We start from the raw sequence: 72,089 nt of genomic DNA on the forward strand, positions 1-72,089 counted from the left end.
TGGGAGGTGGAAAAATCGCTACACATACGTTAATACATCTTTATGGGTCGAGTCTACACTGTGGATAATATCACAGACAATGATCATGGACCTATGTGGTCGTCTCATAGTAGCTACCCCGTGTCATATACATCCCTAGATAGATACGTGGCCAGTCCCTTTCTCCACTAAATTCATCAATCATCAGTGTGAGTCTCCGTCTTGGCAATTTAGATTATCCACTAAAGCTCCCTTTTGGGAATATCTATCTCCATCCATGGGCACTGGGGCCACTTGGCTTTTGTCTTTATACAAACCGGGATCTCCCATGCCCATTCTCACGAGGGCCTAGACTAGTCTCTCACGTCCATCTCCCTGCCCACCCCCCAAGAGAAACGAAAAAGAACTCGTTCAGTTTGTAAACACCTTTAATTAGATTTTAAGCATTGCAAAGTGGGGAGGCAATATAACCTTATTAGAGCAAACAAGAGCCAATTAGGTAGCTTGAAGGTTTGGACTCCTAGCACTAGGAATGGCCACTTATAAAGCTAAATGGAGTGGGTGGGAGTACAAGCGGCAGTTGGAAAAGTTGAAGGTAGATCTGCACACCAACATGGAGCAAATGCGTAAACTACTAGCACTAGGAATGGCCACTTATAAAGCTAAATGGAGTGGGTGGGAGTACAGTACAACTAGTGGCACTAGGAATGGGCACTTGTAAAGCTCTATATAAGAGTCTCAGTGGCAAATTTCTATTTGTGTTCCTTATTCAATACATTAGCTGAACGATTGGTAAATAAACTTCATATGAGACAGGCTCAAATTAACTAGTCATATTTACAAATATCATATCAAAAAAGCCAATTCAGTTCCTTTTAAGACTCATCTAGCAAAGCTCCTGTTTGGGTACTTCTCAAGAAGGATTTCCCATTTATATCAAAAGCTCATCTCAGCCGTCTTAATACAAGCCATGAGCCTATTTACAGCAAAACCGCAATTTACATTTACCTAGGTAGATGCAAAAAAAGTCGATTCAGTGGGAGTACATGGAACCCCTTGTAAAAGATGGGCCAAGAAAACCTTGACAATTTTACCCATGTTAGCTATGCTTATAAACCGGTAATGAATGCCCCTGGGCATAGTAGATGTTCCCATCTTGGACCTGATGTACCTGTGGAGCTGAAGCTCCTGAGACCTCCGGAATTGACCTTTGAGCGTGGTGTAATTGGGAAGCAAATGCATGCCCGTACTGAATGGCATGTGCATCATTCAGTGTGTGGGCAGAATATTGAGGGGAATGTACTGGATAAGCATGTGGGCGCGGATACATCTGACCATAAGGGGGATGGATATAATAAGGCAACATATTCTGATATGTTTCCTGTTCTGAAGACACTGATCTAGTATGAGCATTTGGTCTCACAGCTTGGCTTTGACATTGCAAATGTGGTGCATAAGGATGCCCTTGCTCCATTTTATCTGAAGATACAGATACACCAAAAGCCTCCCTCCCTTGGCCCTGTACAGCATGTGCATGTAGATATCTATCATGGGCAAAGTACAGTTGCTGTGACATGGCATCACCTGACATTTCTTGGAAACCTCGCTGCGGATAAGGATGGAGAATTTCATGGTCTTGAACCTGGTATGACACTTGCTCTGAAGAAGCCATGCTGCCTAACACTTGAGACGTGTGCATCTGTTTTTGAGGTAGACTTGAAGGATAGGCAAGGGCATGACCTTGCCCATAATACTGCTGTTCAGGAGCCGCAGAGCCATCATGCACCTCTGAATCCCAAGCCACGCCCCTATCTACATGTGAGGGATAGATACACTCGTGCATTTTGTTTGTTTCATCTGATACATGATATTTAACCACTTCATCATCCGGTCCTTCGTAAGCCTGTTCAGAGCCAGTATAAACATCATCTTCGTCCCCTTCCAAATCCAGATTAACTGCATCTTCAGATCCAGGCTCCTCTGCATACTGGCCTTCATCTTCCTGCATTTCATATGCTTGCTCAGGACCCAAATGACCGCCACCTGATGTCTCAGGTCTAGGAGGGTGCATTTCAGACCCATCAACACGATATACAACTCCGTCTTCATTTGAAGGATAGCCATGTGCCTCTGCACTCTGCAAAGACGACATGTCACCCTCCACATCCAAAGAGACATGATAATCATGGCTTACATCATATGCACCATTATCATGCCCACCAACAGGCCGCCCAGCACCATCTGTTCCATCGCAAACCTGGGATTGTGGCCCCATGCTTTCCTGGTACTCCAGCAACTCCTTTTTGAACTTTAACCGTTCATGGAGGCCCCTCTCAATGTAAAGCTGCATAATAGAAGACAAAGCCCACATTATTCGAACTGTTCAATGCATCAACCAGCTGGCTACCAGAAAAAAAATCAACTTACAGCTTTCTCATTCTCAGGAAGCTTGCTCCACATTTCGGTAACCTTCTTGCCAAGGCCTTTACTCTCAGGGTACAATCGCATCAATCTCGCCCGCTGCTCTTTCAGATAAATGTTGTAACCCGTTCTTGTTCTTCTAGGAGCATTTGGATCTCTCTTCTTGGAAACTCGTTCTTTTCTCTTCTTATAAAGCTGTACCTCCAGACCAGGAGCATCCCAATCTGATCCCACACCATTAAGCAGGCTGGGGACACTTGCGAACTGCTGGACATTGTTGTCTGCAGAAACATGGTACAAAACGCCCATTAGCTTTTGGGTGCCCACAACTACAGTGATGAGATATCCTTCATCGAACTTTCCATTGATGGCACCCATAGCTAAGGTACCAACGGATGCAGCCGGATCAACTGAAAAGGCCACAACCTAACGTGAGTACATACACACCATAAAATACAAGGATTTAATGGCAGCATTCAATCATTCAATCAAAGATACTTTTAAAGTAATAACAAGACAGGTTAACACTTTATATGTAGATAATGAATGCAGAGACAAAATGTAATGCCAGCGATGAGCACCTCCAAAGAGTTGCATGGGATCTAATTTTTGCTTTCTCTTCTTTAATGCTGATTCAATCTCCGGTGGGACTTCATAAGGTGATCCAAAATCATTCATAAGCACCATGGGACTAGGTGCCGGGAGCGGCACTATGCACATACATCAAATAATTGACAGAGTTAGTGCATAGGCAGTGTTTCTTTTGAACAACAACGCACAACACCAAGACGAAGGTATATTATACCAGGGAGAGAGCGAATTTTTCCTTCACTTCTGCAATAATGAACTTGCTCATAGTGGAATAACAGATTCGTGTAATGCTTGCGGAGAACAAAAGAAGCAGTAGGTAGAGGTATTGAGATGTCCATGGCCTCAATCAGCTCCTTCCATTGTGCACACCGTATGACCTGTAGACTTTGAGTAAAATTATTAGCAAAATTGCCCATCCAGAACTTTTCTCATGCATGTGTTGTGAACATGCAACTATAAATGGATAAATGTGTATATGCATGTAAGTACATACATGCACACTGCTCGTAAAAATATGGTGTATTGCAATTTGCAACTCTTTTTTTTTTCTTTTTTTCGGGGAAAAGGGCGGGGTGGGGGTGGTGGTGGTGGTGGTGGTGGTGGTTGGTGTTGTTTTGTATTAAACGTCTACAAAAGACCCAAATGGTCTATAAGACTGAAAATGAGTACATATGATCCATGAATAACTGGGTGTCCGGAACTTGGAAACAAAATAAATATCTACCAAATAACACAAGCCTATGCGATCTATCGGTAAATTGGATGTCAAGACAACATGAAAAATGAAATGCGATCTATCGGTAAATTGGATGTCAAGACAACATGAAAAATGAAAAAACTAGCTGCCAAAGGAAAATACAGAGCCAACATGCTACCAGGCCCCTAAGTGTACAATACAGTATAGTAGGCAGCAAAAGAACATGTTGGATCTCTTGAAATGTTATGTAGCAGATCAGAAGTCTTCTTGGGAGAAGTACTTACCGCTTGTGGAATTTGCATACAACGACACGATGCATACATCTACCGGAAAGACCCCGTTTGAGATTGTTTATGGTAAAATGGTTTCACCACCCATCCTTCGCACAAAGGATGAGATATTTGCAGTTGATGAGTACGTAAGAGACCTGGATATTGATTTTGCTCACGTGCAGACAGCCATTGCAAGGTCGCAAGACAAGTATAAAAAGGCTGCCGACAAGCATAGAAGGCAATTTGATATTCAAGAGAATGATTGGGTATTGTTGAAATTTGGGAAAGCACGACTTGCAAAGAGGCCTGCAAAGAGGGTGCATACCCTAAGCTTGGAACGAGGTACTATGGGCCTTTTCGAGTGATCGAGAAGATCAATGAAGCGGCTTTCAGGTTGGCATTGCCTAGTCAATGGCATGTACACAATGCATTTCATGTGAGTCTCCTTTGCAAATATGTAGGACCGGAGCCCAATGAACCGGTCATTGAGGATCCACCACAAGTGGATGGGCTTGAGGAGATTTTGCAGCTAGAGCAGATTGTGTATCACAAGGAACGCAAGCTTGCTGCAGGCAAAGTTGTCAGGCGTTACCTTGTGAAGTTTAAGAACTATCTTCCCATTGTTACTGAATGGGTAGATGAAGAGTTCTTTAAAGATTGCCTGCATTTACTTCAAACGTATTTCGATGCTTTTCAGTTGCGGACAGCTCTTTATTAGAAGCTGGGGAGATGTCACCATTTGGCCACCCAATTGGTCCACCTCTGCTTTCTCATTATGTATGTGCATTGGGCTGGCGTCCATGGCAATTGCATATGCCCAGGATTGATGCCACTCATGTGGTACTATGGAATTGGCTTTTTGCTAGGACTTGTGCCTGCCCAGAATGTGATATGCAGCGGAAGTCTTTGTATTGGTTGATCCTATCACACAATATGCTCACACCGTCTTCTGTATCCTGAGTTTCGTGAGTTTAGCAATCCATTTCATTTACTTCAAACTTTAAAGAGATGAGAGAGAGATATGAACACTGTACACCAGATTGGGTCCCGAATTACCCACTGAAGGGCCCCCTATCCCGATAACGAGATAGTATTTGCTTTATTACTTTAGAGAGAATGACTTTGGACTGTAGATAAGCCGAACGCAAGATCTCGGAGGATCGGAGAGCGGCTGATCCGTACACTGCTGTAAAAACACCTCAATGACTTGATCTTGAGCCTATGCACTCCTCCCAAGGGCATGAGGAAGGGCTGCACACCTGAGGCTCAAAGAAGAAGAAGGTGGACTGTTCTACACACTGTTAGAATGCTGAAAACACATATGAATGCTGAGTTACCTTCACTAGATGACTGCTGAATGTGTTGATGATGCAGAGAATGCTGGACACTGATGCAAACAACTGTTTCAGGGCTGGAAACTGCTGTGGACTGAATCTTTAGGGCTGGAAACTGCTGTGGACAGAAACGCTGAAGAGTAGGGGTGCTGAGGAGCTGAAACGCAGGCCTGTAGGGCTGCTGGACTGCAAAACACAGGTATCTGGAGCTGCTGGACAGAAACGCAGCACTGCTGCCCTGCTGAATCAGAAAACGCAGGAGAAAACAGGCTGAAATCTGGCGTAGAACTCTACTGTACTATGGGCTGAACTATGGGCATGAACTGATGCTGAATCTGGGCCTGAACTGAGGCTGAATCAGGGCTGAATGCAAGCACCTAGGGCTGAATGAAGCTAGGGTTTCTCAAGGGCTGGAGAAGCAAGCTTATGGGCTCTAGGGTTGGATTAGTCTTATGCTGAGAGCAAGAGAGAGAGGAGAGCTCTTAGCACAATGAAGACTGAATGAGCAAAAGAGGCTCTAGGCAAGCCTATTTATACTAACTGGAGGTTGGTCATTTAATAAAATTAATATTTATAAATGCCCAATAATGCAAATAATGATAAATAAATACTAATAAATATGGAAAAATACCAGATAAATCCCAGTAAATTCCCTAAGGCTTTGGGGATGTTCTAAATGATGCACAGGCATATGTATGCATATTATGCAAGATGCAGAGTGCTTTTTGATGCAAACCCTAAGGCTTCTACTGACTCTACATGCATGAATGATTCTCTCCAAGTGGGTTAAGGGACTTGACTGACTGACTGACCCACTAAGGCTGAGGAATGACCTACGTAGCTCGTGCCTGACTTATCCTGGACTGAGGATGTACAATGGGGTCACGGCGTACGACAATTATCATCCTATTGGGTTCTAAAACTGTACAAATGCTGCACTTCTGATGATGAGCCATCTTGTCACCATGCACTTAGTGCAGAGTGCATGTGACATTCCCTCCTGATTAGCTTGGCGGCAGGTTCATGGCTTCCAAGTAGTCCGCCAATAACTGGGGGTACTCCCGGAAGAACTCCTCGTCGAGCCATACGGCTTCGTGGGTGCCTCGATCTCGAAATTTCGTATAGAACTGACGAATCCGTCGACCGGAACCATGCTTCCATCGATGAAGAAGGATCTGCTCAGGCTCAATAACTTCTGCCTCGTCTACCACGTCTGGCTGCTGTTCATCTGAAACATCAAACACTTCTGGACCAACATATGGTTTTAGCCAAGAAACATGGAAAACATCATGCATTGTCCAACTGGCAGGCAACTTTAACTTCATTGAGACATCACTTATCTTCTTAACTATTGGAAAAGGACCAAAACTACGGAAAGAAAGCTTGGGACAACGTTTGCCCACTTGTTTCAATCTCTGCTTCATGATACGCAAATAGACCCAATCCCCTTCCTTGAAGTGGACATCTCGTCTAGACTTATTTGCCTGTCTGCTATATGCTTCCTGAGCTTTGGTCAAGCGGTCTTTGACTGACTCAATGATTTCGGAAAATGCTTCCGTGGTTTTATTAGCCTCTAAAGATGGAGACACCATTCTCGTCAAAAGAGAAGAAAAACGGCGACCAAAGGCTGCTTCATATGGAGTCCGTCCGACACTGGATGAATGAGTGTCGTTCAAGATAGCTTGGACCAATGGAAGATAGTGCTCCCATTTGGACTGCTGGTCATGACAGTATGACTTGAGGACATCAAAGGCCAATTGATTATAAATTTCTGTCTGGCCATCTGTCTGGGGATGGAATGCACTAGACAACTGCAACTTAGTTCCAAAGTTTTCAAATAATGCCCTCCAGAAATGCGAGGTAAACTTGGAATCTCTGTCTGATGTTATGGTGCTAGGCAAACCACAAATTGGATACCAATGCTTGAGAAACAGACGGGCTACGTCCTCGGCTGTGGCCGTATGCTTGCATGGGATGAGCATGCAGAATTTACTAAAGCGATCCACAATGGTAAAACACTGAGTGTTACGGGATCCAGTGAATGCTGGTAGAGGCCCTACAAAGTCCATAGATATGTCGATGAAAGGTCCGTCGGGGATAGGCAAAGGTTGAAGTAAACCTGCCTTCTTATGGGGAACCTTGACTTTTTGACAAATCTTACAGGCTTGTACATGTGCATAGACATCACGCCTCATCTTTGGCCAATAAAAGGACCGTTCTAATTTCTCGAGGGTACTGTTGATACCCCTATGTCCTCCAACTAAGGAGTCATGGGCATCATGGAGAAGAGCAGAACGCTTTTCTCGAGTAACACAGAGACGGTTCTTGTAGAACAACCAACCGTTCTGTACTGAATAGTGGCCAGGCTCAGAAGTGAGGGCCAAACTATACTGAGTACCAAACTCAGGGGAGTCGACATATTGGTCTTTCATACTATCTAAGTCCTTCCCCGTGATTTCGAGAATGGTAGCTTCTTGGACTGCCTGGATGCTGGACTTTCGACTGAGAGCATCTGCTACTGGCATAGTTGCATTCAAACGCGTTTGATACGCGAAGCAAACGTTTACAAACGTTTGAAAAAAAAAACGTTTGAAAAAAATTTCAAACGTGGACTTTTTTGGGGGTTTTTTTTAACGCTTCGTCGCCCATCGCATCTCTTGCGCCCCCGCCCACCGTCTCTCTCTATTTCGCCCCGCCCATCGTGTCAAGGGAGTCGAGCGTATCTCTCTTGCAAGTTGCGCCCACTCTCTCTCGAGTGACGAATCTGCCCGCCCATCGTGTCTTGAGTCTAGACTCTCTCGAGTCTCTCTCTTGCTCGACTGTGCAGGCACAGCAGGTTGAGGCAGCCCTGCACAGTGCACACAGCCGGGCAGCCCATCTCTCTCTCTTGCGTGATTGTGCAGGCACAGCAGGCTGAGGCAGCCCTGCACAGTGCACACAGCCCATCTCTCTCTCTTGCGTGACTGTGCAGGCACAGCAGGCTGAGTCAGCCCTGCACACAGTGCACACAGCCCATCGATTCTCGAGCAGCAGTCTTTCTCTACTGAAATTCGAAGGCCCAGCACTGCCACTCGCCAGCAAGCAGCAGCAAGCACCTTCCACTGGTGGGACTCAGCAGGTGGGAGTCGGGACTCGGGACGAATATACAGGTAAGTTGGTAACAGGGTTTTAACTTGTGCAAATGGGACGAAAGCGCAAAGCTGAATGGGAGCATGTGTCCATTTTGAAAACAACTGAAAAAGGCCAGACTACATGTAGATGCAAATATTGTGGGCACACTTGGGATGGTGGTCCATCGCGAATAAGGGCACATATTCTTGGTTTATCAGGTCATGGTGTGGGAAAATGTAATGCTGCACCCCAAAATGTAAAAGATGTATGTCGCAGATTGCATGTGGGTGGAGTGCAAGACTCCATGGCAAACATTGATGCATGCGTATCTGATTTGGGAGAGGCTTCTCATGGTAGTGTCGATGTACATGCATCAAATGTTGCAAGTGGTATTGGGCCTTCTAGCTCTCAACAGCACGTGAGCAGAAAGAAGGTGTCAAAGACACAGGGTGCTCTAGCTAAAGCTTGGGATGTACAAGCACGAAAAGAGGCAAACATTGCTCTTCGTCGCTTCTTCTATGCGGAAGATGTTCCTTTTTGGAAAGTTAGAAGCCCATATTTTCTTGACATGGTGAAGGCAATTGGGCAAGTTGGGCCAAGCTATAAGCCTCCCTCATATAACAGCTTGCGTACAAAAGAGCTTGTGGATGAAGTCAAATGCGTTGATCGTGACTTGCTAGACATTAGAGAAAAGTGGAAGAGATATGGATGCAGCATTGTTTGTGATGGATGGTCAGATGCAAGGCGCAGGCCAATTATCAATGTAATGGCTACATCCATATATGGGTCTGTTTTCATAAAAGCAGTTGATACAAGTGGGGAGTTCAAATCTGGCGAGTATATTTTTGGCATCTTGAAAGATGTAATCCTTGATATTGGCCCCGATTATGTAGTGCAGGTGTGTATGGATAATGCCTCAAATTGTTTGCGGGCTGGTGATTTGATCGAGCAAGAGTGGCCTAACATCTTCTTCACTAGATGCACTTGTCATTGTTTGGATCTATTGTTGGAAGATATTGGCAAGCTTCAATGGATTGCTCCTATTTTGGCTCAAGCAAATCTAATTGTGACATTTGTTACACGGAAGCACACAATCTTGGCTTTGTATCGTCAATTTAGTAAAAAGGAATTATTGAAGCCATCGATGACGCGCTTTGCTTACTCTTTTATAATGCTGGTGAATTTATTGGATGACAGATGCTACAATGGGTTGCGTCGTATGGTTGTTAGTGAAGCTTGGACAAGGAAAAAGGTCTCACGTACCGTGAAAGGCTTGGATGTGGCTAACATTATATTGGGTGCAAGCTTTTGACAGGAGGCTAAAGTGATTGTGAAAATTTGTGCACCTATTTTAAAGATCCTTCGTCTTGCAGATAGAGAAGGCGCCACCATGGGTCTCATGTATGAGATGACAGATCGCATGGTTGAGAAGCTGCAGGTTGTAGGAGGAGTGGATGCAAATAAACTGCAAGACATTAAGAATCTTAGTGTGGATAGGTGGGATATGATGCATTCACCTTTACATGCTGCAGCCTATGTTTTGCATCCTATTTGGAGAGCTAAGAATCCTGGTGGTGACAGAGAGGTGCATGAAGGTTGGATGACTGTCATGGAGAGATATACAAAATATGATGTGGATATGCAAGGTGTTCTATGTGATGAACTTGACACTTATAAGTCCGAAGCAGGTGCATTTGCTCGTGCTGTGGCTAGAGATGAGAAAAGAATGCATCAAGCTGTCAAATGGTGGGAAACATTTGGGGCCCAGACACCCAAATTGCAACAGCTGGCTATAAGGGTGCTCTCACAAGGGACTTGTGCCTCCCCATGTGAGAGAAATTGGAGCACATTCTCTCTTATCCAAACAAAGAGAAGGAACAAGTTGCTTCCAAAAAGAACAGAGCATCTTGTATACATTCACACCAACCTTCGCCTTATCAACAAGATCAAGCAAGGAGGCTATGAAAAGATGGAGGTCACATTGGAAATGATTAACAAGGAGAATGATGATGATAGATTTCTTGCATTGCAAGAGACACAAGAAGAGGAGCAAGAGGATGTTGTAGCCTCATTATCGCATACGGGGGCAAGCAGAAGTGATATCGTTGGCACCAGTTCCCTTGGTGAGCATGATGATGATGATGATGATGATGATGATGATGATGACGATGATGATGATGATGATGAGGAGGAGGAGGAAGAAGGGGAGGATGACTCTATTTCAGAGAATGATCTATCATGATTCATTTAGGTGAAGACTCGCGTAGAGTCTAGTTTGTATGAGTCATGACCATCTCCCCTTCCTTCCTTGTTGTTTAGTTCTGTAGTTGCCAGGGCACTTTTTACCTTCTTTAGGAGGGGTTTTTTCCCCTGGCTTTATCATTTTGTATCAGCTGGCTTTTGTTCTCTAGAGTCTAGACTCTACACTAGTCACTCTAGAGTCTACACTGCAGTTTGAACTTTGCGCAGTGCACAATGCGCATTTCAATTTTCAATTTTCATTTGCTTCAATTCAATTGCTAGTTTTGAGGTGCTTCATGTTATGATGTTTTAATGTTCAAGTAAATATGGATTTGTTTAAAAAATGCTAAAAAATAAGGGTTGCGTTTGATTCAGGTCAAGGGTTTGAATCAAACTCGTATCATACTTTCATACTCGTTCGCGTTTGACGTTTGATTAACGTTTGAAAAAACTATGGCTACTGGGTTATGCTTACCAGGGATGTATTCAATCATACCTCCAAACTGTTGGAAGATTTGACTCCACCTGGCCTGTCGATCACTCCACTGGGCACTTGGCATAGTCTGAAGCCACTTAAGTGCTTGGTGGTCTGTTTTCACTGTGAAAGCCTGTCCATAAAGAAAAGGCTTCCAATGTTTGAGCGCTGTGATCACACCCAAAAGCTCTTTGTCATATACCGAATAATTCTTTTCAGCGACATCCAACTTTCTGCTGTAATAAGCCACGGGTCTATTGTCCTGCTGGAGGACTGCACCTATGGCTACATTGCTGGCATCGGTGATGACCTCGAAAGGTTCATCCCATGATGCTAACTTTAATACAGGTGCTTCTGAGGCAGCTTTCTGGAGTGCACGGAATGCATCAAGTGCCTTACCTGTAACTGAGACTTTCTGCTTGCGAGTCTTCACCCCCTTGAGCAAGTCGGTCAGAGGTGCTGCAAGGTTGGAAAACTGATGGACATGTGTGCTATAGGCCTGACAAAGACCTACGAATGAACGGATTTCTTGGGCGGTCTTAGGAATATCCCAATCTAAGATCTCTTGAACCTTTGAGGGGTCCAGTCTAATCCCATCGGAACCGATGATGTAGCCCAAGTACTGAACTTCCTTAACACCAAAGATAGACTTTTTGGCATTTATGTAGAGCTGATTATCTCGCAAAAGTTGCAAGACTTTCTCCACATCTTTCTCATGCTGCTCCGCAGTGGCTGAGAAGACTAGTATGTCATCAAGGAATATGAAAACACACTTCCCAATGTGGACTGCGAAAATCCTAGACATCATCTTATTGAACGTTGCGGGTGCATTTGTAAGCCCAAAAGGCATGACTACGAACTCGTAGTGACCACGCTCTGTCCTGAAAGCTGTTTTTGGAATGTCAGCTTCAAAAATGCGGACCTGATGGTAACCACTCTTGAGGTCGATTTTAGTGAAAAATTTAGCACCGTCTAAACGCTCCAAAATGTACTCAATCCTGGGCATAGGAAACTTGTTCTTGATAGTGAGTTTGTTTAATGCCCTGTAGTCTACACAAAGGCGTGCAGACTTGTCCTTCTTTTGGACAGATAGGATAGGTGCAGCAAATGGGGAGGAAGAAGGCCGAATGAATCCGGCTCGGAGAAGCTCAGATAACTGCTTTTCCAACTCGCCCTCTAAAGTCTTGGAAAGACGATAGGGAAACCTGCTAGGAGGGTCTGATCCAGGGACCAAATTAATGTGATGGTCCTCAAGGCGAGAGGGTGGGAGACTGGGTGGGAGATCGTCCCTAAGCATAATGTCCTGGTGTCTGGACAGGAGGTCTGCTAACTGAGGGACTGAAGATGTAATGGATGCTACTAATGAGGGAGGGTCTGCTTGAGCACGAATATAAAGGAGTGCTCCTTCTGCTCCCTTGCGGATAGCTCGTCGGGCCTGGAGATGCGAAATCAATGGGATGCCAAGAATGCTTCTATCCCCACGAATCATGACAGGCTCAGGAAAACCTTTACAAATAGTAAAAGTGTCCTGCCCCCAATCGGGAATAGGCTCATACTGACGGAACCACTGAATTCCTAAGATCATGTCACACCCTAACAAAGGGGATGATAGAGAAAACAGTTAGGGTTAGGTTAGAGTTTATTCATGGGAGAATAACACAGAGAAGCAAGGGAGAGAGAGAGAGAGAGAGTTGTGGGGATAAGTCAACTCATCAATAGCATGAGTGTGTGACTCCCCTATCACACATGTATATTGCACTAGTACACATAGTGCACTTAGTACATTAAAAGTACTAAGTGTACTATGTACTATAACTTATGGGCTTGTACACACTATAAGGGTGGGCATAACGCCTTTACCCCAACAACCTCCCACTTAAAGGCAAAGTGCCCTTAAGTAAAGGAAAAGAAAAAATCAGCATGTACATGATAATATACAAGGCCATATCAAGGCTGAAACTGGCCTCATCCAATGCCCATCAAGTGTCTGCAATGAGCAAACCGCTCCGGAGGCAAACTCTTTGTCAACAGATCAGCCGGGTTGTCATCCGTGTGAATCTTAACAAGCTGAATTTGCTTGTTCTCTATCACCTCTCTGATGAAGTGATACTTCACATCCACATGCTTCGTCTTTGCATGAAAGACAGGGTTCTTTGCCAACTGGATGGCACTCTGACTGTCACAATGCAACAATGGAATATCCCCTGTATAGCCCAAATCAACCACTAACCGAGATAGCCATAATGCCTCCTTGCAAGCCTCTGTGGCTGCAATATACTCGGCCTCTGTAGTAGATAAGGCTGTGCACTTCTGCATCCTGGATATCCATGACACAGCACCTCCTGTGAATGTAAATACATAACCGGTAGTAGACTTCCGGTTATCTGGATGACCGGCATAATCCGAATCCGTGTAACCATGCACTAATGCATCCTGTTTGCCAAAGCAAATGCACAAATCCTGTGTGCCCTTCAGGTATCTCATGACACCTTTCACTGCTTCCCAATGCTTCTTGCCAGGGTTGGCCATGTATCTAGAAACCACTCCCACTGCAAATGCAATGTCCGGCCTAGTAGCAACCATGGCATACATGAGACTGCCACAAGCTGAAGCATACGGAATCTTGGCCATATCAGCCCTGTCTCTATCTGACTGTGGGCTGTCCATAGCACTGAGTTTCACATATGGAGGCAAAGGAGTACTAGCTTTCTTCCCCCCGTCCATATTGAACCTCTGCAAGACTTTGCCAATGTATTCCTTCTGAGACAAATACAACACATGCTGATTTCTGTCCCGAAGTATCCGCATACCCAAGATGTGATTTGCATCACCCAAATCCTTCATATCAAAGGTTTCATGCAGCCTCTTTTTCAATGCATCCATCTCTTTACGAGATTTCCCGGCAATCAACATATCATCAACATACAAGATGAGAATCAAGAGACTGCCATCCAAAGCTTTCTTGGTGTACAAGCAGTGATCTATGTCACTTCTTCTGAATTTCTGTGATTTCATGAATGTATCAAATTTATGATACCATTCTCTTGGTGCCTGTTTGAGCCCATAAAGCATAGAAACATGGGACGGGGAACGGGAACGGGGACGGGGACGGGGAACGGGACGGGAACGGGGCAAAAGGCCGTCCCGGGGACGGTGGAAAAAACGGCAATCTGAAAACGATTGTTTTTTTGCAATTTTTTTTAACACACTTGATTTACACTTAGAAACCAAGACATTACGCACAAAATTGCACCAAAAAGAGGAGAAATGCATAGTCGTATTAGCAAAAAACTATAATGGGACGCCGATGGCGTGATAAACAAAAGTGAGTGTACAATGATCAATCTAAACAAAAATGCCAAATGGCATAATGAAAGGCCCAAGGTGAACTCTAACCCTAATTCAGGTTTTCTCCCCATCAACGTTGTTGGGGTAAAGGCGTTATGCCCACCCTTATAGTGTGTACAAGCCCATAAGTTATAGTACTAGTACACTTAGTACTTTTAATGTACTAAGTGCACTATGTGTACTAGTGCAATATACATGTGTGATAGGGGAGTCACACACTCATGCCTCATGAGTTGACTTATCCCCACAACTCTCTCTCTCTCTCTCTCCCTTGCTTCTCTGTGTATGTCTCCTATGAATGAACTCTAACCCTAATTCAGGTTTTCTCCCCATCAACTGGTATCAGAGCTAGTTATTTTTCTAGGGTTTTGTCACTGCAGAGAACAGGCGCGTGCTGCATCAGAACTTGTCGCTGGTCGCCCTTGTGCAGCGCTGGTTACTGGTCGACTGTGTGACCAGTCGCAGACAGGTGGGTTGAGAGAGCAGCCAGCAGCGTGGACTGCCCCAGCTGCCCAGCAGCCAAGCGAGGGCTGCCCAGCAACCAGGCGGGCTGCCCACTGGCGCTAAGCGGGTAGCTCTACAAAGCAGCAAGCCCGTCGACTTCAAGCGAATAGAAGACGCACGGCGAAGCATTAGCTAAGGAGTGTAGCGCTGGGCGAAACTGAAGCGCCCGGCGTTGAGCGAACAAGCGCTGGGCGTAGATGCGCTAAGCGAAGCGAATACTAGGCGGCATCGCAACAACTGCACGCCCGTCGCCCAAGCTCTCACCTACACGGCGCCATCGCCCAAGCTCTCATCTGCCAATGTGCGAACACAGGCGGAACAGGCATCTCACAGTCGGAAGGTGGAAGGGGTACGCTTGAAGGCACCACCATTGCTCACGCGTGATCTCCGCTGGGTTCCCTGCCGTCGCCTGCCGATACCACCTCTAAGGGGCTGGCCAACCAGCATACTTGGCTGCCCAGGACAACCCACGCAGCCAGCCTACGTGGCTGCCCAGGCTGCCCAACCAGCACAACTGGCTGCCAACAGCCAGGTGGGGCTGCCCAGCTGCTTCAGAAACTACCCAGCATCGAAGTCGCCGCCACCACCGCCTCCGTCTCAACCTGCAAGTCAAGAAACTCAGAAAAATCAGAAATTTCAGAGGTATTTTTGCTTCAATTTTGCGAATTTCTTATCAATTCAAGCAATTGAGCAGGTACAGGTGCCCAATTGCTCAATTTTTGAGCAAAATTGGCAAAATTGGGTGACATTGGTCACAATCAGGATAAATTTGCAGGAAATTGGTCAAATCAGGATCAATTTGCAAGAAATTGGATGTCGAAATTTGGGGCTTTTGATGTAATTGTGCAATTAAGCACTCATACATGCAGTATGATGTGAAAAATCGCACATTTGGGCAAAATTGCAGCAAATTGCAGTGCAAATCAAGGGGCTTTTGTGCCGATTTGGTTGATTTGCATGCAGGCGATCGCATTTGATGCTGTGGATAATGTGCTGATGTCTTACAAGCACTCAATGTGCCTGTAAATCAAGGGGCTTTCATGTATTTGATGTATATGTGGCCAGGGGGAAGCATCGTGAACACTCTGGATGCCTTCATGTGCGTCAATGTACCATGTATGATCAGAAATTGATCTTAAATCAAGGGGCTTTTCAAGTTTGTATGCTTGTTGAGCTTGGCAAAGCAGCAGGCAAGACATTTATGCCTTGAATCCTCAAAAATCAGCTTGCAGTCAAGGGGCTTTTGCCCAATTTCTGTTCGGAACTGTTGTATGCAGTGTACAGGACTGTAAAAGTCTGATTTTCACTCATTTGGACAGCCAGGAGAGCATTTATTGCTATTGTACCTGCTGGTACAGATTTGGCACAGCTTTGTGCATGTTTTGGCATGGCTGTACACTGTTTTGAGTGACCAAAAGATTCAATTTCAGCTGCTGAAATTGCCGGTACAGGTTTGGTACATCATTTGTAAGCACTTGGTACTGTTGTACAGTACTTTGGAAGGGCAAAAGAGCACATTCAAGGTGCTGTCCAAAATCTGCAGCAACCAGATTTTGGTGTTTTCATCACATAAAGTGGGAGAAAAGTTGCATTCTTGCTTCCGCAGTGGGAGATAAAGCTTGGGAGAAAAACTGTGAGCACTTTGTGTGCTTTTGGTGCAGTGTTTGCACATTTTGCAGGGAGTCAGGCATTGACAGGTTGCATTTTGCTATGGCAACCACAGGTGAGAGCTCTTCATTGCTTCACATCAAGAAGCTTGAAGGCTCGCATAATTATGATATTTGGCAAACCCAGTGCTACAATGTGTTGCTCCAGAAAAAGCAGCACAAGCCTATCAAAGAAAGGGGTGTAATGCCCGCTTCTCTTACGGCTGAAGAGTGGGAAGATATGGATGAGCTGGCAAGATCTACTATCATGTTGTCTGTGTCAGACTCATTACTTTTCAGCATTCGTGAAGAGAAGACAGCTTGGGGAATGTGGCAGAGATTGCAGGACTTGTATGCCCAACAAAGTGCCTCAAGCAAAGTGTATTGGTTGAAGAAACTCATAGGCCTTCAGATGAAGGAAGGGGCGTCTATGACAGCCCATTTAAATGAGTTTAATGGTATTGTCAGCCAAGTCATTAATCAAAAGTTGGCAATGGACGATGAGTTCAAAGCCACCTTTTTGTTATGCACTTTGCCAGAGAGTTGGGACACATTTAGGACAGCCACTAGCAATTCGAATGCTATGCTGTCATATGCAGATGTTGAGGGTGCTCTTCTTCAAGAAGAGATGAACAGGAAAAACAACTCTGTTGGAAAGTCCAATGCAATGAATGCACGTGGGAGATCCCAACAAAGGGGAAAAAGCCAAGAAAGGGGAAGGAGCAAGTCTCGCTCCAAAAAGGATTTGGAATGCCATTATTGTGGCAAGAAGGGACACATCAAAAAGCAATGCTACAAATGGAAAAATGATCAAAAGGAAAAGGGAAAAGGCAAAGACAAAGAGAAGGATGAAGCCAAAGATGTAAAGCCAAAGGGCAAAAGTGGAGTCAAGATCGAAGAAATCAATGTGTCACATGCAGGTGGCAGTGAGGATGAGGTCCTATTTACTTCTTCACTTGATGCCCATTCACTTCTTACAGGTGGTCATGGTATGCACTCATGGATCATTGATTCAGGTGCCTCCTTTCATGTCACAGGTTGCAGAGACTTGTTTGTCAGGTACACTGTTGGCAATGAAGGAGTGGTTTATTTGGGTGATAACCATGCATGCAAAATTCTTGGCAGAGGTGATGTGAGGCTTGTATTTTCAGATGGCTCACAGCTTATGCTCCATGATGTCAGGCATGTGCCTGAGATCAAGAAGAATCTGCTTTCTACTGGACAGCTTGATGATGCTGATTATGTTACCACATTTGGTAGTGGAAAGTGGAAAATTAGTAAGGGCTCACTGGTTGTTGCCAGAGGCTCTAAGGTGGACACTCTTTACTTTATGCATGCAGGTGTTTGTCACCATGCTAATGTAAATGCAACCGAGCTGCCGGAAATCTCTATGTGGCATAGCCGGTTGGGACACATGAGTGTCAAGGGAATGGAGCAATTGTCTCGTTTGGGTTACTTGCCTTCTCTAAAGTTTTCAAGTTTTCAGTTTTGTGAGCATTGTATATATGGTAGGCAACTACAGTGCCCCCACAAGAAAGCTCTTGGACAGAAAGATGCTCAGTTAGAGCTTGTGCATACAGATGTATGTGAGATGCCTCAGCTTTCTTTGGGAGGGGCAAAATATTTTGTGTCTTTTATTGATGATGCCACACGCAAGGTGTGGGTCTATCCTCTTCGTTTGAAGAGTGATACATTCGCAGTGTTTCAAAAGTTTGTTGCTCTTGTTGAGAATCAAACTGGCAAAACACTGAAGGCTTTGCGTTCCGACAATGGTGGAGAGTATACGTCCGAACACTTTCAGGACTTTTGTGATGCTAAAGGCATCAAGAGGGAGCTCTCTACTCCTTATGATCCTCCACAAAACGGGACAGCAGAGAGGATGAACAGGACCATACAGGAGAAGGTCCGTTCTATGTTGTCACATGCTGCATTACCTCATGGTTTTTGGGCTGAAGCTGTTATGACAGCCGTTCACCTTATAAACAGGTCACCTAACACGAGGCTTGGTGGGAAAGTGCCAGAAGAAGTATGGACAGGGAAGCCTCCGTCATACAAGCACTTGAGAGTGTTTGGTTGCGTTGCGTACGTGCACATACGCAGGGAAATGCGCACCAAACTTGATCCCAAGTCTCACAAATGCATATTCCTAGGATATGGTGACAGAGGTGAAATGGGGTATAGACTTTGGGATCCCATGAATAGAAAGATCATACGCAGCAATGATGTCATTTTTGATGAAACATGCATGTATAAGGAGCCTGCAAGGCAACAGGAGCCTGGCAGAGTCATCTTTGATGATGATGGACATCATGGACAACAACAAAGGGCTGTAAATCAGCCATTACAGCAGGAAAACCAGCCCTTAAATGGTGCTGAAAATGGTCCAAATGGACAGCCAGAGATGGCAGAAGATATCCCTATGGATATACCACAGTTAGAGGAGATAACGGGCATGATTTTTCAGCCTTATGGCATGGAACAGGAGCCACCAATGGGTGATATGCAGGCTGGACAGCAACCTGCAAATGATGGTCATTGGGTACGGAGGTCCACAAGACCCTCCAGAGCCCCTGACAGGTTTGTTCCAGGGGTTGACTATTTGATGCTTACTGACTGTGGGGAGCCCTCATGTTATAAGGAGGCTTTACAGAGGGCAGACAAAGCTCTATGGGAGCGTGCCATGAAGTCAGAGATGGATTCTCTGCATAAAAATGAAACATGGAAGTTGGTGCATTTGCCTGCAGGCAAGAAGGTTTTGCCTTGCAAGTGGGTATACAGGCTCAAAGTTGCACCAGATGCAAAGCCAAGATACAAAGCCAGGTTAGTGGCTAAGGGCTTCAAGCAGGAATACGGTGTGGACTTTGATGAGATCTTCTCTCCAGTGGTCAAAATGACCACACTTAGAGCTGTGTTGGCTTTGGTTGCGCATGATGATCTGGACTTGATTCAGATGGATGTGAAAACTGCTTTTCTTCACGGTGATCTCCATGAGGAGATATATATGCAGCAGCCAGAGGGTTATGCAGTGAGTGGAAAGGAGAAGCTTGTATGCAAGCTGAAAAAGAGTCTTTATGGGCTCAAACAGGCACCAAGAGAATGGTATCATAAATTTGATACATTCATGAAATCTCAGAAATTCAGGAGAAGTGACATAGATCACTACTTGTACACCAAGAAAGCTTTGGATGGCAGTCTATTGATTCTCATTTTGTATGTTGATGATATGTTGATTGCCGGGAAATCTCGTAAAGAGATGGATGCTTTGAAGCAGAGGCTGCATCAAACCTTTGATATGAAGGATTTGGGTGATGCTAATCACATCTTGGGTATGCGGATACTTCGGGACAGAAATCAGCATGTGTTGTATTTGTCTCAGAAGGAATACATTGGAAAGTCTTGCAGAGGTTCAATATGGACGGGGGGAAGAAAGCTAGTACTCCTTTGCCTCCATATGTGAAACTCAGTGCTATGGACAGCCCACAGTCAGATAGAGACAGGGCTGATATGGCCAAGATTCCGTATGCTTCAGCTTGTGGCAGTCTCATGTATGCCATGGTTGCTACTAGGCCGGACATTGCATTTGCAGTGGGAGTGGTTTCTAGATACATGGCCAACCCTGGCAAGAAGCATTGGGAAGCAGTGAAAGGTGTCATGAGATACCTGAAGGGCACACAGGATATGTGCATTTGCTTTGGCAAACAGGATGCATTAGTGCATGGTTATACGGATTCGGATTATGCCGGTCATCCAGATAACCGGAAGTCTACTACCGGTTATGTATTTACATTCACAGGAGGTGCTGTGTCATGGATATCCAGGATGCAGAAGTGCACAGCCTTATCTACTACAGAGGCCGAGTATATTGCAGCCACAGAGGCTTGCAAGGAGGCATTATGGCGGTTAGTGGTTGATTTGGGCTATACAGGGGATATTCCATTGTTGCATTGTGACAGTCAGAGTGCGACAATGCCTCGGGCACAACCTCAAGCTCCTCTAAAATCTCGGCCCTCTGCTGATCAGAGAGATGTGGGTCCTGCTGTGCCTGCTCCCATTCGGTGAAAGGATCTGCCTTCTTTGTCAAGCCCTTGCAAAGCATTCGCAAGTTGGCACTGACAAACACCAAATCATTTGCACGCTGTACACCAAGGCGGTTCCTCTTCTTAGAGGCAATGTGGCTATAAACTGACCAGAGTTGCTCTAGGCAACTGCTACTGCAAGCCTGTGAGAGTACGCGCACAGCAAATTCCTGCAACTTTGGAGTTTCCGCACCATAATCCTCCCACCAAAGTGCAGACCCTACCTTGAAGCGGTCCGCCTGTGCATCTGCCAAACCAAAAGCCCCCCGCTTCTCTCTATAAATCTGCAATTGGTCCTTGATTGTGCGGCGATCCTCCTCACTAGTGTAAAGGCGATCCAAGGTTTGTCGAAGGCCTTTGCTCACCTCTTTGTCCTTGTGTTGCCCTTTGCCTTGAAACTCAGGATCAACAATGTAGGCAGCAGCATGGAGGGGAGAGTGGTAGGCTTGCCACCTTTTCAAACATAGGGATTTGACCTGTTTATAGTGAGGCTTGACTTTGAACATTGCTTTTAGCTTCTCTGTCATGCGATCCATTGCCTCATACACTTTGCCAATGCATGGTTGAGTGGAATCCACCACCCTAAGGAGATCAATAATCGGTTGCACCATCTCCACAAGCGCCTTGGCCTCCTCCCACCATGCCGCATCATCCGCCCTTTCCCTGCAAAATTTGCCGACCGTCGTGGAAGCCTCTGAAGTGCGTGCAAACTCATCACTGAGGAAGAGTCCCCTCAATGCCCCGCTACATGTACACAAGCGGCCTAGCATGAGAAAGTTGAATGCAAACCTCGTCTCGGAATACTTAAGAAGAGAGAGGCTTGACTTCTTGGAAAACTCGTGCTGCACCCTGTGATGGTTGAGGACAAAGGTCACTATTTTGTTGGCACCCTCAATGACAGGTGCAACCCAATCCAAGGCCCCTATGTCTTTGATAAGGTTGTTGAGGCAATGGGCCATGCAAAAGCACACGGTGATGCGAGGATAAGTTGCTTGGAGAATTGTCCCCGCCGCCCTATTTGCCGGTTCTCCATCCGCACATATGGCAATGACATTCTCCGCCCCCACCGTCTCTAGTGTTGTTGCCCACTCCGCAGCAAGTATCTCGGCACTCTTCCCCGTCCCGGAAGCATCATGGGAGTCGACAAAGTATGTCTCCCCTCGTGAGTAGGCAACAACTCCATGGATGGAGCGCTTTCTAGTGTCACTCCACCCATCAACGACGAGGGTAACACCATTTTCAGCCCATTGCTCTTTCATGTGGTTGGCCGCCACCTCCACGCTTGCCTTCTCCTTGTCAAGGAGAGAGGTGCGGATGGTCTCCGAAGAGGGGGGAACATAAGAGGGTCCATACTCCGCTATCAATTTGCACATGGCCCGAAAGTATGGAGATCTATCCAAAACACCATATGCAAAACACAAACAAAATTCAGATTTTTACCATCATTTAGTCTTTTAAGTTTTAGTCTTTAAAGTTTAAAGTTTAGAGCATGATATTTGAATTTTGAATAGTACATGAGCATAGTGCCAAGGACTTACCGTGCCGCCCGAAATGCTATGTGGTCATGAAAGAAGAATCGTGCCACCGCCATGTCCACCTCCTCTTTCAATTGAGGGTTCCAATTCTCATCAAGCGTACTTTGGCGTCCCCGGGAAGCGGATGCCTCTCTTGATGAACGAGGTACATGCGGCGTTGATGTCCTCACAAAGGACGTGGGGTCGACGGCCACTTGAGGATTGCGTTTTGCCAACTCGGCCGCCTCATAAACCACAAGCTTTTCAAGGAGCTCCTTCTTCTTCTCGGCCGAAACCTCCTTGCAAAATTGCACTTCGTTGCCGGGCTCATGCAAGAAGTGAGCACGCACTTTGTGGGCACCGCCGGTTCGCTTGTAGCCGCAAAGCTTACATACCCATGGTCTTGAACCACCCCCTTGACCGTATTGTGAGCACTCTACCTCATCCCACCAACTCCATCGATGTACGGCGGGCCTCCTCCTTCGTGATGGAGCGGGTGTTGAAGTGGTGGAGGCGGCGGCGGACCCGGGTTGAGGAGAGGAAGGGGTTTGAGAAGAGGATGCCATAGTGATAGAGACTAGAGTAGAGCTTGAGATGGATGGTAGAGCTTGAGAAAGAGTCAAGATGGAGAATTGGGATGGAGATGTTGGAGAAGGAGAGCTTGGACAATGGAGAGGGTGAGCTTGGAGAGGGAGAGCTTGGATGTTGGAGAAGGAGAGCTTGAAGAGGGTGAGCTTGGAGAGAGAGAGCTTGGATGTTGGAGAAGGAGAGCTTGGAGAGGGAGAGCTTGAGCCTTGAGCCTTGGGTCTTGGAGAGGGAGAGCTTGGAGAGGAGATGGCTTGAGGAGAGCATGGAGGTCTCTTATATAGAAGAAGGGGAGCCATGTGGGAGAGCTTCAGCCTTGAGGAGGAGTTGCGCATCACCAAACGGCTAGGAGAGACAGCCGTTGAAGCCCCGCCCAACGGTCAAAAACTGCGCCAACGGTCAGTTTGACCGTCCCCGTACGGACAGGGAACGCCGTTCCCGGAACGTTCCCGGGACGCGTTCCCGGCGTCCCCGTTGCACTGTCTGGCTGCCGTCCCCGTCCCTCCGTCCCGCGGGCGTCCCGCCCCCGTCCCAGGCGTTCCCCGTCCCTAGGGTCCGTTCCCCCCGTCCCATGTCACTATGCCATAAAGACTCTTTTTCAGCTTGCATACAAGCTTCTCCTTTCCACTTACTGCATAACCCTCTGGCTGCTGCATATATATCTCCTCATGGAGATCACCGTGAAGAAAAGCAGTCTTCACATCCATCTGAATCAAGTCCAGATCATCATGCGCAACCAAAGCCAACACAGCTCTAAGTGTGGTCATTTTGACCACTGGAGAGAAGATCTCATCAAAGTCCACACCATATTCCTGCTTGAAGCCCTTAGCCACTAACCTGGCTTTGTATCTTGGCTTTGCATCTGATGCAACTTTGAGCCTGTATACCCACTTGCATGGCAAAACCTTCTTGCCTGCAGGCAAAGGCACCAACATCCAAGTTCCATTTTTGTGCAGAGAATCCATCTCTGACTTCATGGCACGCTCCCATAGAGCTTTGTCTGCCCTCTGTAAAGCCTCTTTATAACATGAGGGCTCCCCACAGTCAGTGAGCATCAAGTAGTCAACCCCTGGAACAAACCTGTCAGGGGCTCTGGAGGGTCTAGTGGACCTCCGTACCCAATGACCATCATTTGCAGGTTGCTGTCCAGCCTGCATATCACCCATTGGTGGCTCCTGTTCCATGCCATAAGGCTGAAAAATCATGCCCGGTATATCCTCTAACTGTGGTATATCCATAGGGATATCTTCTGCCATCTCTGGCTGTCCATTTGGACCATTTTCAGCACCATTTAAGGGCTGGTTTTCCTGCTGTAATGGCTGATTTACAGCCCTTTGTTGTTGTCCATGATGTCCATCATCATCAAAGATGACTCTGCCAGGCTCCTGTTGCCTTGCAGGCTCCTTATACATGCATGTTTCATCAAAAATGACATCATTGCTGCGTATGATCTTTCTATTCATGGGATCCCAAAGTCTATACCCCATTTCACCTCTGTCACCATATCCTAGGAATATGCATTTGTGAGACTTAGGATCAAGTTTGGTGCGCATTTCCCTGCGTATGTGCACGTACGCAACGCAACCAAACACTCTCAAGTGCTTGTATGACGGAGGCTTCCCTGTCCATACTTCTTATGGCACTTTCCCACCAAGCCTCGTGTTAGGTGACCTGTTTATAAGGTGAACGGCTGTCATAACAGCTTCAGCCCAAAAACCATGAGGTAATGCAGCATGTGACAACATAGAACGGACCTTCTCCTGTATGGTCCTGTTCATCCTCTCTGCTGTCCCGTTTTGTGGAGGATCATAAGGAGTAGAGAGCTCCCTCTTGATGCCTTTAGCATCACAAAAGTCCTGAAACTGTTTTGACATATACTCTCCACCATTGTCGGAACGCAAAGCCTTCAGTGTTTTGCCAGTTTGATTCTCAACAAGAGCAACAAACTTCTGAAACACTGAAAATGTATCACTCTTCAAACGAAGAGGATAAACCCACACCTTGCGTGTGGCATCATCAATAAAAGACACAAAGTACTTTGCCCCTCCCAAAGAAAGCTGAGGCATCTCACATACATCTGTATGCACAAGCTCTAACTGAGCATCTTTCTGTCCAAGAGCTTTCTTGTGGGGGCACTGTAGTTGCCTACCATATATACAATGCTCACAAAATTGAAAACTTGAAAACTTTAGAGAAGGCAAGTAACCCAAACGAGACAATTGCTCCATTCCCTTGACACTTATGTGTCCCAACCGGCTATGCCACATAGAAATTTCCGGCAGCTCGGTTGCATTTACATTAGCATGGTGACAAACACCTGCATGCATAAAATAAAGAGTGTCCACCTTAGAGCCTCTGGCAACAACCAGTGAGCCCTTACTAATTTTCCACTTTCCACTACCAAATGTGGTAACATAATCAGCATCATCAAGCTGTCCAGTAGAAAGCAGATTCTTCTTGATCTCAGGCACATGCCTGACATCATGGAGCATAAGCTGTGAGCCATCTGAAAATACAAGCCTCACATCACCTCTGCCAAGTATCTTGCATGCATGGTTATCACCCAAATAAACAACTCCTTCATTGCCAGCAGTATACCTGACAAACAAGTCTCTGCAACCTGTGACATGAAAGGAGGCACCTGAATCAATGATCCATGAGTGCATACCATGACCACCTGTAAGAAGTGAATGGGCATCAAGTGAAGACGTAAAGAGGACCTCATCCTCACTGCCACCTGCATGTGACACATTGATTCCTTCGATCTTGACTCCACTTTTGCCCTTTGGCTTTACATCTTTGGCTTCATCTTTCTCTTTGTCTTTGCCTTTTCCCTTTTCTTTTTGATCATTTTTCCATTTGTAGCATTGCTTTTTAATGTGTCCCTTCTTGCCACAATAATGGCATTCCAAATCCTTTTTGGAGCGAGACTTGCTCCTTCCCCTTTCTTGGCTTTTACCCCTTTGCTGGGATCTCCCACGTGCATTCATTGCATTGGACTTTCCAACAGAGTTGTTTTTCCTGTTCATCTCTTCTTGAAGAAGAGCACCCTCAACATCTGCATATGACAGCATAGCATGCGAATTGCTAGTGGCTGTCCTGAATATGCCCAACAAAGTGCCTCAAGCAAAGTGTATTGGTTGAAGAAACTCATAGGTCTTCAGATGAAGGAAGGGGCTTCTATGACAGCCCATCTCAATGAGTTTAATGGTATTGTCAGCCAAGTCATTAATCAAAAGTTGGCAATGGACGATGAGTTCAAAGCCACCTTTTTGTTATGCACTTTGCCAGAGAGTTGGGACACATTCAGGACAGCCACTAGCAATTCGCATGCTATGCTGTCATATGCAGATGTTGAGGGTGCTCTTCTTTCATGTCACAGGTTGCAGAGACTTGTTTGTCAGGTATTGCCAGCAGTATACCTGACAAACAAGTCTCTGCAACCTGTGACATGAAAGAAGAGCACCCTCAACATCTGCATATGACAGCATAGCATGCGAATTGCTAGTGGCTGTCCTGAATGTGTCCCAACTCTCTGGCAAAGTGCATAACAAAAAGGTGGCTTTGAACTCATCGTCCATTGCCAACTTTTGATTAATGACTTGGCTCTGATACCAGTTGATGGGGAGAAAACAGTTAGGGTTAGGTTAGAGTTTATTCATGGGAGACATACACAGAGAAGCAAGGGAGAGAGAGAGAGAGAGAGTTGTGGGGATAAGTCAACTCATCAATAGCATGAGTGTGTGACTCCCCTATCACACATGTATATTGCACTAGTACACATAGTGCACTTAGTACATTAAAAGTACTAAGTGTACTATGTACTATAACTTATGGGCTTGTACACACTATAAGGGTGGGCATAACGCCTTTACCCCAACAGGGGAGACGATGAAATCTCGTTGAAATGAGGCCTTCTGAACTTCAAAGGCAAACTGCTGTGCCTTCTGGGAAATGTGGGTGCGAAGACCAGGTGTAAACCCGTCCACATCCAGATGATATGGGATTAAAGTGCAGTTCAATTTATTAGCCAACTGGGGAGAGATGGCGTCTTTAGAACTACCCATATCGAAAAGGACTACAAACTGTCGGCCCTGGGCAGAGCCATAAGCTCGGATAAGGCTCTTCTGAGCAGCATCGCTCTCACCCTCCTGCTTAGCATCAAATACCACGGATGGTATAGGATGCATGGAAGGTAAAAGTTGAACTGCATTTGAGGTAGTAGGCGGGGCTGGAGGAGCTGGAGAGGCTGTGGCAACTGTGGCAGAAGGAGCTTTGGCAGCTTGTGCCGCTTGCCATTTGTGGCAATCCTTCTTACCATGCCCTATAATATGACAGAAAAAACATCTATTTTCTGACTGGTACTTCTTTTGCTCCTCTGGAGGAAGATAACCTCCAGTAATGCCTGCTTTAGCCTTTTCATCAGGGGTTTTCTTAGGTTCTTTATCCTTTTTACCCCCTGAACTGGAGCTATTACTGCTGTCCTTCTTAGCATCTTTAGAAGATGTGTTACCTTTCCCTGACTGTGCAGCTGATTGCTGCTGTTGGGGTTTGGTACTGGACTGAGATGTCTGCTTGGGCTTGCCCCCGTTGAGCTTCATTTCTTCGTTCTGAGCGAGAGTCAGAGCCCGGTCATATGTACTTGGTTCAAAGTTACGAACTGTGAACCGAATGTTGGAGTCCAATCCACGAATGAATTGCTCCATCTTGGCCTGCTCAGATAACCCTAACTGCTGTGCTAAAGTAATAACCTTACCGGAAAACTGAAGCACTGGGGAACCGTTCTGTCTGAGTCCATAGAACTCGTCTTTCAGACCGGTCATGTACTGGGGCGGGAGAAATCTGGTCTTCAGGTCATGGACAAAGATGTCCCACTCAAAGGCTGTGACACCTGTGGCCTGGTCAGTATGAATACTAGACCAATGCTGCCACCAAGTGACTGCCTCACCAGTGAGATGGGGAGCCGCTAAGTGGACTTTGTCTTGTGGGTCTGTGATCCTAGCTAATGGAAAATGAGCATTAAATTGATGAACAAATTGATTAACTGAAGAATGATCACACTTACCATCATACTTGCTGAAATTCGGTTGACTACGAATGATGGTGGTTGCTGCTGCGGGCTGCTGGCTGGTGACACCTATGACTGGGAAGACTGAGGAGAGCTGCTGATACCTCAAGTGTATGGCCTCCTTTTCCCGTTGGTGTTCGAGTAGCATACGTTCTCGATCAAGCTCACGTTGGTGTTCCCGAGCGGCGAGTTCAGCCTGACGCCGGTCTTCGTCGATCCTGCGTTGGGCTTCCTCATAGTCCCGTCTTTCTTCTTTTTCTCTTCTCCTTCGGGCCTCGTCTTCTCTCCTTTGTTGTTCCATCTGAAAGAAGAGGGAGATGTAGTCGGGTGCTGCTAGAGGTGTAGAAGGACGTGCTGCTGCTGCCTCCAAGAGTTGGAGACGCTCCATGAGTAGCTGGTTCTGAGCTCTAAGAAGAGCTATGGTGTCTGCTGTAGGCGGAAGAGCAAGGTCTCCTTCGGGGGAGACGTCTTCTGGCTGATGAGTACTCTCTCCTGTAGACATGATGCTGAAGTCGGTGGTCGTGCCGGAACGCAATCTAACCATCCGAGGATGCCCCCACGCTAGGATACGGTGTGTGTGGACTATCTGAATCTGATACCAATGTGATATGCAGCGGAAGTCTTTGTATTGGTTGATCCTGTCACACAATATGCTCACACCGTCTTCTGTATCCTGAGTTTCGTGAGTTTAGCAATCCATTTCATTTACTTCAAACTTTAAAGAGATGAGAGAGAGATATGAACACTGTACACCAGATTGGGTCCCGAATTACCCACTGAAGGGCCCCCTATCCCGATAACGAGATAGTATTTGCTTTATTACTTTAGAGAGAATGACTTTGGACTGTAGATAAGCCGAACGCAAGATCTCGGAGGATCGGAGAGCGGCTGATCTGTACACTGCTGTAGAAACACCTCAATGACTTGATCTTGAGCCTATGCACTCCTCCCAAGGGCATGAGGAAGGGCTGCACACCTGAGGCTCAAAGAAGAAGAAGGTGGACTGTTCTACACACTGTTAGAATGCTGAAAACACATATGAATGCTGAGTTACCTTCACTAGATGACTGCTGAATGTGTTGATGATGCAGAGAATGCTGGACACTGATGCAAACAACTGTTTCAGGGCTGGAAACTGCTGTGGACTGAATCTTTAGGGCTGGAAACTGCTGTGGACAGAAACGCTGAAGAGTAGGGGTGCTGAGGAGCTGAAACGCAGGCCTGTAGGGCTGCTGGACTGCAAAACACAGGTATCTGGAGCTGCTGGACAGAAACGCAGCACTGCTGCCCTGCTGAATCAGAAAACGCAGGAGAAAACAGGCTGAAATCTGGCGTAGAACTCTACTGTACTATGGGCTGAACTATGGGCATGAACTGATGCTGAATCTGGGCCTGAACTGAGGCTGAATCAGGGCTGAATGCAAGCACCTAGGGCTGAATGAAGCTAGGGTTTCTCAAGGGCTGGAGAAGCAAGCTTATGGGCTCTAGGGTTGGATTAGTCTTATGCTGAGAGCAAGAGAGAGAGGAGAGCTCTTAGCACAATGAAGACTGAATGAGCAAAAGAGGCTCTAGGCAAGCCTATTTATACTAACTGGAGGTTGGTCATTTAATAAAATTAATATTTATAAATGCCCAATAATGCAAATAATGATAAATAAATACTAATAAATATGGAAAAATACCAGATAAATCCCAGTAAATTCCCTAAGGCTTTGGGGATGTTCTAAATGATGCACAGGCATATGTATGCATATTATGCAAGATGCAGAGTGCTTTCTGATGCAAACCCTAAGGCTTCTACTGACTCTACATGCATGAATGATTCTCTCCAAGTGGGTTAAGGGACTTGACTGACTGACTGACCCACTAAGGCTGAGGAATGACCTACGTAGCTCGTGCCTGACTTATCCTGGACTGAGGAACACCCGCCCATGAAGCGTGTGTGTGAAACTGTCTACTGACATGGTTATGTGGCATGTGACAGGTGGTAAGTATTGGTATAAACCTAGCCTTAGGAATTAGCACTAATTTATAAGTGAGTGTGTACACACTTCATTAAGTTTTGGGCGACCAAAACTCACTTATAAGTTATGACTAGCCCTGTGTTCGCACACACAGATGTCTCGAGGTGGACAAAACCCAATGCCCACCGCCCAAACTATCACGGGAGTGAGATTTTTGAAATATTTTATCGTCCAATTTATGTAAAAAGAAATCTTGTAGAGCAAGCTCGAACTAAAATAGTCATGTAATCTATTTTTTATGGAACAAAATACTATAAAAATACTCAAGCGGGGATGCTTTTGGCACACGCTTTGGAGAGGGGGGGAGGGCAGTTGGGACCCAATCTGGTGTTCTCTCGCATCTGTATTTTTCTGTGCACGCACTTCCCGAGGTCTCGGTATTCCCGTTTCAGTGGTATCACAACCCAAAGTTTGCTCCGTCAGAAAGGTGTGTTTTTGGGACACTCAAACAGCCCCAAGACCTAGTTGGTCCTCTGTGTGAAGGTGAAGAATGACAGCATGAAGCCCAAGTAACCCAGCGCGAACAACATGTCAGAGAGCCGGCGACACAACGGCCCACAATAGTGAGAAGGGGACAGAACACCCAGGTGCACAGTGGCAGCCGGAAAGTGAATCCCCACGTTACCAGCTAACAAGCGCGGCCGACCACGCGACGGCACCAAAAAGTGAACCTGTCGACAGCCGCCTGTTGGGGTAAAGGCGTTATGCCCACCCTTATAGTGTGTACAAGCCCATTAGTTATAGTACATAGTACACTTAGTACTTTTAATGTACTAAGTGCACTATGTGTACTAGTGCAATATACATGTGTGATAGGGGAGTCACACACTCATGCCTCATGAGTTGACTTATCCCCACAACTCTCTCTCTCTCTCTCTCCCTTGCTTCTCTGTGTATGTCTCCCATGAATGAACTCTAAACCCTAATTCTGTTTTCTCCCCATCAACTGGTATCAAAGCTTTGGTCACCAGGTTCCCCTCCCTCTCATCAAGAATTGTTTGCCCTTTTGCTAGTCGTTTGCTCATTCTGTGAGTCGCCCTTTTTTTGCTGGTCGCCTTTGTGCAGCACTGGCTACTGGTCGACTGTGTGACCAGTCGCAGGCAGGTGGGTGGAGAGAAGCAGCAGCGTGGGCAGGCTCATCCACGCTGCCCAGCAGGCGAATCCACGCTGCCCAGTAGCAGCTGTGCGCATAACCACAAGGCAGCGTGTAGCGTGGCTGAGGCAACGAGCGAAGGCGCCAGCGCTAAGCGTCGACCTCAGGCAAACAATGCGCCGGCTGTGCGAACTAGGCGGAGGTCGAGTGTGGCAATCGAAACTCAAGCGAAGGCCTAGCGCTGGGCGTCGGCTGGCGCTAGGCGAGACATAAGCGAAGGGAGCCCAAGCGCGTAGCAAGTGGAGGGGGCGAAGGCGTATTAACTGGCCTGCTCGACTGCTCGCCCGCTGGTTGGCGATGGAGTGATGACGAGGACAGCGATGTGAGCTTCGAACGTGAAGTTGGGCTTTTTTTTTCAATCGCGGGGAGTACTACAAACGCCATAACGTGCTGGAGAACCTCTGGCACAGCTCACAAGAGCCCAAGCGCAGTGTCTTGAAGGATGCAGTGCTCCGTTGGCCTGTACCACCTCCTCAATCAGAGCACTCTTTCTGCAGCAACATCAGCATCAACCCCTCTTTTCCTGCAACAGCCTGCAAATTGAGAAAAAATCGGAGAAATTCAGAATTTCATAGGTACTTGCCTTTAATTTTTGCGAATTTCTTATCAATTAAATCAATTGAGCAGGTACAGGTGCCCAATTGCTCAATTTTTGAGCAAAATTGGCAAAATTGGGTGACATTGGTCACAATCAGGATAAATTTGCAGGAAATTGGTCAAATCAGGATCAATTTGCAGGAAATTGGATGTCGAAATTTGGGGCTTTTGATGTAATTGTGCAATTAAGCACTCATACATGCTGTATGATGTGAGAAATCGCACATTTGGACAAAATTGCAGCAAATTGCAGTGCAAATCAAGGGGCTTTTGTGCCGATTTGGTTGATTTGCATGCAGGCAATCGCATTTGATGCTGTGGATAATGTTCTGATACCTTACAAGCACTCAATGTGCCTGTAAATCAAGGGGCTTTCATGTATTTGATGTATATGTGGCCAGGGGGAAGCATCGTGAACACTCTGGATGCCTTCATGTGCGTCAATGTACCATGTATGATCAGAAATTGATCTTAAATCAAGGGGTTTTTCAAGTTTTCATGCTTGTTGAGCTTCGCAAAGCAGCAGGCAAGACATTTATGCCTTGAATCCTCAAAAATCAGCTTGCAGTCAAGGGGCTTTTGCCCAATTTCTGTTCGGGACTGTTTTATGCAGTGTACAGGACTGTAAAAGTCTGATTTTCACTCATTTGGACAGCCAAGAGAGCATTTATTGCTATTGTACCTGCTGGTACAGATTTGGCACAGCTTTGTGCATGTTTTGGCATGGCTGTACACTGTTTTGAGTGACCAAAAGATTCAATTTCAGCTGCTGAAATTGCCGGTACAGGTTTGGTACATCATTGGTGAGCGCTTAGTACTGCTGTACAGTACTTTGGAAGGGCAAAAGAGCACATTCAAGGTGCTGTCCAAAATCTGCAGCAACCAGATTTTGGTGTTTTCATCACAAAAAGTGGGAGAAAAGTTGCATTCTTGCTTCCGCAGTGGGAGATAAAGTTTGGGAGAACAACTGTGAGCACTTTGTGTGCTTTTGGGTGCAGTGTTTGCACATTTGCAGGGAGTCGGGCATTGACAGGTTGCATTTTGCTATGGCAACCACAGGTGAGAGCTCTTCATTGCTTCACATCAAGAAGCTTGAAGGCTCGCAGAACTTTGATATTTGGCAAACCCAGTGCTACAATGTGTTGCTCCAGAAAAAGCAGCACAAGCCTATCAAAGAAAGGGGTGTGATGCCCGCTTCTCTTACAGCTGAAGAGTGGGAAGATATGGATGAGCTGGCAAGATCTACTATCATGTTGTCTGTGTCAGACTCATTACTTTTCAGCATTCGTGAAGAGAAGACAGCTTGGGGAATGTGGCAAAGATTGCAGGACTTGTATGCCCAACAAAGTGCCTCAAGCAAAGTGTATTGGTTGAAGAAACTCATAGGCCTTCAGATGAAGGAAGGGGCGTCTATGACAGCCCATCTCAATGAGTTTAATGGTATTGTCAGCCAGGTCATCAATCAAAAGTTGGCAATGGACGATGAGTTCAAAGCCACTTTTTTGTTATGCACTTTGCCAGAGAGTTGGGACACATTCAGGACAGCCACTAGCAATTCGAATGCTATGCTGTCATATGCAGATGTTGAAGGTGCTCTTCTTCAAGAAGAGATGAACAGGAAAAACAACTCTGTTGGAAAGTCCAATGCAATGAATGCACGTGGGAGATCCCAGCAAAGGGGGAAAAGCCAAGAAAGGGGAAGGAGCAAGTCTCGCTCCAAAAAGGATTTGGAATGCCATTATTGTGGCAAGAAGGGACACATTAAAAAGCAATGCTACAAATGGAAAAATGATCAAAAAGAAAAGGGAAAAGGCAAAGACAAAGAGAAAGATGAAGCCAAAGATGTAAAGCCAAAGGGCAAAAGTGGAGTCAAGATTGAAGAAATCAATGTGTCACATGCAGGTGGCAGTGAGGATGAGGTCCTATTTACTTCTTCACTTGATGCCCATTCACTTCTTACAGGTGGTCATGGTATGCACTCATGGATCATTGATTCAGGTGCCTCCTTTCATGTCACAGGTTGCAGAGACTTGTTTGTCAGGTATACTGCTGGCAATGAAGGAGTGGTTTATTTGGGTGATAACCATGCATGCAAGATACTTGGCAGAGGTGATGTGAGGCTTGTATTTTCAGATGGCTCACAGCTTATGCTCCATGATGTCAGGCATGTGCCTGAGATCAAGAAGAATCTGCTTTCTACTGGACAGCTTGATGATGCTGATTATGTTACCACATTTGGTAGTGGAAAGTGGAAAATTAGTAAGGGCTCACTGGTTGTTGCCAGAGGCTCTAAGGTGGACACTCTTTATTTCATGCATGCAGGTGTTTGTCACCATGCTAATGTAAATGCAACCGAGCTGCCGGAAATTTCTATGTGGCATAGCCGGTTGGGACACATGAGTGTCAAGGGAATGGAGCAATTGTCTCGTTTGGGTTACTTGCCTTCTCTAAAGTTTTCAAGTTTTCAATTTTGTGAGCATTGTATATATGGTAGGCAACTACAGTGCCCCCACAAGAAAGCTCTTGGACAGAAAGATGCTCAGTTAGAGCTTGTGCATACAGATGTATGTGAGATGCCTCAGCTTTCTTTGGGAGGGGCAAAATATTTTGTGTCTTTTATAGATGATGCCACACGCAAGGTGTGGGTCTATCCTCTTCGTTTGAAGAGTGATACATTCTCAGTGTTTGAGAAGTTTGTTGCTCTTGTTGAGAATCAAACTGGCAAAACACTGAAGGCTTTGAGTTCCGACAATGGTGTAGAGTATACGTCCAAACAGTTTCAGGACTTTTGTGATGCTAAAGGCATCAAGAGGGAGCTCTCTACTCCTTATGATCCTCCACAAAACGGGACAGCAGAGAGGATGAACAGGACCATACAGGAGAAGGTCCGTTCTATGTTGTCACATGCTGCATTACCTCATGGTTTTTGGGCTGAAGCTGTTATGACAGCCGTTCACCTTATAAACAGGTCACCTAACACGAGGCTTGGTGGGAAAGAACCAGAAGAAGTATGGACAGGGAAGCCTCCGTCATACAAGCACTTGAGAGTGTTTGGTTGCGTTGCGTACGTGCACATACGCAGGGAAATGCGCACCAAACTTGATCCTAAGTCTCACAAATGCATATTCCTAGGATATGGTGACAGAGGTGAAATGGGGTATAGACTTTGGGATCCCATGAATAGAAAGATCATACGCAGCAATGATGTCATTTTTGATGAAACATGCATGTATAAGGAGCCTGCAAGGCAACAGGAGCCTGGCAGAGTCATCTTTGATGATGATGGACATCATGGACAACAACAAAGGGCTGTAAATCAGCCATTACAGCAGGAAAACCAGCCCTTAAATGGTGCTGAAAATGGTCCAAATGGACAGCCAGAGATGGCAGAAGATATCCCTATGGATATACCACAGTTGGAGGAGATACCGGGCATGATATTTCAGCCTTATGGCATGGAACAGGAGCCACCAATGGGTGATATGCAGGCTGGACAGCAACCTGCAAATGATGGTCATTGGGTACGGAGGTCCACTAGACCCTCCAGAGCCCCTGACAGGTTTGTTCCCGGGGTTGACTACTTGATGCTCACTGACTGTGGGGAGCCCTCATGTTACAAGGAGGCTTTACAGAGGGCAGACAAGGCTCTATGGGAGCGTGCCATGAAGTCAGAGATGGATTCTCTGCATAAAAATGAAACATGGAAGTTGGTGCATTTGCCTGCAGGCAAGAAGGTTTTGCCATGCAAGTGGGTATACAGGCTCAAAGTTGCACCAGATGCTAAGCCAAGATACAAAGCCAGGTTAGTGGCTAAGGGCTTCAAGCAAGAATATGGTGTGGACTTTGAGGAAATCTTCTCTCCAGTGGTCAAAATGACCACACTTAGAGCTGTGTTGGCTTTGGTTGCGCATGATGATCTGGACTTGATTCAGATGGATGTGAAGACTGCTTTTCTTCATGGTGATCTCCATGAGGAGATATATATGCAGCAGCCAGAGGGTTATGCAGTGAGTGGAAAGGAGAAGCTTGTATGCAAGCTGAAAAAGAGTCTTTATGGGCTTAAACAGGCACCAAGGGAATGGTATCATAAATTTGATACATTCATGAAATCTCAGAAATTCAGGAGAAGTGACATAGATCACTGCTTGTACACCAAGAAAGCTTTGGATGGCAGTCTCTTGATTCTCATTTTGTATGTTGATGATATGTTGATTGCCGGGAAATCTCGTAAAGAGATGGATGCCTTGAAGCAGAGGCTGCATCAAACCTTTGATATGAAGGATTTGGGTGATGCAAATCACATCTTGGGTATGCGGATACTTCGGGACAGAAATCAGCATGTGTTGTATTTGTCTCAGAAGGAATACATTGGCAAAGTCTTGCAGAGGTTCAATATGGACGGGGGGAAGAAGACTAGTACTCCTTTGCCTCCATATGTGAAACTCAGTGCTATGGACAGCCCACAGTCAGATAGAGACAGGGCTGATATGGCCAAGATTCCGTATGCTTCAGCTTGTGGCAGTCTCATGTATGCCATGGTTGCTACTAGGCCGGACATTGCATTTGCAGTGGGAGTGGTTTCTAGATACATGGCCAACCCTGGCAAGAAGCATTGGGAAGCAGTGAAAGGTGTCATGAGATACCTGAAGGGCACACAGGATTTGTGCATTTGCTTTGGCAAACAGGATGCATTAGTGCATGGTTACACGGATTCGGATTATGCCGGTCATCCAGATAACCGGAAGTCTACTACCGGTTATGTGTTTACATTCACAGGAGGTGCTGTGTCATGGATATCCAGGATGCAGAAGTGCACTGCCTTATCTACTACAGAGGCCGAGTATATTGCAGCCACAGAGGCTTGCAAGGAGGCATTATGGCTATCTCGGTTAGTGGTTGATTTGGGCTATACAGGGGATATTCCATTGTTGCATTGTGACAGTCAGAGTGCCATTCAGTTGGCAAAGAACCCTGTTTTTCATGCAAAGACGAAGCATGTGGATGTGAAGTATCACTTCATCAGAGAGGTGATAGAGAACAAGCAAATTCAGCTTGTTAAGATTCATACGGATGACAACCCGGCTGATCTGTTGACGAAGAGTTTGCCTCCGGAGCGGTTTGCTCATTGCAGACACTTGATGGGCATTGGATGAGGCCATTTTCAGCCTTGATATGGTCTTGTATATTATCATGTACATGCTGATTTTTTCTTTTCCTTTACTTAAGGGCACTTTGCCTTTAAGTGGGAGGTTGTTGGGGTAAAGGCGTTATGCCCACCCTTATAGTGTGTACAAGCCCATTAGTTATAGTACATAGTACACTTAGTACTTTTAATGTACTAAGTGCACTATGTGTACTAGTGCAATATACATGTGTGATAGGGGAGTCACACACTCATGCCTCATGAGTTGACTTATCCCCACAACTCTCTCTCTCTCTCTCTCCCTTGCTTCTCTGTGTATGTCTCCCATGAATGAACTCTAAACCCTAATTCTGTTTTCTCCCCATCACCGCCGCCGGCAGCGCGACAACATGAGGTGCCATCAGCAGCCCGCATATGTCTCTTAAGTGACAAAATCAAATGGAGGGGCGTTTTGCCTCTTATACCCCTCTCGCCAGGTGATAAAACGTCATGTGGGATAATAGCACGCTACGTGGCAGCTTGTGGCGAGCCACGAGAGAAGGAGAAGAAGAAGAAGAAGAAGAAAGAAGAGGAGAGAAAAGAAAGAGAAGAGGAGAAGAAGAAGAAAAGAGAGAAGAAGAAGAAGAAGAAGAAAGAAGAGGAGAGAAAAGAAAGAGAAGAGGAGAAGAAGAAAAGAGAGAAGAAGAAGAAGAAGAAGAAAGAAGAGGGGAGAGAAAAGAAAGAGAAGAAAGAGAAAGAAGAGAAAGAAGAAGAAGAAAAGAGAGAAGAAGAAGAAGAAGAAGAAGAGGGAAGAAGAAAGAAGAGGAGACAGAAGAAAGAGAAAGAAGAAGGAGAAGAAGAAGAAGAAAAATAACAAGAGAGACAAGAAGGAAAAGAAGAAGAAAAAGAGAGAGAAAGAAGGAACTATTTTAACGATTAGTGCTGTACTTTCATCGTTTAAACGTTGACTCTAGATGTGTTGATAAATATGTGGATAACTCTAGTGGCGTCATGACGAGATCAATTCAAGCGTTATTGTCAATCGATTACGATCATTATTATACGCTTTTGACCAATCATTCGATTCCATGCTTTTAGTTATTTTCTTAGCTCCGTAGAGACTCGTGATTAGGGTAGACTTTCAAATTATACACCTAACCCGGACTAACATTATTCTAGGCTGTGTGATTATTACTTAAGCAGTTTATGTCGTAATCATGAAAACAATAGTCTTGAGTTTATGCATAAGTGTAGTCATGTTGTTATGTGTGGTGTAAGCATGATGTGCAGGTTATACCATTGATCTCTACCATGGAGCTTCCAACAATTTTCATCTCGACTTACACACGATAAGTCCTCATCTTTACTGAATAATTATGTTTTCAGTTATTCACAAATTGTTTTAAATTCTCTATTTCTCTTAACCTTTTCATTTTGTAGCCAACAATACATCAAGATAAGACTCTCTTACTTTTGGATTTTATTTTTACGTCATCAAGTTTTATTTAATATTTGTTATGTCACTTATGATCGGTGATGATGAAGAACAAGACTACCACGACGACTACTCCGACTCTTAGGGAAACGTATTCATTTGATTATCTCTACAACAAATTTTATTGAAGACTTTTGCAAATTTCAAGGAGAGTTCTTATGCATCAAAAGTAGAACTTCTTTGAGGAACTCGCCCTTTCATCTTGAACTATACTTTATAAATTTTTCGCTATGAATTAATCTTGTGGTATGGGACACAAGATTAATCCTGTGTGAAGTATTCCAATGCATACTTATCTCTAGATTTATGTGGGATAATTTCTGGTTGTATGGGACACTAGAATTTATTACACATAGAAGGCCTTGATACAATGTCTCTTCTACATGTCTATGATGAATACTTAGTGATATTTATCTGTGACGCATAACTTATCACAAATTGAGTGTTGGTTATGAGTGAATCCAATCAACTGTGACATGTGTGACGCATGTAAGAAATGTGTGAGCTTGATTGTGAGTGAATCCAATCAACTCTTCTAAATTAATTCTTGATAAGGGTAACCCACTGTGGTATAAGAATCGAGAGTGAATTTGATTCTTTAGAGGGTGACCCTAGTTAGTTGTGAGTGAGTCCAACCAACTGTGAGACGTGTGGTATACTCTGTGAATTTGATTCTTTAGAGGGTGACCCTAGTTAGTTGTGAGTGAATCCAACCAACTGTGAGACGTGTGGTATACTCTGTGAATACGTGTGACGCATATGAAAACATTGTGTGTGAATCCAATGTAGGAGTTTGATTGTGAGTCAATCCGATCAACTCTAAGACATGTGTAATGCATGTAAAGATTATGGGAGTTTGATTGTGAGTAAATCCGATCAACTCTAAGACACGTGTGACACGTGCAAAGGTTTTGGAGTTTGATTGTGAGTGAATTCGATCAACTCTAAGGCACGTGCGACGCGTGTGAGGACATTGAGAGTGAATCCAATTAATTATTATGAGTGAATCCAATGTGAGAGTGAATCCACTTAAATATGTAATGACATTGTGAGTGAATCCAATGTGGGAACGATTAATGTATTTGATCACTCGTGTGTGCTGATAATTACAACCGAGGACGGCTGTCTCCTAAATCGGGAGGACTGTCATGGGAGTGAGATTTTTGAAATATTTTATTATCCAATATTTGTAAAAAGAAAGCTTGTAGAGCAAGCTCGGACTAAAATAGCCATGTGATCTATTTCTAATGGAATAAAATACTATAAAAATACTCAAGTGAGGATGCTTTTGGCACACACTTGGGGAGGGGGGCAGTTGGGACCCAATCTGGTACAAAGGGAGCAACCAGCCATATGTCCATTCTAGCTTGCACCACAAGGCACTTGTCCTCTCTACTTAACACATAGAGTGGACAACTCACCATATTTCTCTTCCCTCTCTCTCTCTCTAGAGGTGGGCGCCCCCTTCTTTGGCTGTATTTTCTGCACTTTCTCCTTCCCAACTCCATATCCCAGCTTGCTAGTGTGTTTTCCAAGCTTCCAAGAGTGTTTCTAGTTGGTGTTCACTCTCCACACACTCCCAATGATTGAAATTCAGTAGAAGAGCTGTTTTTTTTGCTATAATTTCTAGTCTTTTGCTGAAAACCCTAATTTCAACCTTCCTTTCGCAAGTTGAACCATAGGGGAAGCTTTCCTAGGGTTCCCTTCTGTTAGGAGTCATCTCTTGTTTGTACATTACACACCAGGGCCATTGTTGTGGGTGTGCCTGCCCATTTAGGTGTTTCTCCATTTTTTCCCACTTTCCATGTTATTTTTCCCAGTTTTGCTGGTCGTGGGGGGGATTGTTGAGCTGGCCGACTGATTTGCTCCTAGCCGACTGGGTCTATTACAACCCGACCTGTTTTCATCTGCTGGCCGACTTGGTATGAGCTGGCCGACTGATGTTTTTCCCAGTCGTGAGCATGTTGTCTACTATCGGCCTATTTTGGGCTGGCCGACCAGTAGTCTAGGGTGGTACCCTTGCCCCCACACCTTGTTTTGTATCATTGTACCGGATCTTGTGTATAGAGCAGAGTTTATACAGCTTCTCTCTCTTTCTTCTGCGTTTTGCTCTCTACTACATTTGTCTCATATTTCCACTGTGCATTCCGACATGGTTTCAAAGCCCCAGGTGGCTTGAAGCTTGGAGACACTGGGAGCTTCAAGGTTTGCTAATTTGTGGTGCTGATTGGAGATTGCTTGGGCTGTTCACGACTTGGAGATTGGGTAGAAGGAGGCCATCACCGTTGGACAGCCACCTTGCATATTATTTGCAGCCTCTTCTTCATTTTTTTTCCCACCCACCCTGCCTTCACAAGACCTTGTGAACCCTTGAGATGGCAGACTTGCTTGAGATGGCTAAGCACGTGAAGATCCCTACTCTACCCACATTCCCGGTGGATCGCCAATTGGACAGGACCAACTACGGCATATGGAAGGTAACGATGGAGTTTGTCTTGGAGTGTTATAACTTGACTGATTTCATTGTGGTTGGTATTCCACGGCCGGAGTTGGAGAACCGGGGGCTTTTACCCTCTACTCAGAAAGAACGGGAGGCTCAGGCACAGCTGTGGGATCGTGTCAATGCCCGTGTGCGTTCTTTCATCTTCCTTAATTGCACACCACAAGTGATTAATCATGTCAAACATATGATGCCGGCCAGAGGTATTTGGTAGCATTTGGCTTCTTTGTATAACAGGGTATCACCCATGAAGCGAATCTCCTTGGAAGTGCAGATGTGGATGATGAATCCTACAAAGTCTTCGACAATGCACGAGCACATCAACAAGTTACAGGCTCTTCAGCAGGAGGTTCTTCAGGCCGAGAAGGAGATATCTTCAGAGGACATGGCCATCACTTTGCTATCTCATCTGACCTCTCAGTACTCAGCTTTCTATTCTTCTTTAATCACCAGTGGGAGGTTCAGCACCATCACATGGGAGGAGCTTGTGCCTATGGTCTTGGACCAAGAAGAGCATTTTACGAACCCTCCCCAGGGCGGAGGTTCTGAGGCCTGGACTGGCCAAGGGCAAAGGGCCTTCATTGGAGAAATCTTCTAAGAAGAGCCCGATTCTGAGCGTGATAATTTGAAGGCCGAGCGGACCTGTAACGATTGTGGCAAGAAAGGCCACTATTGGAGGAAATGTCCTAATAAGTGAAGTACTGAGAAGAATGTTGATTCTTCAGCTTCAGCTACCAAGACTCCAACTTTTGTGCATTTGGAGATTTTGGACACACATGCTTCATCTTCTTCGAGCAGGGTGACAGTTGGTTTCACCGCCAGGGATACTCGAGAGTGGATTCTCGATAGTGGTGCTTCCAGGCACATGACTCCTTCTCGAGAGTTATTTTACAGGATCTTAAACGACAGTTAGGTCGCATTTTCATTGGTGACAATTCCACTATACCGATTCATAGTGAGGGCAGGATGGAGATTATTCCTTATGGTAAAGGGGGGAAGCATTCCTCTCATGTTCTTTACGTCCAGCACTTCGTTTTCATCTATTGTCAGTGCATGAGGTTTGCAAGACTGGCTTTCGGGTGGAGTTTAAGGAGCATTCTGTTGCTCTACGGGCAAAGAAATAGGCCAGGTTGTATGGGAAGGGGGAGTGGAGAATGGTATCTACAAACTCTCTACACTCTCTTCTCTGACAGGCACTCAGATCGGTGACTTGTGGCACTTCCATTTTGGCCACTTGAATGTGGATGCGCTGCGGATCGCTTTCCAAGACCACATGGTGAATGGCTTGCCAGATGTTGGCAGCAGGCAAGGACGATGTAGTTCTTGCATCCGTGGTGAGCAGCACAAGGAATCTTTTCCGAAGCAGGCTACTAGGCGGGCTTCGAAACCTTTGGAGTTGGTACATTGTACACACTGACTTGTGTGGCCCTATGCAGACCCCATCCTTGGGAGGTTCTTTGCACTTTATGCTGCTGCTTGTTGATGATTGCAGCAGATTTACTTTCTTTCCCAAAAGGACCAAGCTTTTGCTCGGTTCAAGGAGTCGCATGTTATGGTGGAGAAGGAGTCTTGATTGCAGGTAAAGACTCTTTGGGCTGACAAAGAAAGAGAGTTCTCTTCTAATGCATTTTGTGCGGTTTTGTGCGGAACATGACATCAAGCGAGAGCTGGCCAATACAGGTTCACCTTCGGAGAATGGAGTGGTTGAGCGAAAGAACTGGACTGTGGTGGAGATGGCGAGGATGATGTTGGAGCATCGTGATCTTCCTTGTCCACTTTGGGGAGAGGCTATGGCTACGGCTGTCCATATCCTCAATCAATCTTCGACGACTTCAGTACCAAAGATGACTCCATTTAAGACTTATTTTGGCAAGAAACCAAATGTCTCCCATTTCTGTGTGTTTGGGAGTGATGCCTGTGTTCACATTCCAAAGTAGCAGAGGGGGATGCTTGACTCGAAGTCCCAGAAGCTTGTATTTATGGGATATAACTCTCTTTCCAAAGGCTACAGGTTGTATGACCCGAAGCGGAACGAGGTTGTTGTCAACAGAGATGTTGTCTTTAATGAGCATGTTCCAGCTTCCATTGTTGATGAGCCGCTGCTTCTTGGAGCACCAAATGAGTCTGAGGATGATTCCCAATCTATTGTTCCAGCTAGCCAGCCTCAGTCAGTTGTAGAGGTCGAGCCCAAGGCTGGAGATGAGCCCTAGCAACAACAGGAGGCTCCACGCTTTGTTAGAGTACCAAAGTGGTTGTTAGACACCCTTCGGGAGTCAGGTGTTACGGAGCTCCCCTCTGAGTGGACCACAGAGGACAGACCTCGAAGATCACACAAAGTTCGTGACAAAAGTCATTCAGCGGAGCTGTTACAGGTAAACTATGCTTTGATGTCTCGTATCATTCGGGACAAAGAGCCCACTTCCGTGAACTTTGAAGGAAGCTCTTTCTCAGGAGACTTGGAGGAAAGCCATGCAAGTGGAACTAGATGCCATAGAGAAGAATAAAACTTGGGAGTTGGTTCCGAGGCCGTCAAAACGGTCAGTCATTTGTGTCAAGTGGGTCTTTAAGACCAAGTATACGTCTGATGGGTCGGTGGACAAGCACAAAGCCAAACTTGTGGCTAAGGTTTATGCTCAGCGGCCTGGCATCGACTATGAGAATACATTTGCACCAACAACGAGGATGACCATGATTCGGACCGTTCTTGCCCTTGCCTCTTCTCAGCAGTGGCCCATATATCGATGGATGTAAAATCCGTGTTCCTTAATGGTTACTTGCAGGAGGAGGTGTATGTTGAGCAGCCTCCAAGCTTTGAGGTTCCAGGATCAAAGGGGATGGTTTACAGGTTGCAAAAGGCCTTGTATGGTCTTAAGCAAGCTCCCACGGCTTGGAATCAGAAGATTGATTCCTTCTTTCTATGGACAGGATTTCAGAGATCAATTGCACATCCTAACTTGTATCTCTTTCAGGAACGCAGTTTGGTCACTTGATTATCCTTTATGTGGATCATCTCATCCTCACTGGCGGTCATGTGGAGCACATAGCAATGACAAAGGCTGCCTTGTCAAAGGAGTTTGAGATGACCAACTTAGGCTTAGTCCATTTCTTCTTGGGATTGGAGATTCGGCAGACCCAAAGGGGGTTCTTTGTTTCTCAGCAGTGGTATATTCATGAGTTGCTTGAGGCCTTTGGGATGGAGAACTGCAAGCCTATTACTTCACCAATGGACCCGAACACCAAGCTTACAGTGAATGATCCTTGTGAGCAGGTTAATGCCTCTCTGTATCGAAAGCTCGTTTGTTCATTGATTTGGTTGCTGAACACCAGATTGGATTTGAGCTTTCCTGTGGAGCTGTTGAGCTCATTCATGCAGACGCCTTTGAAGACTCATTGGGACGCAGGATTGCGGATCTTGCAGTATCTGTAGGGTACGAAGGATCTTGGACTCTTCTATGACACTAGAGGGGGAACGATAGAGGGGGAACGACGGATGGAGTCAAACTCCAAGGTGGGAGTGACTCAGATTGGGGAGGAGATCCAGACACAAGGAGATCTACATCAGGCTACGGATTTACCCTTGGCTCAGGAGCTATTTCATGGAGCAACAAGAGGCAGCCAACTATTGCCTTGTCAACTACAAAGGCAGAGTACCGGGCTGCTTGTGGTGCTGCTTGCGAGGCTGTGTGGCTGCGGAGGTTGCTTGGCGAGATTGGGTTTCCACAGAAGGAACCCACGGTCATCCAGTGCGATGACCAGAGTTGTATAGCTATTGCTCGGAACCCGGTCTTCCATGCCCGGACCAAGCACATAGAGATACAATATCACTTTGTTCATGAGAAGATTTTGGCTGGTGACATCTTGCTTGTTTATTGTTCGACGGAGGACAATACGGTGGACCTCTTCACGAAGTCTCTACCTCAGGCTATGCTCCAGCGGCACTCCAGCTCATTGGGGTTGGTTCCACATCCAAGAGCTGAGAGGAGCTGAAAGGAAGTGTTAGCAATCATCTCCTGTCTGTACATTACACACCAGGGCCATTGTTGTGGGTGTGCCCGCCCATTTAGGTGTTTCTCCATTTTTTCCCACTTTCTGTTAGACATCATCTCCTTGTTGTTGGCTTCCTGTTTGGTGTCCTATTTTAGCCTCTAGGACTGACCATGTTAGCTAGAGGGGCTGGTCACCCCTCACTATTTTACCCATATTTTATCCCCATTATATGGAGTCTTGGGCACTTTTTATCTAGTCGTGGAGGATTTTTTCCCTAGTCGTGAGCTGCTCAGCTGCCTACTTCATGGCATGTATATAGCCAGCATACCCTCACTCCTTTCTCATTGCTTAGCATTGTTTGTTGCAGTCCCTCACATACGAGGTCTTCTTCCCCACTTGCTCGGGACATGTATCCTTGGTTGATGATATTGAGAGCAAGTCTATACCTCTTCATCTCTCTCTCTCACACTCTCCTGTGTTTCCATTTTCCCTTCTTCCGCTGTGCATTCTATCATGGTATCAGAGCGCCGGTGATCTACAGTGTTGGATTCTCCATCCTCGGGTGGTTAGATCTGCGTTTTTCAGCAGGTGGACAGATCTGCATTTTTTTTTCTCAGGTTGCTGTTGGTCGTCTGCCACTTCCGAGCTCTTCTTCTCAGCATCCCGCGGTCTTCCTTCATTGGTTTGACCTCTGAGAACCCAATTCACACCTGTTTTCTGCGCTGTTTTCTGGGCAGCAGCACCTAGTGTGCTGCATTTTTTCTACAGGTGGTTTTCTACAGCAGATTTGCAGCAGTTTTCAGCATCTACCCCTTTTTGTAGTGTGAGCTGGCTGTTCTCAGCAAGACAGCAGCAGCATCTTTGCTGCGTTTTTTTCTCCTACAGGTTTGCTGTTTCTGTTTGCTGATCTGAGGACTTCGTGGTACCATATCTCTTCTACTTTTCAAGATTCAGCCCTATCTACTGTCCCAAATACTTCTGCATTTTCAGATTTGCAGCCATAGTTGCTGTGTTTTTTTGAACATATCTTACTGGTAGCTCTACCTTCACCTGGGCTCCTTCCGTTGGACCCGAAGGTACCTCCTCTTCAACGTTTTTCCTCATATGAGGTGTGGAACCTGGTTGGCCTGAATTTTCAGGTTTGTAGCCTCTGGTGCTGCGTTTTCTTCTCTAGTGGACACAGATCACTTGTAGAGGGGGTTTTGTTTGGATTGTGGCTTTGGAGGCAGTTTGGTACTTGAGGAGGATACTGAATTTCTGATTTCAATAAGCGTTTTGCTGATTTTGCAGCATCTATTGTTTTGTTCTTGGCCCTTTTACAGTTACCCGGTTTCTTCATGTTCCTTGCCTTCTGTTGGCGGTGGAGTGATGTTTTTTTGCTGGACAGCAGTGTTAGTTTTCTACACTCAGAACTACTTCACTTGAGGATCAATTTCGGAAGCTGTTTTAACTTTTGTATCTGTGGAGACTTTCTTCTGTGACAGGAGTTTACAGTTTTTTGGAGGAGACTAGTGATCTTTTCAGAGATCCTGAGCAGAGTTTATTTTGTCCGAGCCTGTGTTCTTTGCAGTGTTTGCAAAGAAAAGAGGATGTTTTGCCTGTGAGGTGTGATCCTTTCACATGGATCACTTGTTTGTTGCTAATTCTTGGGATCTTGTTACCATTGCAATTTATATTCCTGCTTCCCTTCCACATTGTGAGGAGTCTACCTTTGCATCTCTTTGTGATGCTTCTGAGGATGCCCCTCCCCCTGCCAGTTCTACATTTGGTTTGCTGCAGTGTGTAGGTTTGTTGTTTTGGAGGATGGACTTTTGGACCTAGTGGGATGCTTTGGATCTATGGTTGCTAACCGTGCCTAGGGCACAATGGTACTTCCAAAGTTTTTTTGGATTTGGATCAGAATCAAGTTGGGCTTGTACCACTCCGACGACATCTTTTTTCAGAGGGGGATGTGGAGTCCTTTCATCTTGCGATGCCCACCTCAGTGGAGTGTGCTTATGTACAGCATTGGGCAACTCATGGTACGGAGTTTGAGCAGATGGAGCCCATCTTTTCTACAGAGTCTTTACATCTTGCGATGCCGACCTTTCCAGAGGATGCTTCTTTTCAACATTTGGCAACTCTTGTTACATAGTTTGAGCAGATAGACTCAGAGGGTTCCAGTGAGGAGCACCCTGCTTCTCCCATGAATGATTATCTACAAGATCTGATTTTGGTTGATTGAGGTTTTTCATACCTTCTCCAAGATGGAAACACGACATACAACTTCAACGAGTGTTCTTACACTTAGGTTTGGAACCATTATTTGGAGCAGCATGTCGCAGCCTACATGGTTGTTTTCTTCCAGAGCAACGGTGTACCTGGTAGCTTGTTCTGTTGCTTTTGTAGCTGAGTTGCTGAGGAGATCGCTTGTGGAGCTTTCCTGGTATATGTTTCTGCAGTCTTTCATCTATGATTGAGAACGGCGTCTCTGGCTTCTTGGAGTTCACCCAGCATCCGCTGCTGAGAGGGGGTGTTAGACATCATCTCCTTTTGTTGGCTTCCTGTTTGGTGTCCTATTTTAGCCTCTAGGGTTGACCATGTTAGCTACAGGGGTTGGTCACCCCTCAACCTACTTGGAGTTTGGATCTAGGCGGCCTGTTTATTTCAGGACAGCAGCCCCTCTTTGGCTGCGTTTTCCTCTCCGGTGGACATTCGCTTTTGCAGAGGGGGATTGTGGTGGTTCGAGCTTTGGTGGCACCCTTGGTACCACCAAGGGTGCCACCAAAGGGTGCCCTGTGGAGGACACTTCTTCTTCTGAGATTGTGCATATTTCTGAGATTGAGCCCAAGCTTTTGTGATGGCTGCTCCGACTTCTCTTCATATGTTCTCTAAGTCTGCAAAGTTGGATGGTTCCAACTACACCTTATGGAAGGTGAAGGTGAAATTGGCCTTGCGTGGCATGGATCTTTGGGATTGACTTGTTACGCCGGCCAATGCCACCCCTTCCACCCTTGCTTCCGATGGTGTGACTCGGGCACATATTGATATTTGGCAAGCGAATGATCGTCGCGTTTTCTCCTTTCTGATGTTGAACTATCACGATTCTGTTTTCTCTCATGTGCGTACAGCAGATGCTGCACATGAAGTTTGGAAGGCTTTTGCAGATCTCTACGAGATTAAGTCTCCGGGTCGGATTTTGGCGTTGGAAAAGCAACTTATGAACTTATCAGTTTCCGCCTTTCCATCTTTATTTGCTTTCATCTCGAAGATGAAAGATCTCCGGGACGAGCTTGCTGTTTGCGGCAACGACATCTCTACAGAGGACATGGCTATTCGGCTTCTCTCCAAGCTTCCAGAGAGGTTTGATGCATATTTTCAGTCTCTTGTTTCTTCTCCTCATCCTGTTCCAGTTACTTGGAGGGAAGTTCTCCCCTCCGTTATGAGATTGAGTCTCGCTTTGAGGAGCGGACTGGCACTTCTGGTGGTCCTGATGGAGCTTTGGCAACGCGAGATAAAGGGAAGAATCAACAAAAGAAAGGGATTCTGCATTATTTTCTTGGCTTTGAGATTTGGCAGACCTCGAAGGACATTTTCTTCTCTCAGCAGAAGTACACACAGGAGATTCTTGACAGATTTCACATGACTGGATGCAGACCAGTATCTTCTCCTATGGATACTAGTGAGAAGCTTTGTCTACTTGATGCTTCTCCAAGGATTGATCAAGGACAGTATCGGGTTCTCGTCGGTTGTTTGGTTTGGTTGACCTACTCCCGATTGGACATATGTTTCGCAGTCAGTTTATTGAGTTCTTTCTCATCCAAACCCCGTCAGCAGCATTGGCGTGTGCTCTCAGAGTTCTTCGGTACATGCGTGGCACTTTGGACTTTGGCATCTTCTATGGCCAAGGATGCACTCTTGTTGGATGGTCTGATTCAGATTGGACTAGAGATCCAGATACTCGGCGTTCGACCACTGGTTGTGTTTTTACACTCGGGTCTGGAGCCATTTCATGGAGCAGTAAAAAGCAGCCTATTGTGGCACTTTCCTCTACAAAGGCGGAGTATCATGCGGTTTGTTATGCTGCATGTGAGGCGATTTGGCTACGGAGATTATTGGAGGAGCTTGGCTGTCCTCCTGCCGGATCTACTCTTCTTTGGTGTGACAATCAGAGTTGCATCGCCATCGCCATCGCCAAAAACCCTGTGTTTCATGCTCGTACGAAACACATTGAGATACAGTATCACTATGTTCGTGAACGGGTTCTTGCTGGAGATTTGCGTTTGGAGTATTGTCCTTCAGCGGAGAATGCTGCACATTTGTTCACCAAGCCAGTTTCTCAGGCTTGCTTAGCTCCTCCTCTTCGGCTTCTCGGAGTTTGTTCAACATCTAGTGCTGAGAGGGGGTGTTAGCACATTCATCCCCAATTTCTGCCCATTTCTGGTGTCCTTTTGGTCCCTTTTGCACTATTTTACAGATTTTTCTAGGATTTTTTCCCAGCCTCTATGGTTTTTTCCCAGTTGGCCAGCTACTGATGTCAAGTCGGCCAGCATTGTAGCTCCAGTCGGCCAGCTCTCCCCACCTATAAATAGGTGGGCTGGCCTCTCACCTTTTCATCTTGTCTTGTATATCTTTTGCTCCCTCACTTATGAGACTACTTGTGTCTCTTGCTTGGGATTGTATTGCTTCAGTATATTCAGCATAGTTGCTCCATATCTCTCTCTCTCTTGCACTCTCTATTCAGCACACTCTAGTGCCCTTTTGCTTCCACTCTGTGCACTCTTTCAAGAAATGCCCATGACACTATGTACTTGATTCTCCCAAGATCAATATACGTTATTTGAGGGAGGGGCCAGCCATTCCGGCTCCTTGTGCATCTCTTGTCAATTCATCAAATTACTTTTGTGTGAAAACAGCTTTTTGTCCAGCCCTAAAAAGGAAATTTTTTGGGTTTTTTGGTTTTATTTGGGATTTTATGTGTCTTTGATGCTGGCCAACAGGCTTTAGGCTGGCCGACCAACAGTCCCACGTAGTATATATAGCTTTGTCTCATCGTTCATCATTGGGTACCACTTCTTGACCATATCCGGTACCATCTGCTGCTACTACCGGGCTCTACACCACATCGCTTTATCATCATCGCCTGACGCTACAGCACCTCACCGTTTTATCATCTCGCCACACCTTGGGACAGCAACCCACTCTCTACTACAGGCCACACTATGGAATAGCAGCCCTCTCTGCTACATTCAGTACATCAGCGTTACATATCTGTTCATGGGACAACAGCCCTCTCTGCTACATAGATTACATTAGCACATCATCAGCGTTTACATCAGCATATCATCAAAAAATTTATATCAGCACATCATCAGTGTTTATATCAGCATATCATCAACGTTTTACATCAGCATATCATCAACGTTTTACCACAGCTTATGGGACAACAGCCCTCTTTGCTACAGTAGAGCATATCAGCGTTTTATGTCTTGCTACATCACACCATCGGGACGGCAGCCCACTCTCTACTTATCTTCACCATCGACACCCTTCAGGTACATAGCACCTTTGTCACCAAAGCTTACACCACTCGGGACGGTAGCCCTCTCTGCTCTTCACCCTTCACGTACGCAGCACCCTTGTCACCAGAGCCTACACCCTTCAAGTACGTAGCACCCTTGTCACCAGAGCTTGCACCACTACACCACTTGGGACGGCAGCCCTCTCTACTCCACTACCACCTCAAGTACCGCAACACCCTTGTCACTAGAGCCTGCATCACCTCATCTTCCGCTACCACTACCACCTCGGAGTGCCTCTGCATCCACCAACGGGAGCCTTCAACACCGACCACCTCTTGGACTGCTTTGCCTCACATCGACGCAAGCCTTCGTCACCGACCGTGCTTCAGCTCCGACATCATCTCTGCTTCTACACTGGTCTTTCTACTCAGAGTCACCTCACATCAGAGGGCTCTTGTACATATGTTCACTCACCATTATATATAGACTCACTCACATATTTCATGCTATGTTGTTTTGCTTTGATCTCTTGTACATCTGGTTCTATACATTAGATCTTGGTGTATTTCAGTGTATTGATTAGCATTGTGTTCAACAAAGTTACACATGCACACTAGCAGGGGGTCAGGCTAGAGACCAGACATGGGGCGCCTAGTGGGGAGATATCACTAACGTGTAAGTGGAGGCATAGGTATACGTAATTGTTGGGATCAAGGTATTGCTTGTGTGTGTGTGTGTGTGTGTGTGTGTGAACCACCTCCTAGGGAGTGGTAGTCTTGCCTATGTGAACCACCTCTTAGAGAGGTATCAAATAATATCTACATATTTGTGTGCGCCTGGGGAAACCTTTGTAAACCTATAAGGTGCATGTATTTCATTGAAGAAATTAATCAATTCACATCATTGAGTCGTGTACTTCACTCTCTATAGCATGTCTTCTCTTTGTCTATCCTTTTGAACACACACTCCTATGCCATGAAGATCTTTCAACCTCCATGGCTAAGCATTGTACCTATAGCTCTACCATGAAAACTAACATGGTTTCAAAACAGGACCTTCGCCTGGCCCGTAGCCACTACTCTCTTCAATTGCCTGGTACGCATCTACTACGTGCACTGCTCCACATCGACTTACTGCTATAGCCTGCCGACGTGTGTTATCAACTGTCAACACCACAGTGCTGCTTCTCTGTTCGTTGCCACCTCTAATCTTCCCGCCACAACTGCTCGTGTGCGGCACCAACTGTCGACAGCTCAACACTGCTTCTGTGTTCATTGCCGCCTCTGAGCTGCCCACCACAACTACCCAACTTGCTGTACATACACCTCAGCACCGCCTTGCTACTGTGCGCTGCCCAGTTGTCAACGCTGCCGCCTCATTGCCAAGCTACTGTGTGCAGCCTAGCTGACAACGTTGCAACCAACATCGCCAAGCGTTGCCCGCCTACTTAGCCATCAACAGCCTACTGCTCGCCTGCACCATTCTCTCATTGACCAGCAGCTGAATCATCAACAAAAAAGAGTGAGCCTCCATGATAAAATCAACCAACGGACAGAAGGTATTCATCAAAGAAAATTAGGGGCTTTCCAAAAATTATGTAAATCTTGCTTAATTAAAGCATTAATCTTAAATCCCCCCATCATTTTTCAAAATTGAGGGCATATATGTCACATGCACTCTACACTGTAGTGCATGGTGACAAGATGGCTCATCATCATCATTGCAACATGTACATTATTAGTACCTTTTAGGATGATAATTATCGTATGCCATGACCCCATTGTAATCCTCAGTCCAGGATAAGTCAGGCTGCAAGCACCAGCTACGTAAGTCATTCTCAGCCTTAGACAGAGCCCCTTAACCCACTTGAAGAGATGCATTGATGCATGTAGAGTCAGTAGAAGCCTAGTTTGACGTGTGCATTTATGCATAGCATTCATTCCATATGCATATAGGCCATCTAGACCATTGTAGAATCCTTCACATATCATCTAGTATTTATTAGAATTTATCTGGCATTTTTCCCATAATTTCCAGCATGTAATATCATTTATTTATCATGCATCAGTCGTGGAGAATAAAATAGCTATAGTCGGCCAGCCCTTCAGCCAACCGACTAGCACCTAGCACTCATATAAATAGCCCAGCATATCATCCATTATTCATTCATATCATAATTCAGTAATCAAGCCTCAAGCGTTGGAGCCTTCAGCCTAAGGAGCATCAACAATTGAATATTCAGCATCTAGAGCGTCACACAAATGCTCACACCGTCTCTGTATCCTGAGTTTCGTGAGTTTAGCAATCCACTTTAATACTTCAAACTTTAAAGAGATGAGAGAGAGAGAAATATGAGAACTGTACACCAGATTGGGTCCCGAATTACCCACTAAAGGGCTCCCATTAACAAGTTTATGAATGGTCGATCTGGACCCCCCTATCTTATCCTAATTGGAATTGTATTATAGAAATGCAATTGGTACCAAAACCAGTTTTTGGTGTGTGCACGGCGTCGCAAGCTTTCTATAGAGTCAATTGGTTTGTCAATCTGATATTCCTATCAAAAGTTATGTCATTTCAGATAAACAGCACTTAAAACAGGAAAACAAGCAACGTGCAACTCGTGCGGTAAATTCTGAGTATTTGCTCAGCTTTATCAAAGTTCAGAGTTGAAAGTTATGGTGTTTCTCGTGTAACAAACTTTTGCTCATTTTTTGTGTACTACACGCTTTTCATGTTTTAATCCAAAAATAGCCAATTTTTGGACTCGTCAACGTCTCAAAATAGCAGTGCTCCAACTATTTTTGGAGTTACTCTCTTATTGCATATCACGTTTCGTTTATTTTCAGGTACTACTTTTCATCACCACTTGCTTTTGTAACTCGTAAATCACATTCTATATTTGACGAGTTCATTACCGCTTGCTTTTCGTACACGTATCTCATATAACTTTCAGGGTCCTCCTTTGTTATGTTCTCGTTTCATGGTCTGCAAATTCTCTGATCTCGTTCTATACATATTCTCGCAATCCGAGATGGCAGCTTCTATTCTCGTTAATGGTTTTCCATCTGGTCAACGATCTGTTCCCCTGTTTCAAGGCCAAGGATTTCCTAGATGGAAGGCCAAGATGATGTTGATACTTGAAGGTGACGATCTTTCTGATATTGTTTTGGGCAATCTTGTATGTCCGTCTCAACCTGTTGATGCAGAACAGAATAACGCTCTTATTACTGTTGGTCCTATTTTTAAGCAATGGCAAACTGATTACTTGAATTGGATCCGTCGTAATAAAGCTGCTCATCGGTATATCTTATCTGCCCTTCATGATTCTCTTATGCTAGATGTATTCAATCTTCCTACTTCTCATGATATATGACAGTATCTTCTTACTACTTTTGAGAAGAAATCTGTTACATAAATTCTTTATCTTCATAATCTCCTGAACAATTTACAATACAAAATCGGTACTCTTATGTGACTTCGCATATTGAATCCTTCAAAGACATCATCAATCAACTTGCTGCTGCTGGTGGTCCTATTGCACGAAATCAGTTGGTTACACATCTTCTTCATACGATCAAGGATCCTTCATATGATAATATTGTCACTATTCTGTCTAACAAGGATGGCATTGATTTTGACACTGCTTGTATTTCTCTCACTGAATATTCTCAACGACATGAACGTCGTACAGAGAATTCTGACAGTGTTTCAAATACACAAGAAGCTACAGATTCCAAAACAGCTTGTATTGCTCATAAGCGTTCCTTTTCGCGTTTTACTCGTAGTGGTCGCTCTTATCAAGGTGGCAATTCTTCTGGACTTTCCTATCCCAATAATAATTGTTCCTATTGTGATAAGAATAGCCATATTGTCTCTGATTGTTGTGCACGTTAATATGATAAGGAACATGGCATTACCACTACGCAACCTCGTTCAAATTCCTCCAAAAATCGTACTTCTTGTGACTATTGTGGTCGTATAGATCATCCATCTCATCGTTGTTTCAAAAGGCGATATGATCAAGATCGCAATCGCACATATGCTGCTCAACATACAAGTAGTGAGTGATGAACATAATCATCAAGAAGTAAATTGTGTTCATCATGATATTTCTCCTGGAAGAGTACTTATTATTCGAGATGGTTCTCTTTTTATTGTTGATTCTGGTGCTACTCGTAATATGACTTACCAATCTCAATGGCTTCATAATTATCATGCTCTTCCAATTAAGAAATTGGTGTATCTTGCTGATGACACTACTTGTAAAGTCATGGGTGTTGGTAATCTATATCTTGACACCCTTTCCTCTACCAGAATATTGCGAGAAGTTTTGCATGTTCCAGATCTTCAAAGGAATCTTCTTTCTGTTGCCCGGCTTGTTGATCTTGGTCTTAACAAAATGGCATTACAGAGCGTAAGAATCGAACCATTCTTAATGCTATCAGATGTATGCTTATTCATTCCAGATTATCTATAAGCTTTTGGGCTAAAGCAATTCATACAGCAGTCTTTGTTCAAAATCATCTTCCCACAACTGCACCTGCTGGTAAGATTTCCATTACAATTTAGAGAAAGAAAACTCCTTCTGTATCACATTTTCGCACCTTTGAATACATTGCTTATATTCATGTACCAAGAGATACGCGACAAAAGTTGGATCTTCTTGGTTTGAAAGTTATATTTATTGGATATTCTGATAATTCTAAGGGATACAAATTTTATGATCCTACTTCTCAGAAAGTCATCATCAGTCGTGATGCTCTATTCGATGAACGTTCGATGGGAGATACATGGCCTAGTAAGGATTCTGATGATACACAATCCTTACTTACTGCTTTCCTTTTCTATTTGATAATCATTGTATCTCTCAAGATGTTGTGCATCCTTCTTCTCCTATGAAGGATTATGAAGACCCTGCGAAGGATTCTAGTGATAATCTTGATATATACATTGATCTTCCCATTGATATTGAACATGGTTCAAATCATGTCTATGATGACAGTTTTGATGATACTATGAATATTCATGAAGATCCGGCAACTTATACAGAAGCTATCTCTTCTCCACAAAAGGATCACTAGCAAGAGGCTATGTAAGCCGAATATGATTCTTTGATTTCCAAAGGTACATGGATTCTTACTGACTTGCCTCTTGATCGTATTCCTATCAAGTGCAAATGGGTATATAAAACAAAGACAAAGGCTGATGGATCTTTTGATAAGTTCAAAGCTCATTTGGTTGCAAAAGGATACTCAAGGGTTGCAAGTGTTAATTATCATGATATATTTTTTCCTGTTATTCGCATGACTAGCATATGTGTCCTTTTGGCATTTGCTACTCATTTTGATTTGGAGATTCATCAAATGGATGTGAAAACTGCTTTTCTTAACGGTGATCTCAAAGAAGAGATTTATATGGAACAACCAGAAGGATTTTCAATTCCTGGCAAGGAACATCTTGTGTGCCGTCTTCATCGCGCTCTTTATGATTTGAAGCAGGCATCACGTTCTTGCTATATCGAAATTGATCTCTTCCTCACATCGAACGGATTTATCTCTTGTTTCTCTGATCCTAATATATATATCAAGTGCGAAGGTATTCTATTTGTTTTTCTTGCTCTATACGTCGATGATACCATACTTGTTTCCAATAATCTTGACTTCATGCAACTCATAAAGAAGATTTCATAGGCTTTTGAGATGGTGGATCTTGGTGAGATTCACTCTTGTCTTGGTATTCAAGTTCAGCGCTATCGCCAGAAAAGTATCTTGTTTCTTCGTCAATCAAAATTCATTGACGATATTATTGAAAAGTTTAGTCTCGTCAATGCTCATTCTGCAAATACTCCATGTCTTGTAAGCTCCACCAAGTATACAGCTACGACTCATGATGAAGCATTAGCCCCACATCAACCTTATGCTAATCTCATTGGCTGTTTACAATTTGTTGGCTTAAACACCAGACCTGATATTCTCTTTGCGGTTAATTTCTTGAAGCAACATCTTGCTTCTCCTTCTGTTGGGCATTGGACTGCAGCCAAACGTGTTCTTAAATATTTGAAAGGCACTAAAGACTTTGGACTCATCTATCGCCACCAACAAGAATCCTCTCCCTCGGATTCTTTATGTCTTCTTGGTTATTCAGATACTGACTGGGCAAGTTCTCACTCATCTATGCGATCTACAAGTGAAAATTATTTCTTTATTAATGGTTGCTTAATTTCTTGGGCTAGCAAGAAACTGCGTTGTGTTGCAGTCTCTACAACCGAATCTGAGTATGTAGCTACATCTTTAGCAGCTCATGAATTGGTATGGCTTCGTCAATTACTACATCCATCATCATCAAGTACTCCACTTAGATGTGACAATCAAAGTGCCATTAGTCTTGCCAAGGATTATGTTCAACATAGCAAATCCAAGCATATTGCTATTCATTATCATTATGTTCGACATGAAGTGAAGAAAGGATCAATAATGATTGAGCATTGCCCCACAGATCAGATGATTGCAGATATATTCACCAAAGGACTGAGTGAAGCTCGATTCACATAATTACGTGGAGAACTTGGAGTTATTGCAGCTTCATGCTTTGGAGATTAATACTTTTCACACTCACACCCTGAATAATTAAACTTGTACAAAATGTATTTTTTGTATCCTTATAGATACTTTTTCACATTACGCACATTGATCTTTTGTATATAATATATATGTATAGGGACTCGGGTTTTTCCCTTGTACTCCCCAAGGGTTTTTTCACTCGCAGCTAGAGACCTTTGTTTGAGTGGGGGTGTTGGAGCTATATATATCACACCCTAACTTGACCTAGATCTCACCTATATATACAAACTCATAATCAATATGAACTAGTCTTTTGGGAGCGTATATGGTGTAACTCTCTTCCTCCTCTCTTTGAGTCACTCTATCTCTATCTCTTCGTGTTCATGTATTTGGAGCTATATATATCACACCCAGATCTCACCTATATATACAAACTCATAATCAATATGAACTAGTCTTTTGGGAGCGTATATGGTGTAACTCTCTTCCTCCTCTCTCTCTCAGTCACTTTGTCCCTATCTCTTCGTGTTCGTGTATTTCCAACACCCTTGACAAGACTACCCATGATCCGCTACATCCATGACAAAAATAAGCCTCTTGGTCCACGTCCAAACCACAATGAGTCAATAATAACCCAAGACTCGCTTATATAGTGTTTATTGCTGCTATAAATATCAGTCCAGTCATAAATAGCCAATAACCTTGGTTTTATTAATATTGAACCTTAACCTCCTATACAAGACTGCTTTCCCTAATCCCAGGGCTCCCCTAACCCTGTTGGATTAGTCCCTAACCCCAAGGGTTAGTGCTAGGTACATAACATTCCTCCCCACTTAGGACATTTCCACTCTTCGACACAGTCCTCTCAAAGAATCATCTGAGTCAACACAAAAACTAGGCAAAAGATTCACCCACCCCAAAACTGGACAAAAGATTCACCCCCCAATCCTAGCAACCCCATCCTCTGCTGAACTATCACTTGGATACACATGCCGCCTATAGTATATACCATGTTGGCATGCAGAGACATCTAAAGCTGTGGGAAAACATCTTGCTATTACTCATTGGCCAAGTGCTTATTCCACTCATCTTTCTAGAGAGAGCTTGAATAAGCGATTAGCAGCAGTCAAAATGGCCAATTAGTAACCTGAGGACACGTATTTCACTGGGTTTAAGGCAGCATGCACAAAGAAATCTAGCAACAGAGGATCTCCGATGCGCTTTTAGACTAGTTTGACCAGCCAATATTTCTCTCGCATCAGCGGAGTATGGCTGTGAACAAACATACTGAAAACAACGGTCCATCAACCACGTAAAAGCACCCTCTCATTCCAAAAGAAAAAGGGCAAAAAATGAAGGATAATACCTGCTCAATTCCACCACGTGCAGTAACTTCACAATACATAGCATGAAGGTCCATATCTACACCTCCTAGTTTTGGAGTCCTGTAAAATTGAAATTCAATGATAGCAATTCATCAAGAAATTGAAAGTTGGTGCTATTTACCAGAAAAAAAATTGCAATGCTGTACAATGCAGAAACAGTGCAGTTTGGATGTGTTGACGACCACTCACATCAACCGCATCCCAAGAGCTGCTAGAAAGTTATCCAGGGTGGCCATAAACAGTTCCTTGTCCTGAATCACAGCTTCATGTGCAGCAAAGGCTGGTGGGTACTGCTGCTCAATCTTCTGGAGCTCAGAAGCTGGGATGAGCTGAAGGTGCAGGCTTTCAGTCTGCTCTGGAGGTGCAGAACTATGGGGAGACAACATCTGAATGTCTCCGTGTCCAAGCTCCATTGGTTGTGTTAGAGGGCCTTCAACTGTCTGGCTATGATCGGTGTTGTTTGCCACATGGATAGCTTCCGCTTCCTGAACATCCCTTTGGTTGGTGTTGCGTGCTCCTTGAGTGATTTCAAAAGCCTGTGCATGGCTATGGTTGAAGTCACTTGCCCAATGGGTAGCTTCCAAATTCTGAACATGGCTATGGTCGGTGTTGCTTATTGCATGTGTAGCATGCAAAGTCTGTCTATGGCTATGGTCGGTGTTGCCTGCTGCATGTGAGGCATCAAAGCTCAGGCTATGGTGGGTATTGCTTGCTGCATGTGTGGCATCCAAGGCCTGGTTATGGTGGGTGTTACTTGCTGCATGTGTAGCTTCCAGAATTTGGCTAAGGTGGGTGTTTCTAGTTGTGTGTGTAGCTTCAAATGACCGGCTATGGTTGATTTTGCTTGCTGTATGGGTTTCTTCCAGGGTCGGGCTATGGCCATTATGGGCGTTATGGTGGACAACATTAGCTGCCTGGCTATGACTGTGATGGGCATCGCTTGCTACCAAGCCCTGGATATGGCCATGGTGGATATTGTTTTCTGCCTGGGGCTGGCCGTTGCTTGCTGCATGTGTTGCCTCCGTGGTCTGTTTATGGTGTGTGCTGATGGCTACATATGCCTTTATGGTCCGGTCAGAGTGGGTGTTGACAGCTACATACGCCTCCATGGTCTGGCCATGGTGAGTGTTATTATCGATGGGTGCATGAGTAGCTTCCAAGGACTGGCTATGGCTATTGAAGGAGTTTCTAGCGGCAGATGTATTTTCCAAGGTCTGGCTATGATTGGCGATGCCTGCTGCATGTGTGGTGTCCAAGGTCTGGGTGACGCTTGTTGAATGCTCTTCATGCGAAATGGGGTTGTCAAGACCAAATGGGCGAGAACCAGTTAATTCATGAAGGTGACCATAATGCTCCGGAGGCTGATGATCCTCCTGATGGGGCAGTGTGGGAGTGCCAGCTTGTAAACCCAAGCTTAAAGAGCGAGATGGCTCGAGGTGTGTAGAGGCAGGGGCTGCATCTGGAGGCCTCTTCAGGTCTTGCTGTTGATGAACGGGGACAAATCCAAGCTTATCGTGTTGTGGGTTTTGCCCACCATCATCTGCAGACTGCCTATGCTGCTTGGCATCATCGTACATGGCGCCCTGCTGCACGAAGGGGGAAAGCCAAAAGCCAAAAAGGGCCAAATCCTGCACAATGGCGCAGCCGGACGCAGACCAATTAGGTCTCCAATGGGAGCTAAAACAGCAGAACCCGAGATGCGGTAAAGAACCAAGTCGCAAGAAAGGAAACCCACATCAAAACAGCCGTGGGAAGGTACCTGAAGGACAATTGAAGCAACAAATAGCTTGAAAGCCTGCCTGGCTATGGCGGACGGAGCTCGTCCAATCGCCGAGTAGAGGTTTTGTCCGAGAACAACTTTCTACTCTCCCGTGTTCTTCTCCCACTTACTAGGACCTCGCTCTCTCCCATCCAACGGTGGTTCTTCTCGCCTCCCACCCACATCCATCTTAGGACGAGAAATCATTTTTCCTCTATTTTTATTTACCTTTCAATTTTCTTTCCTCTTTTAGCCTGTCGTATTCTTGCCTTCACTTCCCTCCATGTAGTGGACTGGCCCACTCACATTCAAAATTTTGAAACTTGCTTTTTACATCTTTCTAGGTAACATTGTGCCTTAATTTCTCTTTTTTTTTTAAGAGGTTCGTTACACACCTTATGGTGTGGGAGGGAGAGGTGGTAAGTTAATCAATCTCACTCTCGTATAGTATAGTAACGCTCGAAGTATAGTATAGTAACGCTCGAACACTTCATCGCTTTGACAAGGTATACATATTGAGAAAACTCGTCAAGGTGCATTAATTAACCTCTCCGTGTCTACATGCATTGATTAAAACAAAACTTTTTAAAGGTTTTTAATAACTTAAAAAATCAAATGTCCCTGCTACATCTATAATGAAGTGCTAAAGTTAAAACACTATCACTTGGCCAAAGGGGACCGTGGGCAAGATTGTGTAAACGAGCCAAGGGCCAAAAGGGGGACCATGGGCATGGCCAAATGTGGGGGCCAAGGAGTAAGTGTGTGTGAACATGAGCAAAAGTATATAAGAAGGCAATTATAAGCCCAAGTTCTAATGACCACTTTTACTCAATATAAATTCAAGCCTTGCCCATGCAAGCTTCCATGGTGACCTTCGCCCATGTTCGTAGACTCCATCCATGTAAACGATGTATAATGTGTCTAGACTCCACATTAACGAGTCCCTCCTCCCTCCCTTCTTTCATTGGTATCAGAGGCCATGCCTTTGATCCACTCTCTTGAATTTTCTTGAAATCCTTTTGAGTGTTCTTGATTTTCTTGATCAAGAAGATGACTATGGTGGCATTGAATGGTGAAAGTTCCATTTCTTGGTCTAATTCCTAAAGCTTTTAGGGCCATGGGTTTACTGTGGAGCTAATTTTGGGGGAGCCACACCAAAATTCAAATTGCAAGACCTAATTTGGGGGAAGAAAGTTATTAATCTCACTAATCATGATTACTTTTGCTAATCCAAAATGTTTTTATTCTTTCCCTCTTCTTGCTTGCTTTGGTGCTTCAATCTTTGGCTAACGGCGGCTGGCCATAGCTTAGGGTGTTGATTAGGCATGGCTTAGGCTTCTCAATGAGCTTAATAATAGCAATTTTCGTGAAGAGCTGCTACTTGTTAGGTTGCCACAGGAGTTGCCTGAGTATTGTGTGATTATAGAGCTTGATAGAGAGCTAAATACTTGGCAGGGTGTGGCTTAAGGCTTAGCAAAAGCCTAGGGTTAGCAATGGCTTGTGATAAGCTTCATTTCATGCAAAATACTCATGAATTCTACGTGATTTGCTACCCGTGAGACTGACGCGTTTCTGTTGATTTCCATGGTGTTTTGGAGCTTCCAAAGTCTTGTATTAGCTTCTCCAATTCTTGGTAAGGCTTGATACATACCTTCATATGATGGTGATTTCAGCTTTAATGGTCAACAATGGAGCCTCTTTCTCTTGCCCCCATGAGCAAAGATGTGGCTATGCTTGGAAGCTTTGGATATGGAGATTTTCACGCAAGCATTCAACTCATAAGTGTAAGATTCCTCAATTACTATGCTAATTGTGCCCTCAATGGTGCTTGGGAATGATTTGTGCACTTGCATTTGGGGTTTTTGGCTGCAAACAAAATAAACCATTAAATTAGGGTTTCATAAACCTAATTAGTGGTTTATTGCATTCATTAGCATCATTGGATTGCCTATTAGCCAAACACGTGCTATTTTTTGTTGAATGGTGGCCATACCGCTCTTATGCTTCCATTTGAACAAGGATTAAGCTATTGGAACCATTCCATGTAAAGAATTTAGACATTTCTTGATTTCTTGGTTCAAGAATTAGGGGTTTTTATCAAGAAACCCTAATTCCATGGCATCGCTATCATTACAAGATAATTGTATGGCCTTGCTGGCATTGAGCACTTTAATTGATACAATTTGCAATGGCAAGCTTCGTATGAGCCATTGAGCAAAACCCTAGAGCAACAATGTGGGGTTTCTTGCTTCCTTGTGCCATTTGGATGCAATATATGATATTCATGGCCGTCCCTATTCTATTTGAATAGCATATGATGGAAATCATACTCACATGAATGCCATAATCATATGCCTAGAGGTGTTTGCTTGATTGATGAAAACTATTTTTCATGATGGAGTTTATGTATAATGAAAGGGTAATATCAAGCAAGATTGAGTCAATTGGTATATCCAATCAAGGGTTTTTAAGAGAGTCTTCATAATACACATGCTTAGATGCAACCTATGCGTAAGTGATGCTTTGTTGGATTGCCTATGCTTATCTTATGCCATGGTAAGGGCATAGGCATACTATGGACACTTGATGTATTGAGATCATTGGGGATTCATGGATGAGCATGAGTACATACTTGAATGTATGAACAATTTTAAGAGTATGAGTCATGCTTAAAATCAGTGATCTCACCATCTATTTGAGATTCAATCACTCTCCACATCACATTATAATACACTTCTCATTTCTAGCCACCACTAGTGACGTGTGAGGGTACCCCAGTATGTGGAGGAGAGACTAGGGAGGGCATGGCTTGAACTCACTGTGCTGTGATTGCCGTGGGAATGTGGTACGGTGAGGGATTAGGTCTTGGTGGTGAAGACATGGCCCAAACTTGTGCCCTTAGAATTTAAACTTGGGCACAAGGGTTTAAAGAACTTGACTAGGAGATTAGCAAGCTTCGATGCACTACATCGAATTGACATATTCTTCATTGGTAGGATTGCAAACAATGGTGCATTCTCATGTGAAAGAATTGACAATTGGCAAGGGCAATTTGCATTGGCAACAATTGGCCAAGGACAATTTACTTTAATTTGACAAAGAGTGGATTGCTTTGGTTGCAAGTTGGGGTGCAAAGAAGTTGACATTGTGTAGCCATTGGGTTGCATTTAATATATTGTGCATAGGATATTTGAGATTTGGGCCAAATTACAAAAGAGATGCTGCCGAAATTTGGTCAAAATTTATGCATAGCTGCAACCTAAAACCCTAATTCAGTCAAAAATCAACATGGCTGATTTGAAAGGTTATGCATAGCTTGAAAGCTTGTATTTAGGGCTACAATTGAAGCTATCAAGGACTTGATTCCGATAACCTTTGATTGTCCAACCGAAAGATCTTGGAATTAGGTCAAAGTGGGGCCTAGTCCAAAATAGCACGTTAATTTGGCAAAGTAAGCATATGGGGGTGTTGTACTTGTCAAGGGCTTCTTAGCAATACAAAGATCATTCATTTCGGATAACATTTGCTAGGGCATCCGGGCATAGTTGGCTTTTTGGTCAAAGTCAAAACGGAGAATGCTTGCCCTTTGACTGAAGCAACGAGGTTTGGACTAGTGCTTGTACTACTCAAGGGCTTTCCAATGAGCTATCGCCAACCAATATCAGAGAAGTTTTAGGGTTTTAGAGCCGTTTCCCCATTTTCAATAGTGCGACAAAAACCCTAAAACAGAGGATACTTGGGCACTTTGGATTTTTACTATTTTGGCATATTTGGATAGCTTACATTGAGGGCTATCCATAGAACCCAATATCTCTAAATTCCGACAAGATTTGAGCAAGTTACGACTTTTTCAATTTCAACTATGGCGTCAATGGGAAGACCACGAAAGCCAAAGGATTTTACACTTGAAGAAGAGGTTGAAAATGTGGATAATGTGCCAGTCACTAACACTAACATGGATGCAAGTGGGCATGTTACTACAAGTGTGCAAATGGTGCTGATAAGCAACAAAATGCAATCAATGTGGGAACTCCTTAAATCAATCCAAGATGGTCAAGCTTAACAAGCTATTGCTTTGTCTCAACAACTTAATGTATATGATATTATGATTGAGAATATATATGATATTTCTTTGCATTCATTGAAAGTATGGATCGGGCCAATGAAGCATTGCTAAGGAATTTCAAAGTGGATTGGCAAAGAACTCCAATGGAGGAACCACCTATGCAAGGCAATGTAATGTGATGAACCGGGGGAAAGACTTAAGTCTTTCGCAACAACTTGAAGACATCGAGAATCAATGCAAGAACTCGAGTGGCATTATGCATGCGCAAATGGGTTTGCCACCAAAATCATCTTCTTTTGGGAGTTTGCCTACACATAGTCTGTCTTCATCAAGTGGTGTTGCTAAAGGAAAATGTGCTTGTTGCCTAGGATTTGTTGAGAAAACGTGGTGCTCATGCTAGATCAAGTGTGTGGAGGAAAAGAGCTCACAAAATACAAGAAATCTCTTGCTTATTAAATTGCTTACAAATGCAATTGGGCTCTACTCTCACTCAAATTGTGAAGAGTTCCCATCCTTTAAATAGGAGGAGGCCACCCCTTTGGGGTGCCTTTACACACGACCTTAATTTCAACCATCTAATATTGTGCCCAAGACTAATGGTTACAATGCCTATATTCTAATATCCCCCCTCAATACCAGCTATGAATGCTTGGAATGGGTGGTATTGCACATAGAATCCCCCCCTTAATCTATGGATGGAGATGCCTTTATAAATAGGCGTACAATGGTGTTCATGGTGATGTGATTTACTAGGGTTTACCAAATACCCTAGAGCTTCAAAGGTTAATAATGGCCTTTGAGTCTTTAGTTGTTGTCGATGACGATGTACACCTTAATGCGGGTGCACTCCACTCTTTATGCTTGCTCGTTCATCTTTCCACTTTGACCTTTCAAACAAGTGTTCAAGGGAATGGGTTTGGGAGGGTCTTACCACTTGTCTTAATGATTTGACAAGAGCAATGTCTACTCCACTAATACAATGAGAAGGTACAAGCTTATTTAGAGTGATTAAGGAGCTGATTTCATGGCTCACAATGACAAGAAATCTCTTGCTTATTAAATTGCTTACAAATGCAATTGGGCTCTACTCTCACTCAAATTATGAAGAGTTCTCATCCTTTAAATAGGAGGAGGCCACCCCTTTGGGGTGCCTTTACACACGACCTTAATTTCAGCCATCCAATATTGTGCCCAAGACTAATGGTTACAAGGCCTATATTCTAATATATAGGAGTTGGAAATCAATGGCACGGGCCTCATGAGATCCATCACAAGACAAGGAGGTGATAACATCTAGGAGATACCTCCTTGGAGCTCGAAGCTGCACACGATCTCATTATTTATAACAGGACTTTCCTCATCAAGGCAGCTCCAGCACCGTGGATTACCTACTACTGGTATCTCCAGTTTTGGCACGCCTCATCCCGAACTTCTTCACCTTGACACCACTACCTGCCATTGCGAAGTCAACCACACCTATCTCAACTTCACCCTTATGTGCACACTAACCACCCCCCTCCCCCACAACACCCTCCACCTCTCACTACACCCAGATCCATTTTGATCATGAGCTTGATGGTGTTTACTCAGACCAATTTTATCACCACCTCTAGGATGTGGACCCTCTTGCCCCCCTGTCCACCCACGAGACACCCCCCACAATCCTCCCATTAGCTCTAGATCCAAGGCATGCTCCATGGCCATCACACCACCTTCCCAGATATCGTAATAGAAGGGGACATCTAGGCCATACTCAATAACCCCATGCTCAACATACTTGAGAGAGGTGTACCCTTCTACTAGAGCATCGATGATGTGCCTCCCACATGCTTCAATTCTCATGTACTCCATGATGAGAGTTTCTTGTACTAGTGCTTAATGTTTTTCCACTCTTTTTTGGCTCCTGCGCCCTATAGCATCTCTATAACCATTTGAGAAATGGGGCATTGACTTTGTCAATCCAATCAATCCCCGGTAGCTTGAGGAACTTAATGATGAAAAACAGGTAGAGGGAGAGGAGAAACACACACACAGGAGCAAACCCTAATGTATTAAGCAAACCCTAACCATAGAGAGAAGCCATATCCCCTCTCACACGTTGCTCTCACACATTGCATAAAGCCATCGTCCATAATCTACAACACACTACTTGTGTTGTGTCCACACACAGCTAACCCTAGCTAATGTCCACACACTATGACCAGCTGGACGCGGTCATTTATGTCTCACACATGTTACTATCTAACATGCCAGCACATAGTGCAACTGGCACAAGCTGACATCGAGCTTGAATCTCAACAGCCCCTCTCAAGCTCATGATGTACTGCCACCCATAGATGAAGATGTAGATGAGGTTGGGCTCTCAACACTCCCCCTCAAGCTCATCCCATGTACTCCCAACATAGTACGGAAGTACTCAAACTTCTCCCTGCTAAGTGGCTTTGTAAAGATGTCGGCCTCCTGCTCTTCAGTCTTCACATACTACAAATCCACTGTACCATCCACCAACACTTTCTCTTTGACAAAATGATAGTGGACCTCTATATGCTTTGTCCGCGCATGAAAAATTGGATTCTTGGCCAACTGTATGCTGCTCATGTTGTCACAATGAATGATAACCTTGCCATCAATAGGCTCACCCCAATAGGCTCACCCAAATCAGCCAAGATACTCTTTAACCATACTCCTTCACATGTAGCAATGGTTGCACCCCTGTATTCAGCCTCTGTACTAGATAAAGCAACAGTAGGTTGCTTCTTACTGCTTCAACTCACTACTGCACTTCCAAATGTAAAGGCATAACCACTAGTCGACCTCCTGTTATACGAGCTACCTGCCCAATTTGCGTCTGTGTAGCCATGTACATCCAAGCCTTTACCATGCTCATAAAGAAGACCATAATGTGCAGTGGTCTTTACATAGTACATAATGCGTCTCACTGCATCCAAATGAGGTTTTTTGGGGCTTTGTATAAATTGGTTTACTAGCCCCACAGCATAACTGAGATCTGGTCGTGTGATAGTCATGTAAATAAGACTGCCAACCATCTTTCTATACATAGATGGATCATCCAACTCTTCACCAAAATCAGCCCGCAGCTTCACATTCTGCTCCAAAGGTGTAATCATTGGCTTACACCCTGTCATCCCATATTTTGCCAACATATCCAATGCATATTGGCATTGCACTAACCATGTCCTTGCATGGTCTTTGATCACTTCAATCCCAAGAAATAATCTCAATTCACCCAAGTCTTTCATATCAAATTGCCCACTCAATGCCTTCTTGACATGCATAACATCTGTAAGCAAGATCTCATGTGACAATCAAGTCATCTAGATAGATGATAAGCAAGACAATCCCATGATCTGTTTTCTTCACATAGAGTGAAGAATGTGCTGAAGAAACCTGAAATCCAAGGGAGATAAGGTATCGGCTTATCTTATAACTCCAAGCACGAGGTGCTTGCTTCAAACCATATAATGCTTTCTTTAATCTGCATACATGAGTGGGGTACCTCGGGTGTACATATCCTTCTGGCTATGCCATATAAACTTCCTCTTATAACTCCAAGCACGAGGTGCTTACTTCAAACCATATAATGCTTTCTTTAATCTGCATACATGAGTGGGGTACCTCGGGTGTACATATCCTTTTGGCTATGCCATATAAACTTCCTCTTGTAAATCACCATTTAGAAAGGCATTTTTTATATCCATTTGATGCATTTCCCAACCATTTGCTACAGCCATAGCAACGACTGCTCTCACTGTTCCCATCTTTGCAACTGGACTAAATGTTTCATCATAGTCCAAGCCTTGTGTTTGTGCATAACCCTTAGCTACCAGCCACGCTTTATGGTGCTCAATGGAACCATCTGATTTGCATTTCACCTTATAAACCCATTTCCAACCAATGATATTTTTACCTTGTGGTAAGGCAGCCAAATCCCAAGTTTCATTATGGACCAATGCGTCCATCTCAACATCCATTGCCTTCTCCCATCATACATGCTCCCAATAGCTTCTGTATAGCATGTAGGTTCTACATGCTTCTCCAAAGAGGTCATATATGCGTAATGCATAGCAAAGTCACGATATGTCAACATGTCAACTGGATACCTGACCCTTTGGGACCTCCGCAATGCATGCGGATCACTCTGAACACCTGTCACTCTAGCATGTGGAGGCACATATCTATCCTGCCTTGCACCTAGTGTGCGTAAAACTGGTATGCCAAGTTTCTCATCCAAACTTTCTGAACTTGATGACTTATAACCTATAATGCCAATTCCTTCAACCTTCTTTTTCCCTTTATCCACAGCACTACTCCCAGTGCTCACACTCTCATGTCTCAAGCGTCTTGACCATGGACGTATAGTGCTACTCTCAAACTCTGCTGGCCCAGACATAGAAATAGAACTTGCTTGTGGCAAGTTCACATGCACATCAGCATCAACGGAATCAATGACACCCTCATCCTTTGCCTTGTACCAGCAGCAGCAAGTTCATCAAACACCACATCTTGTGAGATAACCACTTGCCTAGTTTGTGGATTGTAACATTTATATGCCTTGCGATCCTGTGCATACCAAAAAAAAATGCACTTTTTTGCCTTACGATCCAACTTCTTCCTTCTCTCATCTGGCACATGCACATAAGCTATGCTACCAAACACTTTGAGGTGTCCAATGTCTGGCCTAAAACCTGTAAGATGCATCTCTGGCGTACTTCCAATGTATGGCTGCTGTGGGTGTCTTATTAAGTACATACACTGCTATGGCACATGCTTCTCCCCAATAATAGTCTGGCATGCTCTTTTCATTGAGCATTGCCCTAGCCACATCACAAATGACTCTATTTTTCCTCTCAGCAACACCATTTTGCTAAGGTGTGTACCTGCAAGTTAGCTGCCTTCTTATGCCATGCTTTCTCAAGAAATTCTCAAAAGCATGTGAGGTGTATTCACCACCTCCATCTGTCCTCAAACATTTTATCCAAGAGCCATATTGCTTCTCTGCAAAAGCTTTGAAGTCCATAAACTTTCCCAGCACTTCACTTTTCTCTCTGAGGAAGTAAATCCAAGTCATTTTGCTGAAATCATCAATGAACGTCACATAATACAAGCTGCCTCTAATGGATGGGTTTTGAGTAGGACCTCATACATCACTATGAACTATCTCAAGTGGCTTGCTACTCATGTTGCCTTCTTTAGAAAATGGCAACCTTGCTTGCTTTCTAAACTAGCAAGCATCACAGACATGCATATTCCCATCATACTTGAATCTAGGTAGCCCACTAACAATGCCTCTTGCCTGCATGTTCTTTAACCTTTGTATGTTCACGTGTCCAATCCTTTTATGCCACATGTCAATTTCATGTACCACATTTCGGCTCATGGCCAATTTCAACTCAGGAATCCAAGCATCCAACTTAAATAACCTGCCTTCTTTCTTACCTTTGGCAATGACTCTACATCCATTTTTGAAATCCTCAACGAAGCAACCATGCTCGAAAGGAACATGTAAGCCTGCTTCAACCATTTGACCAATTGAGGCCAAACTTTTTGTAATAGAAGGCATATACAAGACATCTGCCATAGACTTTGTTTCACCATTGTGCATCACCAATGGTAAACTTCCAACATGAGTGATAGCATGCTGGGAATCATCTCCTATCTCCACATAGCCTTTCACATCCATTGGCTTTATATGTTCAAACCATTTGCCATGACAAGTCATATGGTTTGATGCTCCAGAGTCCATATACCAAGTGTCATCACTGTCACCATTTGTCATCATAGATCCCACGACATGTTTCATGGCAAACAAGTGATTTGCGCTGCCATCATGACTGCTTGATGCAAAATTTCCACCATTTGCATAATTTCCACCATGTTGTGCATAATGTCCACCATGTTGTGCTCTACCCCCTCTCAAATCATTTTGTTTGCGGGGCGGTAACAATCACGTGCCATATGACCAAGCTTTCCACAGTAATGGCACTCCACATTTTGCATAGATGCATGTTGGCCTTGCCAACATCCTCTTCCACGAGGATTACCTCTGACTCTCTGAGGTGTATATCCACGACCACCTCTAGCACCATATGTAGGCTGAAAATTCTGTTGTGGTGACCTATCCTGCCATCCACGACCAGTACCCCATGACCTCGTGATGCAAATCTCCCCTTGCCTCTAAATCCCCTTTATGAATAGAAAGCTTGATTCCTGCCATTATCATCATGGCTAGTAGATGCATCATGAAAAGAGTCACTGAGTTTGATTTCCTCAACAAGCAAGAGTGAAACTAACTCATCAAAATTTGGTAAACCTGTACTCCGAACAGAGATAGATGTATCACAAGACTTGTACTCCTTGCCAAGACCACGCAAGGTAATGTCTACCAAATCATCATTAGGCATGGGGGCATTGATAGTTGCCAATGCATTTGCATACTTCTTTATCTCTTGTACATAATCATGAATACTCCTTCCTTTCTGCTTCACATTATGAATCTGTTGTCTCAACTGAGACTTACGAGCACTAGTATCTGTATCAAACAGCTTTACTACCAACGTATCCCATGCATCCTTGGGATTCTCAGCATCATGTATATGTATGAGTATAGCATCTGAGATACATATAGACAAGTAATGCAAAACTTTGTATACTCTCTCTGACCACTGTTTATGAGTTACAACCTATTGTTGTGTAGCTTGTCGGGGTAGTTTCAGCTCTGGCTTCACACCTGTAACAAGGTTCCAAAATCCTTTTCCTTTTAATCATGTACTTCCATGCCTGGAAGTTCTTCTCACCCACGATCTGTACTGGGTTGTCTGACATATTTGCTCAATGTAAATGCACCTTTCACACTCATCCAATTCTGTAAATGAGCCATCCTTAGCTCAATCACACTCTAATAAGTGTTCTAGATACTCCAAAGTACTCAATGAACTTCACTGTTGATGTAGAAAATCACTCTAATTGCATTCAAATTGAACTGGTATACGCAGTCCAAAGTACCCTATTTTGGCGTGCTTTCCAAGGCTTCAAATTTCAATGTAGTGGTTCAATCAAGTGTGGATAACTTGAATTGACACCTAAACAAGCTCAATGTTGCATATTAACACCAACCAAGGTGCGTACATACCAAAAATATCAAATCTCCTTCTCTATTTTGAGAAAAACCAATAAAACCAGTAGGAAAAGTGTTCTAATTCCTTTGATTCTTGTCCAAATTGAGAGACCAAACATTCATTAGCTTAGAAATGATGTCTAATAACTCCATGTAAAAGAAATTAGACCAATTGTAAAAGTTGAGAGAGTAATTAGCCAATTAATGACCCTCTATTTCACTAATCATAGCCTGTTTAATCAGCTCATAATCAGCTCCAAAATGCATAATTGCTCCAACCAACCACATAGCAACCTTATCATATGTGTGTATCAAAAAATTGCTAAGGAAATTTTGATGTTAATCAATCACCAATTGGCCTCCACTTTGCTAAGGGATACATTTTCTACAATGTTTCTTGCCTTCAGGCTGCGCCGCCTACTATAGAGGAGGTTTGGAGAGTTAATAGTGGCTATTGATGATATATGTGAGTTGCCAACACTCCTAGGCATGCACCCAAGCCACCAATGTGTTGATTTTTGCAAAAGACCGCCGGCTCCAATTGCATCAAAATTGAACCTCTATTCTCTGTTTTTGTGAGGGCTTCAAAACAGTGAATTTTCAATCACTCCAATGCATCAAACTTGCTCCAAATTCATTGTAGGGCTTGCACATGAGTTTCCAATACATTCCCATTTGCCAAATCATGATTCTTTGTCAGATTTGCATCCATTTGCCTCATCATTCACCACACTCAAGCTTCAATGGAGAGCTTGCAAAACAAAAATTTTTCTTTGCTTTGGGCAACTCAAATCTGATGTTGTTTGTGTTTTTGCACCTGCAACAATCTGCTCAAGGATGTTTAGTAGTCCTTACCTGGCCAAGCTCTCAGATTTCATGAAAATTGGTGTGCTATAAGCTTCACAGCTCCAATGGCAAGCTCCACAGCTTTTCTTCACAG

The 72,089-nt window shown here is 44.5% G+C and overlaps 1 protein-coding gene across 2 annotated transcripts; it reads right to left on the reverse strand.

Annotated features, from left to right (window-relative positions):
- Positions 1-880: 880 nt before the first annotated feature.
- LOC147633668 (uncharacterized) lies at positions 881-60,140 on the reverse strand. 2 transcript variants are annotated; one of them, XM_086804640.1, is made up of 7 exons: positions 59,949-60,140; positions 58,379-59,817; positions 58,171-58,249; positions 3,206-3,368; positions 2,982-3,110; positions 2,407-2,681; positions 881-2,323 (listed from the first exon to the last, which is right to left on the reverse strand). In XM_086804640.1, the coding sequence occupies exons 2-7, from the start codon at positions 59,764-59,766 to the stop codon at positions 1,079-1,081; spliced, it is 3,279 nt and encodes a 1,092-aa protein (XP_086660766.1). In that variant the 5' UTR covers positions 59,767-59,817; positions 59,949-60,140; the 3' UTR covers positions 881-1,078. The 2 variants fall into 2 exon arrangements, with proteins under 2 accessions (XP_086660766.1, XP_086660765.1); XM_086804639.1 differs by having other exon boundaries at positions 2,407-2,810.
- Between the last annotated feature and the right edge of the window lie 11,949 nt (positions 60,141-72,089).

The sequence above is a fragment of the Cibotium barometz genome, chromosome 11 (assembly GCF_041138505.1).
Source record: "Cibotium barometz isolate CiBa-2024 chromosome 11, ASM4113850v1, whole genome shotgun sequence".
Classification (NCBI taxonomy): domain Eukaryota; kingdom Viridiplantae; phylum Streptophyta; class Polypodiopsida; order Cyatheales; family Cibotiaceae; genus Cibotium; species Cibotium barometz.

What these genes read in the sequence shown, in the direction of transcription:
- LOC147633668 (XM_086804639.1), bottom strand. Translation starts at nt 59,766, where the DNA reads ATGTACGATGATGCCAAGCAGCATAGGCAGTCTGCAGATGATGGTGGG. An exon ending in CACGTGGTGGAATTGAGCAG is followed by an intron (nt 3,369 to 58,170) that starts GTATTATCCTTC and finishes CAAAGTCTACAG; the next exon opens with GTCATACGGTGTGCACAATG. An exon ending in AAAAATTCGCTCTCTCCCTG is followed by an intron (nt 3,111 to 3,205) that starts GTATAATATACC and finishes GTATGTGCATAG; the next exon opens with TGCCGCTCCCGGCACCTAGT.